Source organism: Charadrius vociferus, unplaced genomic scaffold, assembly GCF_000708025.1.
Source record: "Charadrius vociferus isolate BGI_N301 unplaced genomic scaffold, ASM70802v2 scaffold304, whole genome shotgun sequence".
Taxonomy (NCBI): Eukaryota; Metazoa; Chordata; class Aves; order Charadriiformes; family Charadriidae; genus Charadrius; species Charadrius vociferus.
The window spans coordinates 66,983-139,071 of NW_009648042.1; the positions used below are offsets into that span (position 1 = coordinate 66,983).

At 42.2% G+C, this 72,089-nt stretch overlaps 1 protein-coding gene across 1 annotated transcript; it reads right to left on the reverse strand.

The window, feature by feature from the left end:
• Nucleotides 1-33,718: 33,718 nt before the first annotated feature.
• Nucleotides 33,719-41,305, reverse strand: KIAA1551 (KIAA1551 ortholog). The gene is made up of 3 exons (XM_009883628.1): nt 35,905-41,305; nt 35,104-35,178; nt 33,719-33,885 (listed from the first exon to the last, which is right to left on the reverse strand). The coding sequence occupies exons 1-3, from the start codon at nt 41,303-41,305 to the stop codon at nt 33,743-33,745; spliced, it is 5,619 nt and encodes a 1,872-aa protein (XP_009881930.1). The 3' UTR covers nt 33,719-33,742.
• Between the last annotated feature and the right edge of the window lie 30,784 nt (nt 41,306-72,089).

Below are 72,089 nucleotides of genomic sequence, written 5' to 3' on the forward strand. Positions count from 1 at the left end.
AACATGAGTGTCAGTATTCAAGAAGAAAGGTTTTCAAACAGTAGTGTCATGTGAGTTTTCTGTGATCTTTTATAGGATCTGAAAGGTAAATAAATATTTTTTTTAAAAAAAAAGCTTATCGTCAGGTGGACTTAAATTTGGTGTGCAGGATCCTGTATCCCCACCAGAATGATTTTGTTCCCCAAAAACCTGAAAAGGTTGAAAACCACTCATGTTGAACATACAAAATCCGAGAAGAAGAACAGGATAAACCTTCAACAAGAAAATCACAAAAAAGGACTGTACGTAAATGGTTGGCAGGATGTTTTGTGTGTAATGAGCAGGGGTTAGAGAACCAAACATGAATTTTACAAGAAAACTACCAAAAAATAAAGCATAAGGCCATTTAGAAAACACAGTCAGCAAGAACTAAGTGGCAAACTGATACCTGCAGTATAGGAAAACTACAGACTACAGCAAAGAACGTGAATTACGCTGTTAGACTGAATAATACCATCTCAGCCTGAAAGGATGTTGCTTTCGGCAAGTGTTGCACATGCGTCTTGATTCAGCTCCACAGATGTCAGCCAAGTCTTTTAATTGACAGCGCTGCCCCCGGGCTCAAGACCCAGGACACAGCTCTTCCACTCTATGCAGAGTCTTACAGAACAAAAAAAAAAAAAAAGGCTGAAAGAAGCACAGAAAGGATAATTATGCCTATTTAAACTACTAGGCACTTTCCTGTGACACAAGGAAGACCTGTCCACTTTGAAGACTTTGTCCAAACAGCTTCTTGGTTATTTAGCCTAGATAAATCAGCGTCACGGTGCAAACTGTTCCTTACCAGACAGATTTAAAACCAGGAGGAGAAGGGAGAACGTGCTTTATCTCAGATCAACGGCAGAAGCATCGATTGCCCAGAGAACCGCTACAGGTGGGGCTGTCTAGGGCAGCAGATTGTTATGAGAGATGAGGGCAAAATTAGGTACACCCTGAAACAACTTTTTACTTTTGCCAGAGCCTCGGAAAGCCAGGCACCCGCTGCTGCACCCACTGGGAGGCCGGTGATGTGGAGAGCCACAGCCGCTTGTATTTGGGAGATCGGATCCTTCCAGCAGCGTCAAGTTCAGTTCCACTTCCCCGCTTTGAGCTTCAAGGAGAGCAGTGGCACAGCGTCTCTGCTGCTCACTGGCTGCACTTTGCACCTTCCCCTGCCCCTCATATGGTCCTCGCTTTGGCATCTTCGCCTGCCACTCGCTCCTGAGAAGTCCCGAGCCGCTCTGTTTCTGCATTACAGACATGGAGGGGTAGAAGGCATCTTCAACGGTCGTCGAGTCCAAACCCACATGTAGGTGGGATCAAATGCATCTAGACCATTCATGGTTAGGGTTACCTCATATGTTTTTAAAACCCTCCGTGACAGATATATTACAAAATGCCTACAAAACCTTTTCCAATATTTCACCGCCATCACAAATGGAAACTTTTCTAATGTAGAGTACAACATTTTTCACTATTTATCAAGATCTATTCCTGTCCTTTGGTAAACACCATGCCCTTTTCATCAGTTTCTTCTGTGTTTGAAGACTGTTCATTTTTTTTTGCATCAAACAAATTTCCAGCTTTTCCTCAGATGCCTCAGTCTGTCCCTGTAAATCATCCCTTCTAATCCCATCCAGAGCTCTGGATGGCCTTTTCTGAACTGTTTTATTTCTTGCTCTTCTAGGCTGACCATAGTCACTCCAGGTGAAGGCTTCCCCACTGCTGAATAACATGGATCAGATATCTCCCACATTGCCAGTGTACCACTCCTAGTACTCCATCCTATGTTTTAAGAAACCACAACACATTGTTAATTAGTATGTACTTTGCAGTCTACGGTAGCTTCAGGATCTTTTTTTTGCACTGCTGTTTTTCCAGCCCCTTATGTCTTTGCAGTTATCTCTGCTGAGGTTCATCTTGTTGATTTCTGATCACTTATTCAGCCTGTCAAGATCATTTTGAGTATCTTCCTCCAAAAGGCCTGTGATTGTTTCTAGTGTGGAGGCATCAACAAAGTCATACAAATGTGTAATCAACTGCTCTTTGCCTAAAAGATTTTCATTCCGAGAGGAGGATCATATCAGGGAGTTTCTTCACGACACACAGTTGGGTTTGCCACATTTAACTCAAAACCAGCATGATAACAGCATCTTAATTTTTTGCCATTGCAACAGCTGAGGGTTTTTTTAGCAGAAATACTCCAAAACCCACATGTAATTCAAACTCCTCTGGGCCTGCTCGCTGGCCACAGCCCCGAGCTCTCCCTGCTTGGTAATGACCACCTCCCTCCCACCGCAGCTGCCCCCCAGTCCCCACCAGCCCAGCACCGGACTGGGGGCTCTGCCCCACCGGTGCCCCCCAGACCTGTGCCCTGGGTGCGTGGAGATCCTCCTCGCAGCCACCGGACAGCCCACCCTGCTGCTCCCCAGCACCCCCCGAGTAAAGCTGTCACACTGCCATCAAGCCATCAGTAACGACCCTCTGAGACGGGTAAGTATCTGTGGAGATTAATGAGGGGCTTTGCCAGCTGGAACACCCAGTCCCTCCACACAACAGCGGCTTTTTGCTCTGGCAATGGTGACCCAAACCTCCTGCTGCCTCTCGCCCACCCGGCCAGCTGCTGTCCTTAGAGCAGAAAGGGACGGGTCTGATGCCTTCTTTCCTTGCCAACCCTACCCTGGCACTTTTAAAACCAGATTATTATTTTTTTCCAGATACTCGCAAATCAATTGTTCAATCATCCTTAGTGTCTTTCTGGGAAGTGAAATGAGGCTGTACATTATTTCTCTGGCTTCCTTCTTCCTTTTATTACATCAAGTGATAGAATCATAGAATGGTTTAGGTTGGAAGGGACCTTGAAGATCATCGAGTTCCAACCCCCCTACCACGGGCAGGGACACCTCCCACTAGACCCGGTCACTCCAAGTCCCATCCAGCCTGGCCTTAAACACCTCCAGGGATGGAGCTTCCGCAACATCTTTGGAGCAAGTGGATGTGCAGAGCTGCCCAGTTCCCAAGCTTCCTCCTACCACCGCAGCATGGGCAAAAGCAGCTGGCAAAAGGAGATGAATAGGTAGATGCCCTGTTTGAAATGGGAGCTGACTATGAAATACGAACCAAACTGCAGTTTATGGTCCCATTTTAACTGATTTCTCTCCTCAGAAGCGATTAGTGTGGGAGAGGAACAAATCTGTATTTAACAATGTGCCTTGTCTTGAAATTGAAAGCTTAGGATCTGCAGCGCACCTATTAAATATAGCTTCAAAAAGCACTTATTTCTGCTAAAGTTAGCATTTGCCTTACGTTCCTTATCATGCATCAATGACTAAAAACATTAACAGACAACGATGGCTGAGAGAGAATCTGAAATTTTTATGTGGAATCTAATTATAATGCTGTGTTGATAATATTAGGAATGTTTGATTCAGATACTAAAAAAGGTATACGATTTAGCTTTGTTTTTTAGAGCTATAAGCTAATATTTTAGCACTCAAGAAAAGGTTGGTTATGGCCTTCTCTCAAATGCAGCTGCTAAACACACATTACAATGAATGCAGAACACACAATACAAAGAAAATTATATTACATTTCTATTAAGTGAGTGTGGCATTTGGGAAAGGTGCCAGATTTATGACACTATCCTATGAACTTGGGTTTTATTAGATTTTTGTCAAAATACCTAATAGGGAAGAGGTGGTGTGCATTCAAAACGCTAAAATAAAGGCTTACAAAGAAGGCATTTGGGTCAAAGCTACAATTATTTTCCTCAGGTAAGAGAGGAGTCAAAGCACACTTAGGAGATTAAGATCTTGAGCTGGACATTGACTTCAGTGTGAATTTTCCCACTTACACTTTGTACGTCTTGAATGAAATGATTGGTCTATCATAAAGTAGGGTATCACAAGCTTAACTGCTCAAAAACCTCTCTAGAACTTTTTCTCAATAATTGCACTTATACTAGAAATACTTCTTGTAATAATCACATTATTCAACACACAGACAAGGATTGGAATAGCTGAAACAAGCAGTGCATAAAATTATTTCATGTGAATTCTGTATTGTCAAATCTGACCCTTAAAAAAAAATTGAAAACCATGGTATTTTCTATGTGGGGTTTTTTTGCCACAATTTTTGGGCTATTTTCATTTGCCTTATGCTTTCTAATCCAGATCAAAACTGACTGGTGTCTGGTTCCAGCTTTTCCTTACAACCAAGAGCTTTATTTAAAAGAACAACACGAAAACCCCGACAGATTATTGAATGAACTTTTGAGGCCCAGGAGAGATGAACTGTAACCAAACCTGCAAATTAGCGAGACATGATGAGAATGCAGCAGTTGCCAACCCTGACCTTACAGACCAGAAAACATGACTGGATTCCTAGAGCTCTTCTGGTGGGAATCATGGTAAGGGGTTTGGGTGAAGCATTTTTCTTTCAAAAGAAAGTCTTGTCAATGAGGATATATAGAAAGGTATTGTGTCATATTTTAACAATAGCTGTCTGAATGTGTCTAGCTGGGAAACAATAATATGTTGTAAGAGTAGAGTAAACCAATCCCATAGTGCTGGAGCCTTTCCTGATAAGTGCAACCATTTGGGAGGGGAACAAAGTTAATTGGGAGTTTCTGTGAGGTTGTCTCCCGAGGCTTTTTTCATTCCTTCTTGGATGATTAAGAGTTTCTGAAAGTGCAGCAGATGGAGCTTGACACGGGGAGTCTGTGAAGTGGGGGGGTATAACCACCTTTGGGTGCTGAATTACCGTTGCTCACAGGAATTCCTGGTAAAACCAGGGGAAAAGGCAAGAGGAGAGCTGCTATTTGCCTGCCTTTGTTTGCCCAACTGGGCAGCAAAGGATCAAGGGAGAATAGGAGAAACAATCAAATTCTTGCCAACATTGCAGAAAATTGGGAAGAGAAATAACAGATGGTAGTTCCTCTGATGCAAGGGACCCATCTGCTACCTCTTCCCTGTCGTGTCCCATGGGCTTCTGGAGATACTATGTGGAAAAGCTTCAGACAGATTGTGAATGGCAAAAGTGAATGTGGGTTTTATAGGGGAAGATAGAAGAGAGAGTAATTCTGCTCGTGGAAGGGGACATGACAAGATGGGGAGCTGTACTTCTGCTCAGCTCTTGTTAAGTCCCAAAATAGGTTTGTGAAAAGCCGAAACAGCTCAGCTATATAGGACAACATGCAAAGTAGCTGCTCCCTGATGTCCCACATTGAAGACAGGTGAGTGATAATATCTTCTGAGAACCCAGATACAAGCAAAGTCCAGGCAAAGGTCATACTGTAGCTGTGGTAACAAACTGTACAGCTCTGCAGAACATCTCAGTTCTGCTATTGACACCGTCTCTGATCACACCTCTTGTTTTCGCCTGCTTTGATGAGCAAAGAGGTAATATATCTTGACATTATTTAACTTTGATGCTTAATGATTACTATTTATTATTCCATTTAAGATTAATAAGTTCATGAATCTTTCTGGTTTCCAGGCTGTCTGAAAACCCAGGAGGCTATTATTGTCTCATTTTCTGTATGATATGAATGAAACAATCTCTGCAAACACAGAGAGAGACAAACTTATCTGAAAGAAAGATGGTACGTTGGAGCATTCAGTTCAACCATGGGAAAATCGATGTGGGCACCTGATCATCCTCCTGCTTCTGCCTGAGTTTCAGCCACTCTGATGTCTACTGCTGATCGCTCAAAGCTGTTGTTGACAAGCAAATGAATAAATAGTAAACATCCTTCAATAAGAAAATTCAATTCACCACCATGGAGAAGACAATACAAGTGCCCAGCTAAAAGGAGAAAACTAAATACAAACCCTTCTCTCCTCCCTGCTTTTCTTCAGGGAGCATTCCTGAATCTTCTCACAATCTTCTCAAGATTGTGAGAAAATGGCAGCTGCTACATTTTAAGAGATTTGGCAATTTACACGCATTAGATGCAGAAGGGAAGGTTGATTTGCAAACTTGTCACAGATTCTCTCTGCAAGGGATCTGTCAGAGCAGAAACATGTTTTGAAAATGAATTATCAGGATAAGGGACTTGTCTTGAACAAGGGACTCCTCGTAGGAATGGCCAGGGGAGACGTGTCTCTTGGCTGACCTCTATGGTCATTAGCCGGTGTCCTTTGACTCCAATCCATGGAAAGCTGGAACAAACACACACTCACACATATGCTTCAAGGTTATCCGAAGAAAAGGGCAAGCAAAATATTTTTTTCCACTGTCTTTTGCAACAAGCAGTTGAGATTTGCTGGTAAGTAAAAAGAAGACTTAAACACCCACAGACACACATTTATTTATATACTTGTTTATAAATAATGATATTACAGGAACATCATGACTTTGCTTTGATCAAGGGTTGAGTTACTGAGCATAATGAGCTGTGGTTGATAGGATAATGCAAATGACTGAGCATGATGAGCCTTGGGACAGGCTATGGATCAACAAGTGACTGGAGAACAATATCTGAAACCGCTGGGAAAGTAGTATCCTTGTAGACAGATTCAGCTGGTGGCCTGTGTCAACATCTGGCTATGAGTCCCCCAGCACTGGAGAGTAATAGAGACTGGGGGGAAGCATTGCTCGCAAGATGTCCAACAACTCATGGTCAAGGTGGAACCATCACATGTTGGCGTCAAGCTGCTGCCCAGAGCCCACCACAGAGACAGTTTGGACAGAGTGAGTGTCATGTTCCCTTGGGCCTGACTGTGCTAACTCACTGTGCACGGTGAAGTTAATTCTGTGTGTGTGTGTGTGTACGCACTGGTGTGTAGCTTTTCCTGACACAGAGGGTCCCTCGTTTGCTGAACTAAGTTGAACGTGGTAGTACTGTGTTGCCTGATGTTTCCTTTCTACAGATGGGAACTAGAAAACCAGAGAAAAAGAGGGATGGAAGGATGACTTTGGCAATATGACAATAAGAAGAAAATAAAAAGAAACTCAGAAAATGTATGGGAAATGTGTGAGACTTCAGCGACTGGCTGAGAAGGGAGTTGTTGGCGGATCAGAGACAGAACAGAGTGTGGTAAGGATTCTTCCATCCAGCGCAACCTTCAGTGGTGGCAACCTGCCACCTGATCCTTGTCAGCAATGTCTGGGGATATGACCGGAGAGTGAAATGGGTCCTCCCTTCCTGGCCCTTCAGGAAATGTGGCCAGCAGTACGTTACTGCTCCCACGCTCACGGGAAATAGATGTCAGGAAAGGAGCTGCTTGAGGCGGGCTTGGCAGGCCAGACGCCTGCCCCAGTGCACGGCCTTCTCTTCAGTCTGCAGCTTTGCGCACTCCAGATTCTGCCACCTCCACAGAAAGGCTTGAATAAAAACATCAAGAAAATACTTACTTAGGTGAATAAGCATTAAAAAAAAAATGAAATGGGAGGCCTATTATAGTCAGCCTGGTAGACAAAACTTGACATTGAAAAATGAGATTATATACGGGAAAGCTGTTGGCAGCCTAAGGAGAAAAGAAACCTCACTATTAAGCAAAGTTTCTTTTAAACTATTGCTATTAATATCAGCTGTAGTTGCAATGATTGGATGCAGTTAAATGGAGGTAAAGGTTGCGTTAGCTGCTCTAAGACTCCTGATTTTCTTTTTAACCAGTGATCTGCTTAAAGAGAAAAACAAAAAAAAAAATTACAGGTGACCAAAACTTCCCGGTGGATCGCTTCCCTGACCCTGTTCAGTGCACAGCATGACAAGCTGCCAGGCTGGCTCCGGGAGGAGGACCGGCATGCTGGGGCTCTGGGAGCAGGCGCTGCCCGAGGCACCGCTCCCCAGACACCATTCCACCTAAACCTGACAGGCTGTCACCATTCAGCCTTAGTTTCGCGTGGCTAAACTGCTTCCTCTGACCGCAGTTAACCTCTACGCAACTAAACGCTTAAACTTTCGGAGCACAAAGTACTGATTAGTAGTGTGAATTTTAAAAAAGCCTTCGAAGATAAAGGTCTTTGCCCCCTTTTGTTTCATTTTCTCCGCATCACACAGATCAGATATTTTCACTGGATGGCTCTGTATTAATGCTGTCTATTCCTTGAGTTAGGAATGATGTCAGAAATAAAGTGCTCTGCAAACAATAGTTCATGCTGAATGTTGCAGACCTGTCGATACATGTGAAAGACCACATTTGCCTGCCCCGCAGACCACAGGACATCTCGTCATCTTCACCACTGAAGCAGCTCCATGCTGATACCCAGGGACAGGACAGTACTGTACAATGCCCAGGGTGAGTGTTTGTTCTTTCAAACGACGAAGGTAAGTTTCTGAGCTAGATTCCAGATGCGTTTCTGCACTTCCCGCTGCACCATCTGCCGACATTTCTGAACAACAGGTAGCAGCGGGCCGGGACAGCTCGCTCCCACCGCAAGAACCATTTGCCATAGGCATCGATGCTTTACATTTCTGCTCTCTGTTCCTCCTTATGGGTTTATATGTCAATAGTTCCCAAACAACTTCATTTGGTTCCCTGGGAGACAAAAAATCTGCTTGTTTGGTCTTTGAGCAGCTTTGTTTTTCTTAAATCCCCCTTTGACGCTATGTAGCACTCTGTTCTGCATATTCCTCTTCTGTCCTCTCTCCATTCCCCTTTATACTCCGTGCTTTCCTCAGGCTTCTCCTGCTGCTGTAGCATTGACAGTACTAGGTTGTCCTACAAAAGCTACACTTCTTCAGATAATTTCGTTTCAGATTTCTACTGCATAAAATAAATGACAAGAAGCCTGTCTCCTGCAAAGCTGTTAATAAAGTGAAAATTCACACCATTTCTACATATAACTCTAATCTAAATAATAATGTCATCACTGCTGGGTTCAGCTGCTATGTACTGACAGGACACTGATAAATATGCATGTGATGTATCCCCATCCTTAAAAACACATATAAAAGAAGTATATACCAATGAGACCAATTATTTTTCACTCAGTATAATGAAATGTGCCAAAGCCAGCAAGCACTCATTGTGAATGTATCGATCCCATGTCTCAGGCTGTTCTAGTCACAGCATTGGAGGAGATCTCAGACACACGTCTCATACGTTTTCTCCCCACAGCAGCAGTTGTTCTGCCATTCCTTACAGCTGTCTGTCTAGCCCGTTCTTGCAATATGGAGACTCCACAGCTGGGGACCCTATCTGTAGCCTCTGCCTTCAGTTTATAACTGAAGGAAATGGTTCGCCTGACAATTTGGGAGGCAAAGTAAGTTGAAAAAAAAGAATCTGTGTCCTTATTGTTTGGGTTGGGTTTTGGTGGGTTTTTTTTCTCTTTTTTTTTTTTTTTCCTTTTTACTCTAGGCTGCTTAACAGCTGGAAGCAAACACAAGAAAAGATCTTTTTCTCCAAGACTTGGCATAAAAACCTTTATCGTTTTTTATTTTGGTTGGTTTTGTTTTCCAGCAGGGCTAGTGCTGAGTGGCAGAACTGAACTTGCCAGCCAGGAGTTACAGTAAGATCTCCCAGTAGTGAGTGGCTAACAAAATGGCAGAAGAAGTGATGAATGCAAAGCAGTGCACATGGTGAAGAGTGACCCACATTATATGTTCCCAATAGCGAGTTCTCAGGTCAGCTTTTATCACCAAGTATTCTCCTACACCATTACAGATAGGTCTTTGGAAGATGAAGCTTCTTACTCCCTGACCATCAAAAAGACCAGGAAGGGAATAGAAACTATAATTTGGTACTTCATAAAGCTATGGTGTACCCAATCTTGTGTGAAGCTCTGGTCACTTAAAAAATGAGATTTTACAACCGGAAAGTATACAGATAAGGAGGGTCAGATTGGTCAGAAATAGGAAACAATTTCCACTGTAGAAGAAAGTGAAGAGATTTGGTTTCCTCAGCTCAGAAAAGCGATTACTGAGGACATGATAGAGGTCTAGAAAAACATAAATCGCATGGAGCAGGTGGCGAGGGAATGATTAGTCATTATTTTTCATGAGACAAGAACTACAGGGCACTAAATGAAATCATCAGGCAGCAGGTCAAAGACAGATGAAAGAAAGCACTTTCACATGCAGTGCCTAATTGCATTGCAGGACATAACATCCTGGTTTGTTTGGATGCCCAAAGTATAAATAAATTCCAAAAGCTACTAGATGGGTTCATAGAAGAAAGGTCTGTCAAGGGCAGCTCGACAAGATGATGTAGATACAATCTGTAGATCAGAAAGTCTCTAAATCAGAAATTGTTGGAAGCTGGAGGAGTACCTTGGAAAAAATATGAATCCAGGACTGCCCTGGTTTTATGGCTTTTTCTTTACTCTCTACCACTGGCTATAGTAGAGACACAATATACAAGATAGGGTATATGGAGCTTTGTTCTGATATAGCACAGCTTATCACCTGCTACTTGGTCAGAATGACTATTTACAAAGCTATACAGTCAGTAATGGGAAATCATATTAGAATAATTTATGTTGATTTTTCAGAGATCAGAAGCAACACTACTTTTCCCTTAAAGAAAATCTACATACCTTGAATAATAAAAAACTTCAAAATCTTAAAGCTGGAGGAGTGGAGAAAAGAGAATGATGGAAATCTGCACAAATGAGGGGGAAAAAAAGGGAAAGCAAGGAAGTAGATCTTCTCTTTGAGGTTGAAATCAGCACTTCAATGAAATCGTAAGTTTTTCCATTGTTTGAAGCAAGACTAGGATTTCATGTGGAGCATTATATTTTGTGAGGAGTTAATATGGCAAAATGATGACAATATCAGATGTGCTGTTTCTCTCCCTAACCAGGGGTAGGAGAAAAAAATTAGTTTGTTTTTTTTTTTTTTTCAAAACTGCTGAACTCACAATTTAATAGATAAATCACAGGAACTGAGGAAATGAACAGAAATTGTAAGGTGAACTAAAGGAGCTCCCATGTCAAACCCAGTCATTTTTTCACATTGTTTGTACAAGTGATGCCAAGGAATTTAAGACAGACTTAAACTGAAGTACTACCTTAGGCATCAGTATTTAACTTACCTTCCAGCTCACATCCCAGCCAATGCCAAAGATGTATTAGGAAATCAATCAACAAGAGATCTTATTTCCATTATGATAAGGAGTGAGAATTACGAGGACCATCTTGACCAATAGGTACTGTAAGAAATTAGTATTACGAGAAAAGAAATCTATTTCCTCAGTTAAAATAATAAACTGCTTCACCTCAGTGTCTCTATAGCAAATTTAGAGAAAATATTCTTCAAATAATAGATGCCTAAGAAAGATTTTAATATTCATCTCAATTCACAGGACTCCTAGTATTAATTATTTCAATCTAAAAAGTATTTCTGATTATTCAGGTACATACTAGACACTCTTTATATCCCCACCGAGCCTTGCAACTTTAGAAAGTTGCTCTTTAAAGAGGGTGATTATTTAGCATTTTTGTTATTACATGTATTACTGAAACTTAAATCACATTACCATGTATGAAGTAGTATCTTGATACAATGCAATGTCCACTTCATTGACCTAGATACAAAGCAAAATTTTGCTTCCATTTGGTGTCTGTATTTCTTTAAATCCTTTCAGGGACTAAAACTTAGGAGTAGGTGGTAGATATTTTATTTGGGTTCCTTTCATATTATTTCAACTGAAATGTTTCAGCATATTTCCTTGGAAGCGGGGTCATTTATACATTTTTAGATGGAATCCTAATAGATTCTATTTTCCTCTTTTCATGGGATTCTCCTGCCCCCGTAGATCTGTATCCCTGGTGTCAGTGCCCAAACAGAAGAGGTCTACGTATATTTGGAAATTATGCTGGGAAAGGAAGAAGTTCTCCTCCAATAGTTTTCTTCAGATGCATTTATGATTCCATGATTTGCATTGTTATCAAACCACAGTGGTGTCAGAAAAAGCAGCAGGATCTGGTTTTATTTTCCAACAGAAATTTCCATGTGGGTCAGTCTTTTTGATCTCATAATATTTTGCAGCACTGGAGAGCAAACTCAGTCAAATGATCATCAAAACATGAATGCTGCAGACAGATTACTGGAAGTTTTTGGCCCCATTTTTGCTCTCATTTAGCCCAAACTACTTTATTTTTAGATGATACCACTTTGTAGCCCTTCCATAAATACTCCATCTTTTCACTTTGATGACAAGTTCATAATTAATTTATATTAATACATTTACATCCAGAAGAGGCACCCATAGCATGATTTACAGATTTTAATAGTTCTTTGCCATCTTCTGTCTCTTCTTCCATTTGTCATCTACTCCCACGGTTTCTTAACAGAGTGAATAAACTTTAATCCAACCAGTAAAGCCCTGGATAAGCTTCACCTGCAGAAGCTACAATGCTGACCCCAAACTTTGATTTTCTTGTATCTTGTGCAAATAGTGCTGGCTGCTCCTCAGCACTGTGTCCTTCACATTCAGGGGTCCTTCCTATGGCTAATAAACCCTCTGTAGCCAACAATTAGATGCAGTTCAGTTACCTAACCTAGAAAACAAGCTTTACTCTAAATACTGATGAAGACATTATACAAAGCTAAGGAAAAACCCACAAGACTGGCATAAAATTCCTTTCCTCAGCTTTTTTTGACATCCTACCCCACCAGTCCTCACCTTTCCAGGCAGTTGCTGCCTTCTTTGCTCTACCTGATTCCAGGCCAGACCTCTGCCTTCTTACTCTCTCCAGAAATGGATCATCAAAGAATCCTTTTTTAAAAATTCCCTGTAACAGGTGATAGGACAAGAGAAAATGGCCTCAAGTTGTGCCAGGGGAAGTTTAGATTGGATATTAGGAAAAATTTCTTCACAGAAAGGGTTATCAAACAGGCTGACCAGGGAAGGGGTAGAATCACCGTCCCTGGAGGTATTTAAAAGATGGGTAGACATAGTGCATAGGGACATGGTTTAGTGGTGGGTTTGGCAGTGTTAGGTTGATGGTTGGACTCGATGATCTTAAAGGTCCCTTCCAACCTAGACAATTCTATGATTCTGCTACCACACGGCTTTCCTGAAGGAATTCTATGCCTTGCCAGGTAATGAAAGGCTTGTAACAAACTTAGATAATTGAATAGTTTCCTCATTTAGGAGCCAAAATTATTCTTATTACTTGAACTAGCTCTTTGTTTATTTACTCTTCAGAAAGTATTAAAGCAACACCCAAAGGTCTAAGATTTTAGTTAAAAGTCCTTCATTGCGACTCTCTGGTTTTGCTGGTATACATTTTTCATCAAGCACCATCAAATTGGCAAGTAATATATTTCTGATATTTTTTTGGCCCGTTAGAATAGCATCGTTACTACACGTTACTTTCTGAACCCAGTGGCATCACTTGATTGATATCAACCTTACTTCGATTTTTCCAGTTCACACAGGGCAGTAGTTTTTGATAGCTAGGTCAACTGGAGGACAAAGTTTAATTACAGTTCAGAGTGGTCTTGATCATGTGTTTCCTTCTTTCTGATGAAACCCAAAAAAGATCAAAGACAACTGGTCATATTTTCTGCAATATGGGCCCTGTACTGCTAACGAAAGTGTTCAATTGCAAAGTCTTTGGGGCATTGAACAGTTAGCTCATTTCCTGATATAAAAGCAACTTTTACAGGATTAAAATTTTCCATTCGGAAAAATTTCTGTTTACAATTTGAATCATTGAAACGAAATATTATCTTGGTTGAACTCAAGGGAGAATATACTTAAGTTGAAGTAAAGTTCAGTATTCTTCCAAGTGATCCAAAAATGTTTCATTCTGAAGCACTTCTACAATAAACTGTAACCGTTGATTGCAGCAGATATAAATAAGAGCACCAGTCTCCATTCTTTCTTAATGTCTTGGTTTCCCAGCCACAATTCAGTGTGTTCTTTATTTAAACTACATGTATGGTGCATTGTGGAAGCCATGGGGCACTCACAGTGCTATGGAAAATGTGTCTGACCAGGAAATTCTGCATTATAACGAGCATCAGGTTGCTCAAAAGCAACATCCAAGATGCAATGCACAATATTGGAAAAGCTGTGTTTGATTAATTACTCTAAACAAAGCATTTTTAAAATCAAGAACTATTTTTCAGTTAATATGACTTGGTCCTGAAGTTATTGACGCAGTTATTATACAGTGCAACAGTGTTAATTTGTTGTAGAGCCAAGTTCTCTTACCAGTCAGAACAGATTGACTTGAAGTGGGGTTGCAGTAACTTACCTAAACCCAGAATTTGGTCCATGTTACTTTAATTTCGTAAGAAGTTACAGCAAAATGTGTTTCCCTTTCAGGAATGTCAGGCTGCTTTGTTTTGATGCATATTTTTAGCATTTTTAGAACAAAATCTTGAGGGGAACACACTTCATATTTGCATTCCAGTTTAGGTCAAAAATAATGCTGCCTTATCGGGTTTTTTTGATCTCTTTTTCACCCCGCTCTAGAAATTACCTCTTACAGTCTTGAAGCCTGCCATGGGATGGTGATTCAACCACTTCCTTGGGCAGCGTGTTCCGATGTTTGATAACCGTTTCTGTGAAGAAATTTTTCCTAATATCCACTCTGAACCTCCCCTGGCACAATTTGAGGCCATTTCCTCTTGTCCTATCACCTGTTACTTGGGCAAAGAGACTGACCCCCACCTCGCTAAAACTTCCTTTCAACCTAGACGGTTCTATGATTCTATGTGAGTTGAACTAGGCGACTGCCAACATTTCTGCCTGCACATTTGCCGTGGAGCCTCCACTGATGAGTAAAATACTTTTCCTGAGATCCTACGTAGCTATCGGTCTCCTCTTCACTAGAGCAACTTATTTTTATGGGACTCCTCCTCTGTGTTCTTGCGCTGCTTTTCTTACTGCAGTTTGCATCATGATTCTTTCTACTGTGGCTTACAAATAAAGTTATTTTCATAAATAGCAATCCAATGGCTTTTATTTCAGCACCAAGGGACTGGAGTACACGCAGTTTTATTAAACAAACCTCAATATATTTCTAAAAGAATGGAAAGAAAAATCAATAAAAAGTGACTAAAAATTTTATAAAGATCTGATGCATATTTAACATGAATAATTTTTCTCCAAGAAGATGATGTAAAATGAGGTATTTCTTCAAAACCCAGGATTTTCTGGATACTGACTTAACTGCTTGTTCTGCTGGCAAATTAAAAACTCTTTTGGCATATTGTGTGGTCAAGAAGTATTTGTAAGTTTATACTGTACCTCAATACAATAAGGCTTTACTTGCAATGGCCAAGTACCCAAAATTAAGCACACGGACATTCAGGAAGTACCTATCATGACTGGTCTTAATCCAGAATTATTAAAAGGTTTTAAAATGTGGCATTTTCTTTCATTAAAGGGTCAAATTCTGCTCCTGCCTACAAACCAGAGGCCTTGGCCCAGCCGAGATGCTGTGACTGATGCATTAAAAAACAAAAGCAGATAAACTTGATTATCCAGGTGATGACACCCTAGTTTTCCTGACCCAGAGGCAGGTGAGCTTTTACCCTTGACTGTAGGACTGCAGATATCCCACACGTACACCACCTCCAGCTCTGCACCCAGCACAGCTTTACATGTCCCCCTCCCGTCGTTCCTTGGTGTCTGCTTGACCACTGGCAAGACCAGGCTAGATAAGGGAAGACAAACGTTTTTCCTTAAAAGTCTGTCATAATGTCATCCTCTCGGATGACGTTTCTCATCATCATTTCAACTACAATATCTCGTAAAATGTCTTTACACAGTTTTATAAGACAGGCATGGCAACTCACCACACATCGTTCATAGCACAAATGATGGCTTTCCTGGGGCCTACCACCTTCCCCGTACGTTCTGCTGACAAAATGAATTTACGGTGTAGGGGTTTGCAGACATCTCACTGGAAAAATAGGAAGAGGGAGCCTGCCACGTGATGAACCCATCGGGAAAGCTGCTGCAGTCCCAGGCTGTTCACTGCCCCTTCCAGAGGGAAGAGGCATCACTCCAGAAGATTGCTTGCTTCTGGCTTTGGTGGGCTGCCACCAGAAGCTCCCCTCCCTTCCACAGTTTAAGGGTTGCAGAAGCAGACCGCAACTGTTTGACAATTTAGAAAAAATAACGAGGTTACTTTGTTTTCCATCCTTATTTTTCATTGCCTAGGCTGCTTTGCTGGCAGGCAATTTCATGAAGACACGGTCTGATAAACTGACTTTGAACACTGAATCAATTGTGTGATTTAAAGTAAGAGCCCAAACTCAGCCAGCAAGTCATAAAGCAAAAAATTCATTAGAAAGAGAGCTGCAGCAAGCCACTCCAATAAAGGGCATCCTAATAGTTTTATGTTCAAAGCGGCCTTTAATGATAAATAATACTGTGTTTGAGAAATAGAGACTGAAATAATTGTTTATGAAATCGCAATATATGATTAATTTAGAAGGAAAGGAAGATTCACAGATATCCTGATTTTAAATCCTTCTCTTCACAGCCGCCTATCCAAAGGCTGTGAAAGACTCACGGATCGGTGGTTATTAAGTGAGATCACTCACAGTATTTCTTTTCCTCTTTCTAGTTACAGAAAGGGCGGTAAGGAAAATTGGACTGACAAACCTTCCCCTAAATGGAAAGAAAAAGCAGAGCAAAAGAAAATCCATCCATTCTCACTCATGGAATTTCATGTTATCCCATATAAGGACAAGTTTCTGCAGCACATGAATCAAAAATCCTAAAGCCTGGGTGTTATAAAATCACCAGGAAACCTGCCCAATACCAGTTTCAAGGCATCTGTATCAGGCTAAGACAAAATTCAGGGCACTTTGGGATTCCAGCGCATGGTAAGCTGCGCTACAGTAAATGGCACAACAGATTAATATTTCATGTCTCTCAAACTAAGGCATTTTTTAATAGGGGAGAGACTGAGCAGAAGGAAAGGGGGCGATCACCTTAGCCCCACAGACAGCAGTCAGATGGTTTGTCCCCCTCACAGTGCTCCTGCCCCAGGGAGGCCACTACGAGAAGGCACCACTGTAACTTCTCTGGGCTGGACCGCAGCAGCACAACTGAAAACCATTAATGTTGCAAGAAAGAGGGGAAAGCAACCCACAGAACTGGTGTGAAACATAGACAATATTGGGGTGAAAATGTGTGGTGTCCTACAAAATGAAGGATATTTGAGAGGACTAAGCAATAAAGATCACATCTATCAACTTAAAGCAAGGCTTTAAGGCACAGCAACCAAGGCTTGCAAGCTCGTTAACTTCTATCTTGCCTGTATACTGACAACACACTTTCAAAACAGGCAGTGTTGTCATAAAAATTACATTACATTTATATATAGCTTTATTTACATTAACCTAGTTTGCACTGATTTTGATTCATACACAGTCTTTGCTTCAATTTTCTTTGTCTTGCAGTGTAAATCCCAGTTGAGTATTAAATATTCAGTCATAACTTTTACTGGTCCTTCACACTGCAACTACAGTGGTAATATCTACACACAGGGTCACACCGCATCCTAGCTGGGAAAAGACTGTGGGGAGGAACTACTGCTATGAAAGGAAACCTGCTGTGTTCCCCAGGTGTTCTTACCTTGCTTTGCTCATTACAAAACTGGAAAAGCCACAGAGGCCAAAACGGTACCGTGCATCTAGTAGTCCTTGTCAACTCACTGTCTTCTAGTCTCTCCCTTCCAGGTTTTTCTTTGCTGTATCATTCGGAGGTCCCTGGAGGACGGCTGGGCCAGGCACCACACGCTGCGGGAATGCACCGAGGCAGTGATGAGGAGACCTCATGGTGTGCACACAGAAGCATAGGAACATACAATAGTTTGGGCTGGAAGGGACCTTTAAAGGTCATCTAGTCCAATCCCCCTGCAATGAGCAGGGACATCTTCAACTAGATCAGGTTGCTCAGAGCCCCATCCAGCCTGACCTTGAATGTTTCCAGGGATGGGGCATCTACCACTTCTCTGGGCAACCTGTGCCAGTGTTTCACCGCCCTCACCGTAAAAAATTTCTTCCTTATATCTAGTCTGAATCTACCCTCTTTTAGTTTTAAACCACTACCCTTTGTCCTATCGCAACAGGCCCTACTAAAAAGTCTGTGCCCCTGCATGATTGCAAGACTGCGAAGCACAGCAGAGAGATGGTGGCTGTCCTTTCATCCTTTAGCTCTCTTTCCATCATCACTCCCCAGTTTAATCCAAGCCCCTGGACCTCTAAGCTTAGGAAAAAAACAGCCGGAGAAGTTACAGTCAATTCTTTCACGCCAGTGTTACCTTTATTGTTAGTAAGGACCAAGACCACCTTCTCTCCATGGACACAGGCAAAACCCCTGGGTATGAGCAGAGGTACATTGCAAATTTTGATTTTCTAGCACAGCAGAGCAGTGAGACGATGCCAACAAGCCTGTAAAGGACAGATGTTGTCGGGCTGAATGCAGTCTCCACACTGTCATCTAGTGGATGCAGTAGTGATACCCAGAGCTCAGTTTAGTACTACGCCGTAATTTCACTGGTCACACTGCAGCCAAACCATTTATTTTTTTTCCCTGCAGTTTCTGCCTTTTCTCACCCAGTTCTTTGGGGATTGCTCCTTTCTGAATCCCTGTTTTACAATAATTTCATTCTCTCCATTTTAATCCCTTTGCACAAGAATCCCTTTTTCTTTGGGTTACTGTAACTCCCAGGTAGGCTCGCTCCCCACTGCCAGCCAGTGATTGCAGAAAGTCTTTTCCTTTCTTTTAGGAAAGTATCTCTTTTTCTTACAGTAAGGTAGAAATAAGTTTATTGTCTGTGAATGACAAAATAAATCTCCTTATATGTTTACTGTAAGTGGTGTAGGTGCCCTTTGATACCCCTCCGGTCTTCAAAGACAGCTCTACAGGCTGAACACACCGGGCGGCTGTCTGTCTGTCTGTCCACGTGGCATCCCTGCCTCTGCCGGCTCCAGCCCCACATTGTTTGCAGTCTCCTACTCTGAGAAATTGCTCAAAAAACTCAAGTGCTACAGGGGTAAGGAAATTATGACATACAGTTATGCCAGTTATGTTTGCCTAAACCTAACAAGTATGTAACTACAATAAACTTAGCAGTAGGCAGGTATGATAAATATTAGCGGAGTGGTGTTATTAGCATGACAAGCATCCCCCAAATCCTGAGTTCTCCCAGTTCAAGAAGGTCTGCAAGATGCAGCTGTTGGCCCTTAGGGTCTACGCTTACGAGGGGTGTCCCACCTCATGCATCAAGGTGGCCTGGAAAAGATGTTAGCCTTTGTAGTTGTGGATTCCCAGACAGAAGAAACTTCAATGCTGATCCTAATCTGCTGAGCCTACCTCTTGGTCTTTGATTTTCCCTTTTATCCTCTCAGTTTCAGTGACCTGTGACCTTCTGTACTTCCTCATTTATGCAGCCAGATTGCTCATCATTCCTGGGAGTCAGCTCTGAATCCATCCCAAAGGCAACCTGTCACTTCATCTGCAACCCACCACCGCCTTCCTGAGGAGTCAGCTCCCCAGGCTCACAACCGATCACTTCACTCTCTCTCTGCAGCTGGTTTAACCACAGCGATTTCTCAACATCAACCCTACGGTCTACCAGACGTTAAATCAGCAATTAGCTAAATATATTAATGCCAGGCCAGCAATTCCGTTACCGCTTTATTAGTTACATCTATAGTTATACTAAGTCAGTGATTTTGCCAGTCTATGTCCCATCAGAAAAATGCTAAATATATTTGTGCTAGTTTGCTGATCTTTTCACTGGCCCTTCTCAGCTCAGCGGTCCCTTTTCTATACCAAGGGTCTGTGACCCTCCACTGCCTCCAGCTTTTCTCTTACAAAAACTGAGAAAAAAGGGAAAATGGCTTGTCAGAAGTTGTAAAGGAGGAATATGAGGCCATTGACATACAACAGAAAGGAGGAGCGAGACTCTGAACATTGTTTAGCCTAACAGTTTACAAACCACAAGCTAATAGTCCAGACCAGCTTTTCTTCTCTAAAACTGTGCTTCTACATTCACACCAGAGTTTCTATCAAAAACCTTTTGCATGAGTGCATTCTGAGGTTATATTTAATAGAATTCTCTGGTTTAATAACCATTTTTAATGACTCTGCCAAAAACTCTGAGGAAAAGTCTGTTCCACAGGCTACGGTATTGATCTAGCTGAGAAAGAGACCCATTGTCACACTCATGGCTGACTCCGAGACAAAATCTGTGTGGAGAAAAGTGCAGAATTCAGGCAACCTACTCGAGAGAAACCTGGCTTCTTCAGCAATTAGTTTTCAAGAATTCAGATTGACTTTAATGATAATAAGTAAATTAGGCAGCATATGATGCACAAAGGACATGAGTTCAGAAATTGGTGTATGTACTAGATATGAATTAAGCTGGAAATTAAGTCTGTATTAGACCTTGCTAGCAGGTGGCCAATCTCCTGGAGATGATGGCGAACATGCCCCACCACTGAGCTCTTAACAGAAACCTGTCCCTGTTGAAAGGACCACTGGAGTAGGATAATTCAGGCCAGGAAAAAAATTATTTCAGAGCAGAATTCTCCTTCCGTAATCTTATCATGAATACATAGACCAAGTCTCCCAAGTAAGGCAAGTGGATATACTTTGTTACTTGTGGTTAAGCTCATTTTTGGTGGGGAAGTCTTGGTCTATTTCTCAATTCTGATGCGTCTCATTTCTGAGCTCTGTCGCAGTGTGCTATTTCCATCTGGTATGATTTGGTCTAATTTAGTAAAAGTGTTGCCTCTATAAATTATCATTACTAAAACACATAATAGCAGAGTTCTAAGTGTACAATTCACTCTGCTGTAAAGCATTAGGATTCACAGGTGTTGCTTATACAACAAAAACAAAAGAAAAAGGAAACCTCCCTATTTTAGGCATGCTAACAAAAGAAAGAAACACAGCGATAGGAGAATGTAATCACCAAGAAAGATGAGAAGTGGTGAACACAGCCTTGAGAGGAAACCAAAACCTGGCATTTCTTTTGGGCTCTCTGCTGGCTGGAAAAATGGTCAGTCAGCTGCGGGAACAGAAGCTGCCATCCCCTCCCCTGCTAGAGGTTTCTCTACTTCTGCGTGACAAAGAAGCCCTCAAGAGTGTGAAAACATGAGCTCACAGTGTGGGAACCAGTTGTGTTACTGGGGGCTTTCTGAGCTTTGCTTGTGGAAAGAGTTCAACAACCCTTGAACAGATAGAATCACATGATGATTCTTCACGCTGTACTTCTGCAATCATTCCCTTTTGGGGAGTAACCAGCCCTTTTGCTATCATTATAGGTTATGTTACACATTGAGCACTGGTGTCACAGCTTCTGGGCATCCTGGGAGCTGAAGTGTGCCAAGGATTGGAGGACATGAACTACCTAGTAATGCAATATCCTGGCCACAGGCAAGGAGTAGATTTTATGTTCTTCACCTCCTTGTGTACCAATGTCACGGAGAAGCTTACTGCTCCCTCAAGGTGTAGTGATTTTCCCCTTTAAATTTGTGGTGGACCACCACCTGCTCGTTAATTCCTCAGTGGGACAAGAGGGAGAAAATAGCAAAAAAGAAAGTGAAAACTCGGGTTGAGATAAAGACAGTGAGATCACTTACCAATTATTGTTGTGGGCAAAACAGACTTGCCTCAGGGAATTTAACTTAATTCATTGTCAATTAACATAAATATTTGAATAGAGATCTGGATTTTGCTTTCAAAAAGAAACAAACATTTATACACAGGGAAAACACTTTTCCTCCCCCATTCCCAGGCTCAGCTTCACTCCATCACTCCAGACGTGTCTTCTACCCCCTTGTTACCACTGCAGGGTACACTCAGTCCCTTCACTGAGGCAACAGGCAGTGCAGGGGGTTGGGGTCAGAACATAGCAGTTTCTCTCTGCTGCTCTTTCCTATGCTCCAGCATAGGTCCTCCACAGACTGCAGTCTCTTTGAGGCTGTACCTGCTTCAGCATGGGCTCATCCATGGGCCACAGTCCTGAGGAAGTATCTGCTCCAGTGTGGGTCCTCCATGGGCAGCAGTTACTTTGGGAATATCTGCTCCACCATGGAGCACCTCCTCTTCCAACTTCGGTGTTTCCTCCGCTGTTTCTCACTCTTATGTTTCCTCCTCTCTCTTTCTTTGGTGTTTTCTACCCTTTCTTAAATATCTTTTCCCAGAGGAACCATCAGTTCGGGTGGTGGGCTCAGCTGTGTCCTGCAGTGGGTACATTGTGGACCCAGCTGGAACCAGGGCACCTCCTGGCCTCCTCCCAGAGGCACCCCCTTTAAGCCTCCCCACTGCCAAAACCTTGCCACTGACACCCAATACAAAATTATATACCAACTGTCAGGAAAAAAAGAGTCACATGTGTATCTTATTAATCAAATAAGAAACCACTAGCATGCCGTTACGATGTTCTATTCTCCAGATTTCTTCCCAGACTCTCTCTCATTAAGACAGAATCAGAGTCAGAGCCAACAGGACATCTCAGCCTGACTAAGCCAGGGAGCACTCCAAAAACATACCTATTTGCTAATTTCAAGTTTATTCATCAAGCAGTTGACCTCTCAGTCACTGCTGATCTTTTAAAAGAGAAGCTTCAACAAGTAAAACAGCACATTTTCAATCCACTTTGTGCTTTCTGCAAATTGTATCCACATCAGAATTAATCATGAATGTGTATAACAACCAAGAAAGAGTTACAAAGCAGACACGGCTACAGAAAGACAGCAGGGATTTCTTCTGCTGAAATCCTAAGAAGACCTCTGACCAGCTCCATATAGGAAACAGCATTTGCAGCTGTAGCATCCATACATCTAGTCATCATTGACTATGCATTTGACCCTTCTCCCGTTTCCAACACACAGACCCATGGAGTAAGCAACATTCTCATCAAAACATAACATTGCAGAACAACTCTCTGCAGTTTCTTATTTCCCTTGCAACGAAACATCCCAGGAGTACAGAAGAGCTGAAAGCCATTTGCACTAACCCAGCACAGACTGCATCCCCACCAGACAGCAGTGGGACTTCTCATCTTACTCCATTTTTTTTCCCTGAGAGCCTTTTTTTGCACTGGGTATGAAAACCTACCATCTCAGTGCCAAATTAATACAAGTCAAAAGCATTCTGGGACTAGTGTTCACAAATAAATCTAGTACCAGTATCCTCAGGATACAGTCATCACTAAACATCTCTTTCATATTGCTCATTATATCAGGGTGAAGCTCTTTCAAAATACATCTGTGTGAGAGACAGCAGTGACTTACTCAAAATATATGTTATAGAAGAGTATAAAGATGTCTTTCAACATTACTACCACAAAATCAAAGTTTACAGAGCCATTAAACCCTTAGAACTAACCTTATTTATATATATATAGTCACCTCCAAATATTAAAGCATGTCATAATTTTGTGCTTTGAGTTATCTTTCCCCATACCTTTTCTATAAAGAGCATCTTTTTGTCATAACAACATTTTAAAATTTAAGGTTTAGGGACTCATGCATGTTGAAGTCTTGTCTGTAGCTGTTTAAGGTCTTATCGGAGAAGATGTACTTGCACATCAGAACAGGTTCAACCACAGCGAGCTGCATGAGATGCAGAGCAGAAATGCTGAGGAGCAACATCGGGTTTGCCTATGGAAAGCTTTTCTTCTTGGCTCTTCTGCCGAGCTGCCCATTTATATTGTAGTTGCTGGAGATGCCCACAGGTGAAGCAGACAGTACCAGAGACACTCGTGTTTGGTCTTCTGCGACGCAGGTCTGTGCCAAGCCAGCACGACCACAATAAGAGGTTTGATGTTAACATGAGACATTTATGCATGTATCCAGACTGTGTCTTCTCTGGAGCAGATGGTCTTCAGGCTTTTTATGTTGCTCCCTTGTAGGTACTCCTTGTAGCCATAATGCTGCTCCTTGCAGGTATTTTCCTCAGACCAGCTGTCTGAATGGACAGTGGCCAATTTATCAGTCACGGCAATTTATCCAAGAGATTCTGATATTGGCAAAATCGCTATGAAGTTAATACACTGATGACTGGAACTGCATAGAGCGGTTTAAAATAACAGCAACATGCTGAATATGGCATCACTGATCCCAAACTGCAAATTGCATTGAAGGACATTTGCTTACGGAGCTTGACAAGTTAGAAATGTATAACAGCCCCTGACATATCCTGAGGATAACTGACACTGAACTAATTATTCCATGTTGACAAGATCAGACAATTTTCTCTTTGTCAGTATGCCTTGGCAAGCCAATTGTTATAACGAACAGAAAAAACATTTTTTTTCTACCTATATGGGTTTTGCTGTCCTGCTGTCATCTTTTTCTTAGTGTGTTGATATTTGCTCATATTTGGAAATAGATGATCTTCACCGTTTTACTGACACGGGGATTCTTAATATTGGTATGATGATTCCATTTGTCTTTTCCTCCTGCGCTAAGCACTGGGTACAGCAAGGAACGTGGATCTCTTACACATATTTACGGACAGTTTTGCAAAAGTTTCCTGTAAAGCGTGCTGCCAGATCCAGTTAGGATTCCGCAGATAACCCTTTTAAGGAAAATGCCTGTTCCACCAGCTGATAAGCTGTTGTCATGGTCCTGCTGGTTTGTATTAGGAAAGCTTCCATCCACCTACAGATTATGTCTACTATACTTATCAAATAGTTTTGACTTTTTCTTTGTTCTAATGAAATGTCCTAGAAGATGAGTTTGCCTGGTGGGCCACAATCTACCTCCTGGTGGGGCCCAAGAAGAGCATTCTTTTTTTTTGTTACTTGCAGAATGATTGCATGCACAGGTAGAGTATTTACCTTAGTCTTCATTCACATCCATTGTATTTATAGCCTGTTATTTCCAGTCTACATTGGTTTGTCTGTTCCTCGAAGTCCTCCTGAGAGAACACTATGGTCTAAACAACATCTTTCACTTTTCTATTGGTACCATTCTTTCTAGTTTCTTATGCCTTCGAGCATGAGCAAGCACCTCCCTATGCCAAACTTAATTTTGTTTCAGTTTAAAGGTGAATCCTGCCTTTGTTTGGGTTCTTCTAGTGCTTCCAGCAACACTGCATCTTGTTTCTGCAGTGCCTGAGATTCAGGACAGTCTCTGAACTTCTACAGTACAAGAGAACTTTTCTTTTAATTAATGTAGTTGTGTGAGCCGATACGGGCAGGACGCAGGAACAACCACAAAATCACTGATGAAATACAAAGAGTAAATTTAACCTCGGTACCTCATGAACCAGGAGATCTCCAAAGCAGGACCCGGGCAGAGGCACGCAAGTGGGAACACAGGCACCACTGAGCTCAGTCCTTGCTAGCGAGAGAGAGAGTTCAAACCTGCTGTTCTCACCTGTATACTTGGGATTCAAGCAGGCATAGTTTTCCACTGTGCTTTGATCCTCTCCGACAGCAGGGCAGGAATCTCAGGCATGTTCCATCAGGTGCCTCTGAGTCCATCACAGGCCTATGTTATCTAAGTGCAGATGTTCTACTTGTTGAGCACATACGACTAAACAGCGATTAGGGTGATGTATGTGTTTTCCAACACCCTGGGTGCAAGTCGTTTCAGTGAATTTACAATTCTCCTCATTGATCCTCCATTACTTGCCCACAGTAGTTAAATCATTAAAGAACAAGACAGGCAGAGAAATACTGTAAGCAGTGAGATTAACAAAGCGCATCCAACATCTCCAAAGAGATGCTCCCCCACTGCTGCCATCAACAACCTCTTTACAATATCCCCTGTTCAGACGCATATTTCCCTGGCCCAAATACAACACCCTAAGTCCATCCCACATCGTTTCCTGGTAGGATGCAGGTCAGCATCTCTTGTGGCTAGCTGGGAACCACACGTATGCTAATTGGCGGGCTAACCTGAGGGCTTTCTCCTTGCCTTTACAGCAGTGTCGGGGGAAGGAAGAACTCATCATTTTTCTCATTTCAAACCAGCCATCAATGTTACCTTCTAGTTTTTGCTTGATAATGGTCAACAGAGTCCAAAGTTACTCGGTGAGAGCACAGCCGCAGGCTAATTTCTTTCCGAAAAACATCTAATGGGATGGCACTATGGGCCAATTAACATAGAGTATTTTTTTTACTGCTTATTAGCTATATATCCACATTTCGGTCTGAAAACCATGTTCTGTGGTGATTTACTGCGGGATTATTTTGTTGCAAAGATTACAGTCTCTGGCCTTCAGCTTGTAGCCTATTGAACCAGTGTTGCTATGGCAGAGGGACTTTATTTTTTAATTTAATTTTTAAGGAGAATGCTATTTATGACTTGTTTAATAGCACTGATGATTGGAGGAAAGAGGATAGTCTCCATGGGAGGGCTTGAGGTGCACGATAGTGCAGGCTCTGTTTTACAGTCCTAACACCCTTTCAGACATGGGTTTGTTTCCCATGCACTGGAATTATTAGTGCCATAGCAATGTAAAATTGAAACAGGAGCAGGAAACCTCTGTCATTTTACACTGAGGTGTAAAATTTTACATTTTAAGACTGAAATAATTTTATGAATAATCTAAGCCAGCTTTATATGACCAAACAAGCAATGCTCATCAGTTAGCACGAAGAAAACACAAGGAGTGATACAGACTCGTCAGTACTGCAGAAGGCCCGTGCATGCAGCCATAGAAAGCAACATTACAGAAAACCAATACCTTGACAAAGTCCACCATTACACTGTATGAATGTCTTTCACTTTATGCCATATTACAATAAAGGAAGAAATCTTTCTCTTCCTACTGTTCATTAAATGAAAACACTGAGGTGAATTTTACCTTTAACATTGAAGACTGCAAGGCCCACATTTGTTTGAACTTTAACAGACACGAGTTTCCACCACCACAGGCTTAATGATAAGGTGTCCTCCTCACAAAGTCTCAGCACTGGGACTGAGAGGCTTGCAGAGAGCCACATGGATCTTTGTTTTCCCATGAGAAGTGTCATAGCTTTCGACTGAAAATATCAGTCCATCTTTGACTATGTACTGTGCCTGGTTGGGATGGAGTTAATTTTCTTCATATGGTACCAGGTTTTACATTTGTGACTAAACCAGCATGGCTAACACACCAGTATTTTGGCAATTGCTGAGCAATGCTTGCACAGCCTCAAGACCTTCTGTTTCCCACTCTGCCCCCACAGCGAGTGGGCTGGGGGTGGGCAAGAGGTTGGGAGGGGACCTAGCCAGCACAGGTGACCCAAACTGACCAAAGGGATATTCCACACCATATGATGTCATGCTCAGCAATAAAACTGGAGGATAGTCTTTCTGTAGCTGTTGCTTGGAGACTGGCTGGTCATTGGTCTGCTGGTGAGAAGTGGTGAGTGATTGCTTTTGCATCACTTGTTTGGTCTTTTTTCCCTTTTCTTCACTTATTAAACTGTCTTTATCTCAACGCATGAGTTTACTTGCTTTTGTTCCTCCTATTCTCCCCCTTATCCTGCTGGGGGTGAGGTGGGGAATCAACGAGTGGCTACTGGGTACTTAGTTGCTGGCTGGGGTCAACCCACCAAAGAGTACTAAACTTTAACTGCCTTATCTGAAATGCCATATGAATGGAACTTAGCTTCAGTTTATTTTTACAGTTTCTTCAGAAATAGCTCAGTCATCTCAAAGAAAATTCTAGAAAAATTGATCTGCCTTCACTGGGAAATTTCAGCATCTTTTTATTGATGATGGAGGGCTGTAAACCCGGACCATGGGTTCCTGGTGTAGCCGTGTGCCTTTTGATCTCCCCCAGAACCACTACCCCCCTAAAAAAGGGGGAAGACAACAGAATCAGAGCATCCTAGCCTGGATAATCTGCTTGCATGTGCCCAAGGGGACTCGCTGAGACTCAAGGCTAAATGCTCCAAAGCTCCCACTGCCACGGGCATGCTCCAGCCCAAGCCTGCAAGGAGGAAGCAAACATTTTCAGTTGCTTTTTTCGTCAGCTAAAAGATGTTATAGTAATGGGCACAAGAGCTGGAAGCAGGGAACCATTTTCCTCTTGTAGTTCTTACCACCAATGAACAGAGCAAACAAAGTAAAAATAAAAAGATCCCTGGCTTAAAAGCAGAAGTGTAGACATGAGGTAGGCTTTGCGTGGTTCAGCTGGTAGCACTGGAGCTGGAGCCCAAGAAAAGTTTCAAGACTGGGAGCTTTGCTGGGATAAAAACAGGCTGGAGGCCTGCAAGCAGAAGAAGACAAGTTGCAGGCCAGGAAAATGAGAAGAGAAAAAGACTTTGAAAAACAAGGTTGCAGTGGCAACCTTGCAAATTCAACAAGAAGTCCCAGAAGGGAAAACAGTGAGGATGAAGGCAAGGTCTCCAAAAGTAAAGGCAAAATATTTAGTTCTAGGAAGGCAGAGAAACAAGGACTGAGACAGCAAGGTAATAAGTATATCCACTACAGCCAAGTTTAAAGGAAGACTTAGTTTAAAGGACCAGTTTTCTAGAATAAAGGCTGTGTTCTAGATTACAACCCACCTGTCTGCCACCAAAAGCACTCTTGATTGGAAAACAGAGCACACACCTGTCTAGCACTCAGCTAATGAGGCACCAGTAGGAAAAAAGATGACTTACAACACCTGGGAAGGAAAGTACTGTCAACAACAAATGTGGTGGTAACATTTTTCCAAGTTCCCAAGCCCAGCACTTTGTCATGCGTGTTTTCCTGCATGTTTTTTTTTGTTGGTTTGGGTTTTTTTTTTTTCCTTCATGACTGGCTCTATTCTCAGTGTACAAGGACCAGGTCACTGAATGAATGGACACATGGCAAGACAGTGGGTGTGATTTATAACATGTCATGACAATTATGTGAAGTAAATGGCCACTGAATTTATGGTATCTATGTTCACATCTGGTCAGAGGAAATAAGAGTGCTGTGGCTAACTATGTTAAATTTGTTATCTTGCTGTTGTACAGACTTCCACCCCACTGACCTTCTCGAACATCACTTCACTAGATTGTTAGGGCAGGGGCTCCTTACCAGGTCCTGGAGCAGATGTGAGCCCAGTTCCTACACGGGCATTGCTGCCTGAAGTCGAAGACAGGCATCTGCTGGACAGGCCATCCTTTGAGGCCATGGCCTCACCACACCTTTAGAAACCAGCTCTTGTCAGTATCTCTAGTTTCACCTGTTGGAAATGAGCAAGAGGAAGCAAGTGGTTTGGGGAGACACTCTGTGTGCTTTTCCTTAAATTCAACAGAAGGTTACTCTTGAGTTTCCTGAGGACCTCATTTCTCCGTGCAAGCCTGCAAAGGTTCATTACTTTCCATTCTCCAATTAATTAATGAAGATGGTAAACAATGACAGCCCCAGTATCAATTGCTGAAGAATGCAGTAGTAATCAGATGCCAGCTGGACTTTGTACCACTGATCACAGACAGTATCCCTCCAAGCCCAGCTGGTCAGCTAATTTTCCACCTACTGTGTATGTCACTTATCCAAACCATGTCTCTCCAACCTGGCTACAAGAATACTATGAGAAACGATGTCAAGAGCCTTGTTAGAGGTAAACATTTTCTACAGTCCCCTTGTCCACAGAATATGTCATCTCACCATAAAGGCCACCAGGTTGGTCAGGTGTGATTTACCCTTTGTAAATCCATACTGACTGTTCCAAATCATCTTATCTTTACTGTACTTTGGTAGTCATGGCTTCAGGGAGGATTGTTCTATAATTTTCCTAAAGAAAGAGGTCAGGCTGGCTGACCAGTCTCCTGTAGTTCTGTGGGTCATCTTCTTGTCTTTGAAAGTGCATGGCAAATGACATCTACCTTTTTACATTTATCAGGAACCTCATCCATGACTGCCTTAGGGCACAAAGGCAAGAGCGATAGAAGTGGTAGCTCTTCCTATTGACACAAAGTTTACTAGAAAGGAATGGGAAGAGAGAAGACAGACATCAACAGGATAGGACGTTGAATACCCCATCCTACAGTTCTGTATCTGTCAGGGCTTAGCAAGGACCAAGGGCTCCCTCAGGGCCAGGGGCCAAGAAGCCAAGGGAGATACCACAACTGGTAAGGCAGGGGCCTCTCCAGCCAAGGCCTCATCTCCACCGCACCCAAGCAAGGCAGGAAGGACAGGGATGGTAAGTGGGGTCAAGTCAGAGTCCAGATCACCAGACAAGCTTGCAGTGATGAAGGAAGGCCAATGGGAAGCCGGGAAGTCAATCTGCAGGCCAGGATCAGATCCAGCGATGGTAACCAGGGTCAGACCTAGTAATGATTGACAGGCAGCTTCACAGTAATAACATATATCTGAGCCCAGGCAGGAAGACCATCTATAGGTCAGGGTCTTGATCAACAGGCAATTTCCATGCCCACACACAGGCATGACTGCCACAGGCAGACCTTGGACATCGCTCAGGCAGGAACTGAAGCCCTGACTTGAATTTAAATGGAGTTCCTGGGCCCATGAGCAGGGGGGTGGGGGTAGAGGTCCCACATATGGATGACCTATTAGTGCTCTCTGAGCCATGACAAGTTTGTACAAATAAACCTCACTGGTGACATTCATATTTGTCCTGGTTTGAGCAACACAGGATTAATTTCTCTTTCAGTAATTTCACATTTCAGTAAGGTCTCTTCTAATGCTAGGGAAAATTGCACTTCTAGAAGACCCCAGTGTCTGAATTTATTTAAATATTTACTTTATAGCCAGCTGTGGTGTGTGGGTGTCAAGGTCTCTGTGGTTTTGAGCTCACTAGGTCCAGGGATAAGGAGGAAATAGACCCAGGCACTTGACCCAAGCTGGCCAACAGGATTATTTCATACCATGAACATCACAGTCAACATAAATTAGGAAGTTTGCTGAGGAGTTTCTCCTCTTCCTTGATGGCTGGCGATCCTGAGAACTTCTTGCCCCAGTGCCGGATCCCTGAGCCCTTCCCTTCCTCCCGAAGCCGCAGAGCTTGCAGTGTCCCACATTTACTGTCCACTGCCAGGAGTGCACAGCTTCCCACTGATATAAATGGCTGAGTATAATCCTTGTATATTTTATATTGGTATCAGGATCAATATTGGTTCTTTAGAATGACTAGATAATTAACAATAATACTATTAAATTTGTTTATATTTCAACCCTAGGGTTTCCTTGTTTCTTCCCCCAGTTCCCCTTCCCAGGTGGGGAGGGGTCATCGGGTGATAGAACAATTGTCTAAACAACAATAAATTGTTGTGGGTTCCTCAAACCATAACAACATTACAAGTCCTTTCAAGTACAGGCAACACGCAAGCCAACAGGCCCACATCACATCCATGGTAGGTACCTTCAGTGCTACTGAATCCCCTCACGCTCACGTTTGTCAGTTCACTTCAAGCAACACAGCACTAGTTTTTTCACAGTAGCCACATCTGGGTGGATGTCAGCATCTTACCTGTCTAACGTCAAGGGCTTGCTGCAGTGTCGTGGCTTCAGTCAGCACCATAAGGAGTAGGAGAAATGACAACCAACTAAGAGCATCTGGCACAGTCCTCTTAGTATGCAGGTGCCTGCAGTGATTACGCAGTAAGCGTAGCACAAGCTAGAGGCCAGCTGTAAGTGCAAAGTACTTTAAGTGCAAAAGCTGACAGGACAGCTGCTGAGCCAACACATGAACCAAGCAGAAAGGATGTGGTCAGTCTATCCCAAAGATCCTAGCCATGCCAACGCAGCTCAGGCACAAGCCACCGCATAAACATGGTCACAGAGCCAAGATTCACTCCCTGGTATAAAAGAGGAAGATGATGTAGTTGTACCCATTGGGACTCAAAACTGGCATTCTCACTTATTGGGTGCCACGGTCAGTGAGCAAACTTCTCCAAATATTTAGAATATAATCGTCACGGCTGAATTGATTGAATAATTTCCTATTGAATAGAATTCACTCAAGCATTTAAGTCAGCTTCATGTATCATTACGCAGAACAAAACCCAAAATAAATTCTTGACAGGAACTATGAGTTGTTTATACTGGGTACACTTAAGGCTACAATGAATCTTCCTTAATGCAGGCAGTATAGTACAGGTGCTAAACTCCCAAGAAAATGCAAAATAAAGCCTTCTCAGAGCTGCCAACATTATTACAAATTCTCCAGTGGCAACATTCCCCAGAGACTACTAGTTGGGCATCCAGCCAGGAAAAAAAAATAATAATAAAAAAAAATTAAGTTTTTAGGACAGCTGTGCCAGATAGGAAGAGAGCTAAAAACCTCACAAATAGTTCCCTGGTTTGAGGAAAATGTACACATGATGGAAGGGGAGGACTTCTTTCTACCAAAAAAGCCATTTTTTAATTCAGCATGCAGCCAGAGCTAGGAAATTATAATGTTATGCTCCACTAGGTAATTACATCCAAGATGCCTACAAGCATACATCTTTTCAGGAATGCAGTGGTACTGAACACTTTTTCAGTACTCATGCCAACCAATTCCCAACTTTAAGTCAGAGCAAGAGGAAAAGAGAAAAAAAAAATAAAAAGAGATGCTGAAGAGAAAAAACGAGAAAAACATTCTTGACCTGTTTTCTGAAGTACAAGTACATGCTGTTAAGAGTTCATTAGAAAATGCTTGGACTCGAGTCCAGTTCACACTTGCAACTATGAAACCTTTTCAGAAGGACGATCTGGCACTTATTTTAAAGCTGCTTTTCATTGACAGGAATATCTTCAATGCCAATTTAACTAAATGCTAAAACCACAACTTTACACTTTTAAACAAAAAAAAAAAAAAAAACAAGGCATAGCCTTCAGAAGTTTATTTCAAGTATAAAAATTGTTCAATGAAATATCTACAAAGTTTTTACTTTTAGTATAAAGGTTTAAACAGATAGAAAGAATAAAGTCCCAAATTTCTGAAAAAAATATGATTCAATTAAAAATTCTGAACAATAATGAAAAGGCGCTTAAACAAAAGATATCCAGCAACAAATATAACTCTTATGTCACAGTGAATGTGTAGTCAAACATTATCTAAAACTTTATAAACAAAGAAATTAATTACAGTCTGGCTAAAGTGAGCAACATAGTCCAGACAAGAATGAATTCAAACTCCCTGCGCTTCCAACAATCACACTTTTCTTTCAAGTGTAAAGAAAGCAGAGAGAGGAGAAAACAAAAACAAACAAAAAAAACCCCCCGAACAAACAACAAAAAAAAAGACAAGTCTTCAGTCAGCTATCAGTTTACAGCATTATGTTCAGATGAAGATCTTAAGAGTTCGATTTGTACAAGTTCCACAAAAGAAATGTAGGAAAACTGGGTAGCAGCATAAATACTTCAAGGTATCCCCTGATCTGTATGTTTGATTTGAGGGTTTTGTATTCATATTCCCAGTTTTAAAAAAAATAAAGTTTCTACAAAAATAGAAAGCCTTGTCAGAAGCATATCAATCAGACTAGTATTAAAAAAAAAAAAAAAGTGTAATGCTTGGGAATCCACTGCAATCCCTTTCCAACAGGAATATTTTTCTACTGCCAGCAATGCGAAGTAGAAGTTTTCCAGAATCAGAAAAGAAAACAGACCATGACAATTTAAATGAGTTTGAGGGGTTTTTGGTCAAGATTCAACTAACTCCTATACCTTAAAAAAAAAAATACTCAAATATGCCAAAAAGAAACAAAACAATGGCATTTTCAGCACCAAAGCATATTTGTGCAATAAATACAGAATAAGATCTCAATCATTCATAAATGAGGCAAATGGGGGGGAAATTGCCAATACCCCCTCCAAATTTTTTTTAATAATTATGCAGAAATATGAAGTAAACAAGAAAAAAGCATTTAAGTGTTGGCATTTTTTTTCCCAGTGACACTGAATAAGACCTATAATACAGGAGTGCTATCAAGGCTTTTGCATCTTTTTTTCCAGATACATTTTCCTGTAGGTCTGAAACATCTCTTTTGAGTCTTTGATTGGAATGTGTAGAGCCTCACCATCTCCATCCAGGATCTGCATAGCTGTATCAAGTGGAATACTGTCCTCAGCTGAAAGACAGACAGAGAAGCAGGTTACAGCAAAAGTCTAAGTCTCAAATGATTCTACTCCTTATGCACGTGGTACATAATGCCACCCACTATCAAAAAGGATGCCAGAAACTTCCTTCCTAAAGCACCAGGTACCTCAGATTTAAATCAATCTCCAATGCATCTTTAAGCTCCAAATGGTCGTTGAGGTGTCTTCGTAAGACAGATTTCTAAAGAATATTAAGAAAGGTGTGAATGAAAAAGTGCGTTTATGAAACTAGGAGAGGAAACAAAAGGAAGGGCTAAAAGAATGGCAGACACCAATAGCCATGGACACGTTCAACAGCAATAAAAGATGTGAACACTGCAAAATGTATTGCTTGCATAAAGACCACAACACAGATAACTTGCCAGCAGAAGACTTGCACTCTGCTAAGAGGAGGATGGCAACAAGGTTACAGCATGCTGAATGCACCATTTTGCTTCCTGTTAGACCAGCAGGAAAACAAGACTATAGCTAGAAAGATACCTAAAGCAAAGAAACAAAGACAGAAAGGAGCAACCTCACCCAAGATTTACAAGGGATGAAACAACCAAGATCATGAGATGAAAGATGCCGATGGTGTAACTGTTGACTCCTAAAGGGTACAAAAAACCATCCCAAAAGTAATTTTCCAATCAAGAGAAACAAGCAGGTGTAGTAGTGGCACCACTTTTCCTCTGTGTGTCATACCAGTAATCCTGTCCAGACTACTGGGACACACAGGTCCCAGTACTTGTGAGCACAGGTGTATGTATGGACAGTGTCAGCTTACTGCGAAAATGAAATAAAATAAAACAAAACAAACAAAAAATTACTTTCTGTTTTTATAGTCTCACACTAGATTTTGTTACATCACTTCCTACATTTTAAAGTGGGAAAAGGCTAGCTTGGTCTTTCAAGGTCTTCAAGTACAAAACTGTACTTGAATCTTGTCACCAGTGCTACCTCCAATTCAACTGCACATATGTATACAGGAAAATTCCAACAATCTCCAACAGCATATTCTTATGGCAAAAGAAATCTCCACAAATCTTTGAAACCCATATGTCTACTCTACAGTACCCTTTTCAGCAGCAGAGCTAGTAAAGAATAAGTTAAAACACCTTATTAAGATTTGCTACTGTAAAGGAACACTTAAAGCCAAGCAAAGAGTATTTAACTTATATTTCAAAATGGATAATCAGAAGTCATTTCACCTGTAGAGATCTCTTCCAGCTTTTTTTGCTTCGCTGTATCACGTTTTAACCAATCTTCTTTTTTACTCTTGACACCTAAAGAAAAAACTTTAAAAATGTTTTTGAGGTTCCTAGATCACAAGTTTTGGTCTCTATTCAGCATCAGTTCTACCACACATACTAGCACATGCAAAAGGAAATTTCTTTGGGGTGTGAAAATGACTACGAGGGCCATTACGTAGAATTTGAGATTTGGTTTTATTTAAAATCAAATATAGCATTTGACACAAATATGCTTCAAAACACACCACATAAAATGTCAAAAGATTGGGGATAAGGAAGAAGAGGAGAAAAAAGGTAGCTTAAAGCAAAGATGGCAAAGGTTACAGAGACTGTGTGCAGGATATGTCTGGCTACTCAGTCAGATTTATACACAACCAAGTGAATGCTGAATAGAAATCATATCACCTTTGGTAACTATTTGCTTTCTACGAACAAGCCAAGCTATCTTCTACAAGTAGGTTAGAAAGCCTTCTCGTGAAGTTACTTGGAACGACCACGCTCTAAACTACTCTAACTTTATTCCGTAAAACTTAAGAAAAAGGAATAAAACATTAAATTGAAGGAAAAGTCAGTCTCATGCTCTTTTTCAGCTTAAGACACAGCTACAGTCTGTCAGAAAGCTAGCTAAGCTATTTCAACCTTCAGAGTCCCACATTTTCACTGTCTATAGTTTTGCGTAACATGAATTTAAAAAGGAGTGCGTACTTTTTACTTGCAAACTGATTTACTTGCAAATCAATAATCAAGATAGCATCATACCTGCCACAATGGCTTTCTCTGTCTCCAGGGAATTCTTTGCAGCTGAGCTTTCTTCATCAGTGGTTGGATTTCTGAACAGTATCTCTGGACACAGCTTGAATTCAAGTACTTCCAGTTTGCGTGATTTCTCAACTTCTAAGACAGAAGCATCTCTTTTCGCATCTGGACTGTTTTGTGACGCTTTGGGCTTTAGATGCCAGACAGGTCTGACAGGTGACGTCTCCAATTTTGTCAGATATATGCGTTCCTGTGCTGTACGTTTAAATGCAACTCTGTTAAGGTAGTGTTTTTTTGGTTCCTTTTGAAGATGCAATTTTAATCTATTATTTCTTCTATTTAAGTACAGCAGATTTTTATCAGGAAACATTTTCTCAGAGCACTTGTCTTTGTTTTGACCATCCAGACGTCTCTCTTTGTTAGAAAAGTAGGTTTTAGAGATGGTAGAAGATTGAGCTCTTTTTCTCTGTAGTTTAAGCACAGAGCGATCTGCTAATGAACTCTTTGGTTTCCAGCCATTTTCTCCATTCAATTTTTTAGCTTTGTCGGTATTTATCATGCAATTATGTGAAAGCTGCTTGGAATTCTTTGCTTCAGATTGTTTAAGTCTTTCCTCTTCCACCTTTGTTTTCTTAGGGTCTCTCTTCCCAATCATATTTTCCTTCCTCTTCCGTTTGTACAACTGCTCTTGTGAAGAATGAACTTTCATAGATTTATGCTGAGAATATTTTTGGTTTCTTGACTTTAAGTCTACAGTGCCAAAATTTGGGAACTTTATAGCATCAGCACAATAACCTTTCAGCTTTTTATGTTCTACTTCTGATGATAACTTGGCTTTCTCTTTGATGTTAATTCCTGCACCTTGCCCAAGGATCTCCTTTTGTTTCCTACAGTTCTGTTCTTCACCTGAGTTCTCTTCACCAGTTTTAATTTTTTGTCGTTGATTGACTTTAGTGTGCTTAATTTCAACAGTTCCTGACCTTCTACATTTGTGAATGTCTCTCTTGGATTTCACGGCCAAACCTGTTTTGGTTTTATCTTTTGAAAAGGACTCCATTTTGAAAACTCTCTTCTTCTTTTCGGATAACTTTGTCATGTTGTCTGCATCTGTATGACCAGCTTTCTCTGACAATTCTTCTGAGACTGTCTGATGTTCTTTTTTGTCAGAATGAAATTCTTTGCCAAACAATGGACTTCCTCTGTCGACTTGTATCTCTTCCTTCCAACTGCTCCTTTTAGATTTATCAACATCCTGGTTTTCAGAGGAATTAAGTGGTCCTATTTTTTCCTGTTGTGTTGTAAGTGGTTTGCATTCATTATTCACCTTTGGCCTAGCTTTTTTGTTCATTACAGAGGTGTATTTGCAACTATCTTTTTTATTTTTACTAATGCTGCTTGACATTTTTTCAGAAATTGGCAGGTTTTCCATTGCACAGTTGTTCTTCACTACGACATCAGATTCACTGCTGTTTTTTTGTTTCTCTGCAGAGCTCGTATTTTCAGCTTCTGAAAGCTGATCACCATTTTTCTCTGAACCGGAAGTTACAAATTCACAGGGGCACTGTGGTGTTAAACATGCTCCAGATAGCCAGCCCATTAAAGAACAGTATTTATTATTTTTTTGTGGGGGGGTGGAGGTTTTGGGGTTTTTTTTTTCTTTCTCACATAGGCTCTGACTAGGCCGAACACTGCCTTCAAGGTTCTCCTTCTCAGCTGAAGCCTCTTCTGACTGTTGACTCGCTACCCTCTTGCTGTCACTGGAGGAACACCAGTTGTGTTCAGGCAACAGTTCTTGCATCTGATCAGAGCTTAACACTGCAATTTTTATGTGATCTACTGGGTCCTTCAAGCTAGTGTTCTTGTCACAAATTTGAGTCTCTTTTTCAGGTTGATTCTCCATCCGCTCAGCCACAGAATCATTTTGAACTCGTTCTTTTGTTAGCATATCAGCACCTTCAATGCCATATGGAAACTCTTTCACTAGTTCAGACAGCTGATTGTTTAGGCATTTAATAGGTTCTGCTCCCAAAAGGTTCATCTCTTTTTCTGTGTTACTTTTACTGGACATGTAATTTTCTTTTCTGTTGTCTCTTGGAACAGTGAACACATTTGTTTCAGTGGTGAGACCGATTGAAAGATCTAGTGAATTTTGAGCTAACTCCTGGTTTATACTAGCAAGAATTTCCAAATCATTTTCAGGATGCTTGAAAGATTCATTGAATGACATTATTTGTTCTGAGGCAGAAATTGTTTTAAGAGGATCGCCACTGCTTTCCTTCTCCAAATGACTAGTTGTGATACCATCCAAAATCTTACCTTCTTTACTCATGCAGCTTGATGATTCTTCCAACATCTTTTGCAGCAGGTTGTCTCTTCGGCGAGTGTTACTGCTCAGCTCAGCAGTATCCAAGTCCTGCCGTTGCTCCTTTTGCCTTGGATCAGATGCATTTCCTTCTGATGAGGTATCATTTAATGCATGTGTTTCAGGGACTGACCTGAATATACTTGCTATTTGTGGATTATAAAATGTATCACCTTCAACAAGAGAACACACACTAGAAATACAGAACATCTGTTCTTCCAACACAGCTGTGGATTTATCTCCTGTCTCTAACACAGCTTGCTTGTCTTTATGGTCTCTTACACCTTCTTGAAAGACTTGACTAGAAAAATTTATGCCCAATTTAGAAAGAGAAGGCTTGTTTTGTAATCCAAGCTGCAGGTTTTCTCGGGTATCTTGTGCTGATTGATTAACTTTCCTTCGGTTTTCATCATATGAATCATTTGCACTCACACTGTTTTTTACTATTCTATTTCCATCAGCTAATTTGGTCTGTTGCAATTGTGAGTCCACTTTCTGTACCAGAACACAATCACTGGGTGACAACTGAGCAGTTTCTATTGTTCCTTTTTCGGTATTTACCACACTTAAACCATTTTTCTCCTCTTCTTGCAAGCTACATGTGCTTCCTGAGTCAATCACTGGATAGGTTTTACCTGCAGATGTTGGACATTTGTCTACCTGTTCACTCTGTGTTCTCTGTTCAGAAAGTACTAAAGGAGAGACAACTGCAACTTGCAGTTCAAAACTTTTTATCAAATTGCAATTCAATGTATCAAGTTTTTGTCCTACAGAAGCAGTTGTTACAGGCAAAACTGCTTCATCTGTACTAACCTGAAGGTTATTTTGTTCTCTATTTTTTGTGTTTTGGCTGTAAGGTGAAATCTGATTTGCTGTGGGGCTTTCATTTGACTGGCTATTTTGCACACTTACAGATTCCAACGGATGCTTTCTCCACAAACCCAGGCATGCAGTTAGCTCTTCCACAGAGTAACTACAATTGCTCTGTTTGAAAGAGGTATTTTCAGTACAAGGTGTTTTTTTCTGAGCTACATCAGTCTGGAATTTAGCTTCACCAGATTCGATTGTTTCTGATACAGGAGAGTTTGTGTGAACCATAAATGCCTGGTCACCTTTCAAACTTTCTACATTCTTCTCACTAGTGTCTTTTAGCAAGCTTCCACCCGAGACAGATGTATCTAGCAGTGGTTTTTCACCACACAGGAGACTAGTTAGTATTTTATCAGCAGTAGCACCAGCTGTCTTCTCTTTCAGTATATTTGTGCTGCTCAATACAAACTGAAGAAACGATGAGTTCTTGGCATTGGCTGGCACGTTCTTTGACGCAATTTTGATGGAGCTATCCACTTGATTAAAACTTGAAGCATTATTCAAGGATGTCACAATTTTTTGAGAAGAGGCCAAGGCATATGCATCGCTTTGTTCTGAGATGGGAGTGCTCTGAGGATTATTTAATTGAGCTGGGAGTTTGCTCTGAGAGGGAATAGGAGCACAGCTTGATGAAGGGCTTCCCTGCTCCACCTGAGGGTTACTTTGAGTCACCTCTAATCCTCTGTTATCAGCATTGGCTATGTTTTTGTTATTTCTTTCTTCAGGTAAAGAATTAATTATTTGACTCTCTGTCATCGCTGTTTCAGATGGCGAAGGTGGTACATTTTGGCTGGGCACCCACGGAAGACAATTAGCAAGAGTACTTTGATAACTTGGAGGAAGTGGGGGGGTACTTTTGTCATGTCCTGAAGCTGCTAAGAGTTTTCTTCTATGATGATGTATCCTTTCAAGCAGGACACATTTTTTTTTAATAGCAAGCAGCCTTTGAGCTTCCCAAGCTAGTGTGTCCTTTGTAATTGTTCTTCTATCTGCTGCTGCTGAAGAAATCTGAGAATTAACAGGTCCATTCATTAAACTACTAGTCTGGCTTTCCTGAACCGAAGCAGGATCACTCAGTGGCTTTGAAGCAGCCATTGAAGAAAGAGTTTCCATTTCTTGCACAATATCATACAGTTCTTTGGGAATACCAGGGGACGGCACAGACGTTTCATTAAAAGGCTGATTTGCTGCCACATTTCCACTTGAATTACAGGCATTCCTAACTGATTGACTGACTTCTCCAGATTGCTGTTTCTGACAGTGTTGTTGAACACTGTTAAAACCAGAAGCATTTTTTGGATCTGATGGGTGCCTCTGTTGGCTAAGGGTGTATCCACTAGGCACATTTTGAACTGCCTGTGGTATCCCTATTGAAGACTGTGCTGCACCTCTTGAATCACAGTTGGGAGGCAACAAAGATGGCGCAGAACATGCGCTAGGAGCTTCAGACTCCACCTGACTCGGTCCATACTGTAGCAGCTGTACATTTGCTGCAGTATTATGATTCAGTGAGTGTAAAACTTTAAATTGAGTGTTGGGATGATATACCTGGGTTTGGACATGTTGCCCAGAGGTACCAACAGACACAGAATTATTCTGGGAATGAATGTTACTTTGATATAATATTGTAGTTCTCATAGAATTTTGCTGCGGTATTTGCGGCTGCGCAGTGTAACTGTTTGTGGTGACATACTGGGGTTCCCAAAGTACATTCCTCCCATGATTTCCAGCATTCATTTGAGAAGACAGGGGAGGTAACTTTCTAAGGGAATAAGTGGAGGTATTAGAGTTTGGCCAAGAAGTCTGAGTGATCGCTGCCCGCAAACGCGATGTCTGATTGGGAGGTTTCGGAATTATTGGTACGTAAGATGGTGGATGTCTATCAACTGAGTATTTCGAGACAAAAATATCATTACCAGTTACAGATGCTCCTGGTATGGCCTGATCTGAAGTTCTGAACCCTTCAGCACTTACAAGAGGGAAGGTAACAGTGCTAGTTGGCAGATACATCATTTGGTTATTTCCAGCATAAGTGCATGAAGTTTTAGAGGAACAGGCATTTGTCTGAGGAAAAGTATGTGCATTAGAGAACACCTGAGTGTAACATGCTTCTTCACTTTGCAGGTTCTTCTTTGCATCAGCATTCTGGAGTGGTCTTGCATTCCAGTCCATCTTTTCTTGATTTCTTTTTCTTCAGCCAAAACCCAAAATGCTAAAAAAATAATAAAAATCAAACCTTAATCTTTTGATCAAAACTTATTTCACTTACCAAGAAGTGATTTGCAATGCATTATGAACAGAACCATTGAACTTAAATTGCTAGGTAGAACAGCAACTCCACTGGCACATCCCATGGACAAGTTGCATAAATTATTTCCCAAAACACAGTTAAGGTACAAAAAGACAGAGCAACAAGTAACAATTCTATTGACTAATGAATAAGAAAATTCCCACGTTATTCTTCTAATTCTATTGTCATCCAACTTTTTAATTTAACGATATATTGCTGTACTTACCTTCTCATCCAAAAAACAATGGAAAAAACCCAGTGTATTTGTATAATGATACAATAAGCAATGCTTAAGAGCTGAGCATAAGAATCACCTACAGAACATAATAAATGTCAGAGTTTTCATATAAGATGACTGGACTTCTATTATAACTTCAAATACAACAAAAGGAAGGAGAAAATTATTATGAGAGATCTTTACTGAACCCAAATTAATGTGCCCCCCTTGTTTTTATTTTACCTGTCATTTGCTCTTGCCTAACACTGTGGGCCGTTACTAATTCTTGAGAAACATCAGTCTGTGACTCTAATTAACAGCGCATGTAGCTACAAGCAAACCACCTCTAATTCTGTATGGTAGCATTAACTTACTCAGCACGAAGCATGGAGATGACATCATCACCTCTGCTATTGCAGTAAGTGCACCTCTAGGAGGTACAAAGTCACATATCTCTAGCTCCTCGTGTTGTATTCCAGAATTCACACTGTTTACCAACAAGCCCAACTGGGTGAGCATATTACTTCCGAATAACCTCTGGGAAGTTGTTAGAGACAACATCTTTGAAATCAAACACTATTTTCTTCAAAAATGGAAAAGTGCAAAAAACCTAAGACAATCTACAAGCATGAATGCAGTTTGCATCTTGGTAAGTTCCTTTCAGTATGGTCAAACTCACCTAGGACAGAACAAACACCTCACTTTCAAAGATTCAAAGGCAGCTCTATCTTCCTTCACTCTCTCTTTTACTTTCTCTGCTCTCAAAGGACACCAATATCAAAATAAAACAGGACAACAAAGTCACATATGAAATTCGTAAAAGTCATCAACAATACTATTAAGGCAATACTTACAGCAATGCAGGAAACTTCGGTGAGAAAACAGACTTTTGCATCCAAGCTAAAGATTTCAGACTGCCAATGTTACACTGGGTATTTTCTGAAAAATAATCAGGGGATAAAATAAACATGTTCTTGAATTAGATAACTGCTGAAGAAATTTAAGACATTTATACGCTACAGAAACACGACTGAGATATGAAAACAAGACTAAGATGCCAACTAGTAGTAACTGTAAAATCCTTGCTATACAGAGAACCTTTGACTACATGCAAAGCACAACTTAGTCAGGAGTCAAATCCAATTCTTGTCACTCTCAACACCATAAAAGTGAGGAGAACTGACTTGTGGAAATCAGACTCCACAACTTTGAAAGTTGTAAAGTAGGTATGTTTGTTCAGCGCTGGGCAACACGGGGGGGTGTCCCACCAAATTGCGTGCGCCTATCGCGGCAGTCCACCTTGCATTTATGCAGCAAAATGTTACATAATCATAAATGCCTATACATATTCATAACCTTTCCCTGAAAAGGCAGTCTTTATTCTAATGAGTTCCAAGAGATCATTTCCATAGTCTCCACCTTTAACTTCTCCCAGCTGCGCACACACAGTTCCTCCTGGTGGTCGTGGGCCGGGGTCTTGAGGATGAAGGCCGTATGTTGTCTTCACCCTTTTCACTTTTTCTCCAAAACCGGCTCACTGCGGTTCCTTTAGCAAGATCAGCCATTACTGTTCTACTTTCTCAGCAAGTTCCTTCTGTTAGTTCCTGTTTAAACATCTACACAATGGCCAAGGTTGTAGATATATGGCTTAAGCTAAGCAATCGTTTCCTGTTTAAGCATCTTACACAATGGCCAAAGTTATAGACATATGGCTTAAACTAAACAATGGTTCTGCTATCAACTCTATCAGTAGCATTTTAGTTCATCATCATTATTAGATGGATTAAGAAAATTATGTTTCAAACTGTGATCACAAACTTAATTTTTTTTATAACTTTAATACAACAAAATATGCTACTTTAAAAAGTGGCATTTTGCAGAAAGCACTTGTCTTGGGAAGAACATTTGAGAAGATCAGTATCAGTACAAGAGTCAAAGACAAAGAGAAGCCTATTCCTCGCACATGCCTGTTTCACTCCTTCACCTGCTACTTTCTCACCTTGACCACATATGGTTTTAGCCTCAGCAGGCAACAAAGAACCACCAGCTGCTCACTCAACCCCCACAGCTGTGAGGGAAAATTCGAAGAAAAAGGCAAAACTCGTGTGTTGAGGTGAAGGCAGTTTAACAGAACAGCAAAGGAAAGAGAAAACCACCACTGCAGACAGAGGAACGTACAAATGCAGTTACGGTACCACGGCTCACCAACTGGACCCAGGAAGCCCCAGCTGGCTCCAAGCAGTGTCTTCCTGCCCCCTCCCCAGCCAGCTGCCCCCTATAGATTCGAATGGCTCCCATGGTATGGAATACCTGTGTTCCTTGCCAGATCCTTAGCGAAATTAACCCCATCCCTGCCAGAACCAGGACACCACAAGTCTCAGAAACCATCCACAACTACTACACAGGCAACTGCCAGTTCTTCACTGATGGCGCACAGAAAGGGAATGGAGAGATACCCCCATTGAACATAGGAGTAACAGCACAGGCCTTCAACAAATCTATCCTGCCACTATAACACCTACACCTAGACTTCTCTATCAGACAGTTTTAGGCACATCTCTGGCCTCTGTCTTATGTAATGTCCCTGAATCACTCTGTGGAGACACCTCATGTTTACTTCAGAGAGATTTGAGGGGAATTTGGGCCATCTATATAAAGACCACTAAGCTCAACTGTTATGAGTTTCTAATCTAGGGAAAAATACATCAAAAAAAAAATACATACAAACAGTGGAAAGCTATGTTTCTTCCAGTTTTCTAATATCCTTAACCTACATAAACACCTAAATTCATTTCTCATAGGGAAGACCTCAATTTTTATTGGCAATGTTTGTTATTGATTACTCCTTTGAAGCCCTCCTCTAGGAAAACACATACAGAGGAAAAGAAATGAAGCCTAAAACCCAGAAAATAAGTGTTACAGGCTTTTGATCTATTGGATTGGGTAAGACATTCCAGCAAAGATTTAATACTTCATTCACTGAAGTCTGTAATTTTACATTAAAGTCTGTACACCTGCACATTGCAGCCAGAAAACACCTGAACAGGGCAAACACAGGGAGAGCATAAGACTCAGCAAAGTTGTTTGACTTGTGACAGGCAAACCAAGATCACAGTAACAGCTGACTCCTAGAAGGTATAGAAAGCACACCCAAAACCAGCTCAATGTCACCAGTCAAGAGGATAGCAGAATATGGAGTAAAGACTCAGGAGGTTACATCCCTTACCTTACAAGTTGTTGGAAGAGCAAATTAACAGAAATGCAGCAGGAAGCTGCAGAACCATGGTGTGGGAACTACTGTGCTAAGACTAGACATTAACTGGCCAACCCTTTGCAAACACTTACCATTTCTGCAGAGAACAGCTCAGCAGTAACCAAACTGCTAATTTAGCATTAATGTATTTAGCATTAATGTATTTAGCCTTTTGGTTAAACGGCAAACACAGCAAGACAGCAGGTAAGACACCTGCATGATGATCATCAGGTAAACTACTCACTTGTCAATCAGTTTCTATGATTCACTAGGGAACATGGACAACCAGTTCAAATGGAATGAGCAAATGCAGAAGGCAATAGCTTGCTGAAATTAAAGGGTAGAAAAAGATAGCTCACCAACTGTGGGCTAAGACCAGCAGCAGAGGATCACAACATTGATTTTTCAGGTGGTGGGGATCTTCAAGTTATGGAGGGAAACGTCCTTCTCCAGGCTATGCAGGATCGGTGTTCCTGCAGCCCCCACGCCATAAGCATGGTCTCTTAAGGGCCAATAGGATCTTGTGGACCATAACAGGCTAGGAGAACTTATTCTGGGGTTGCTCCTATAGTCAACCCCTGAAAAATGGGCAGGATAGCTATACCTGGTAAGGTCAGAATGCAAGTGTGCATTCTGTATGTGCGCATGTGCCAAAGACTAGTTTAGCTGCCCAAAATTGATCAAGTCTAAAGGGAAGATGGTAATCAACCACCAACTGATAGTGTTGAAGAGGAATACAATCATCACCTGGATTAAACAGTAACTGGAGAAGTTCAAAGACACTTTTGAAACAAAAAAGAATTAAACAGAAGTATAAAAGAAGTGTGACATTTTTAACAAGAGGGAAACATCTTGGGAGAGGAAACAGCAGTAGTCAAGATGTGTGACACTGCCCAAAGTCACCGTGCCAACATCACAACCTCTACCTGTGCCAGACAGAGCACTCTTCATCAGATTCTGTAAAGAGCCCTGCCTGTACCCAGCTACAAGACTGACTGTGCAGAGCGCAACAAGTAGGGACGCACACCTCAGCTGTGCGCATGCGAACTCAAGGGATACCTCCTCACCAGCATGGGATCAGGAGGTTATAGGTAAAGTAAATGCTCACATAAAACTGGAGCAACCTGCAAGAAGAGGGCTTGTGCTTGTAACCTATACATCAGGGTTACAAGGTGGAGAGGGATGCATGTCACAGGAGAGATTAGAACTTCCCGAGATAAAAAAAAGGGTGCTTTGAAACAGTGGGTGCTTCCAGGAACTGTAGATGCTTAACATCTTTTCAAGTGTCGCATTCTGTGGTTTATTTGTTATATTACCAATTTTCCTTCTGAAGATACAGTTGAGTGACTGCTAGTTAATTACATGTTCTCAATAAACTGCTTCATTCTTGAATAAACTACATTAACAGAATAGTTCTCTACCACATAGTTTTCCATAACCACACACTACTGTATTTGTGCAGTTTTTTTATTGCAATTGTATACTGTAGTGTTTTGGCTATTAAAAAAAACACACTATAATGCTTGCACAGTCATGGTCTCTATCCTCCACTAGGTAACACCGCACACATTTGCTCCTGCTAACAGACTGACCTTAAGTATGATTAGTAGAAAGAAGTACACAATATTCACCTGGAGATTAGTAACCCAAAAGTACCATGAGGAAGTAAACAGTCACGGGAGATAAAAGGAATGATGACAAATAAGGAGTATTTGATTGGGTGACCCATGTAACACTGGGACCAGGAGACTAGTAATATAAATTCAGGACATCAAAGTCAACTCTGTGGAAGATTCTTTGATCACTCTGGAGAAAGAGCCACCAGCAGACCTCAGTGCTTTTCTAAAGCATTGACGTTTACTTCATCCAGGTCCACTGATGAGGAGGAATCTAGCATTCTACCCTGATTTGAACTGTTGTCAGCAAAACCTCTTATCTACCAGTGTGACAGCCAATATAGGGCTGGCCTCCCCCCAGCTACCTATCAGGATAGCTCCATGGGAGCAGCTCGACTCCTCTGATGTAACTGTAGCAGGGCTTGCGGTAGGCTGACCTCAGCCAGCAGCCAAGGACTCATGCAGCCACTCACTCACCCCAAGCAGGACAGGAGAGGAAACTGGAAGAACAAAGAAGTGAGAAAACTCAAGGGTTGAGATAAAGGTAGTTTGAGGTAAAGGAAAGGGGAGGTCAGGGGTGGAAACAAGCAACACAAAGGAAATCACTCACCACCTCCCACAAGCAGACCGATGCCCAGCTAGTCTCTGAGCAAGAGCCACCTTGGAAGCCAAATTCCCCTTCTTCCTCCACCTGTTTTTATTAGTGAGCATGGGGTTATCCTGTATGGAATATCCCCTTTTGCCAGCCTGAGTCACTTGTCCTGGCTGTGTCCCCTCCCAGCCTCTTGCCCACTCTCACCCCACTTGCTGGGGGGACAGAGTGGGAAAGAAGAGGACTTGACACTGTGCAAGCATTGCTCAGCAGTCGCCAATACACTGGTGAGTTAACAACACTGTTTTAGCCAGATATTAAACACTTGTTTTAAGCAAGATAATGCACCTAATCATTACTGCATAGAGTTAATTATAGTGATTAAGGAAGAGACATCAGCAATTGCCCTGATACTTTACCATCATCCAGATCCGTGCTTTAGCTGGGGAGCCCCATCACAGCGAAGGATCAGAGAACCACTCCCAGAAACTGGGAAGTCCTACACAGTCTGTCCACTCATAGATGACGTCTCAGTCTTTGCTGTGAGAGGGTCCTGCTCATATACAGTTTAACAAACAAATCTGTATGTCAAAATACATGGAAACATCTGGTGGATTGGCTTGCCTCACTCAGGCACATCCCGGATCTGGCCAGGATCCCGGGCGTGTCCAAGGAGTTTGTTTCCTGGCTTTGGTTTAAAAGTTTCTACTCCTATCTTCTACTGTTTCCAGGGGTTGTCGCCACGGTCATATTTCATGCTGATATGATGCTGGTCAGGAGGTTCAGTCAGGAGTAAACTTGTAGGTTCATTCAGAAGTCAACTTTGGTGCAAGGCCTATGGTTTAGGCCTTTTTATGTCAATTGGTCCTTTGACTCGTGAGTTAAGATCATGACTCCTTTGGAAGAGCCCAATACATTCGCTCTACACATTTGATACGATACCATATATAACAATTACATAAGATAATAATAATGATGATAACTAACAATATTACAAGAGGATGTATCAGAAAATTCAACGCTTTGGTAGCAGATGGTGAATACCCAGTAAAGATGTCCCACCAATGGTGCGCAGTCTCTTTTTTTCACCTGGCTAGCTAATGACATTAGTTGATTCTTTGTGACTACAGTCTGTATCATAGAGTCTGAAAGAGTTTTATTTCATCATTCCAGGTGTCGTCACAAATGTTCTGATGGCTCCATGATGGTTTTCAATGGAGTCAGGGATAAGATAATTGCACCAAGATCTAAACTTTGGGGGTGTCAATACATGTTTAGTTGTTCTTCAAGCACCAAAAGAAAGGTATACATCTGCCCATGTCAAATGAGATAGGATACATTTCTAAAGCACCCTGGAAATGGAGTAGTTTAATTATACATTCTTGTAATATTTTGATCATCTGTTACTATACAAAGATGCTTAGCACCAACTTCTACAAATATATCTAAGCTTTTAGGCAAGATTGTCCATTACATAGATTCCCTAAATGTCCCAATAAACATGGTTCATATAGCGGTGAGCTTTGTCCATACGATACACCATTTGTTGTGGACATACACAAATGTAATTTATGGGTTTGAATTCTGGAGTCAATATAGTCTCCCTCCAAATGGGGCAGCCAATATTCTGGCTCACAGGGTGGGTTTTGTCTGAAAATCACAGGCAATACTAGAAATTTACACGACTTCCAGGTTGTTCACCTTATAGTGAACTATTTGACCAGCACAGAATAAATCTGTCTGTGGTGATAATTTGACCCAGTGGGTTTGAGGAATGCATTTCTTGAAGATGTTTCTCCATAACAGCTCATTATTAGCCATTAAGTCGCTCTGAGCTTTGTTTCATTGCATATTGATATATAAAGTCTGCAACGCACACATTGTCCAATTCATAAGCTGACTAATGTCGTTATCAACATGCCACTGATTAATGTGAGTCCTATTAAATAATGTTAAGAATTCCTTGTCATATTTTAGTGATCAAATTTGTCGGGTTAAAGTAGTTGGAAGTCATTGAGCCTGCAATGTGTCCCTTCCGACGCACCATAGCCGGCATTCTTTAATTTGTTGGTTAAGACTTAAGTGTCAACAGAACTTAAAACTCCCATTCCCACCCCAGTTCCTCCTAACAGGCTATCATACCATGCCCTTTTCCCCCTCTACCCTCATGTAGATGGAAAAGAAGTATGGACAGATATGTAGGAAATAGTGCAAAGAACTAAAGTAACAGTATTTCAGGTTGATGCCCATAGCAACATTGATACTCTAGAGTGACTTTATAACTCTGTTGCAGATAACCGAGCAAAGCTTTCCCAAGCTGGATTGAAATTCCCTCAGAAGGAGGATCAGGAAGGCTTGGCGAAATGCACCAAAAGTGTGGGCATCTTGGAGAAAGAGCCACTTACAGGTGGACTCAAAAGCATGGCATAATAATGTCACTTGATATGATCAAAACTATAATTGCCCAATGCCCTGTGTGCCAGTATACTCACAAACACCTGGTGCCTAATATTGTGACAGGACAATTGGGAAGGGGAAAATTGCCAGGAGCAGTTCTCCGATCCTTCCCTGTGACAGGGCTCTCCAGCTGAAGCACGGATCTGGATGACGGCAATTGCTGATGTATCTTCCTTAATCACTATAGTTAACTCTATGTAACAATGATTAGGTGCATTATCTTGCTTATTCTTTATGCTGCTTTAAACTACAGTAAAATAAACTTATCTTTTTAACTTAGTGTCTGTGTCCTTTCTGTTGACCCTGTCAATTAGCAAAACACCGCCAAGCAGTATCACTTCACTGTTAGCAGACGAGCCTGAGGCCCTACTTGGTATGGATCACCTCCTCACAGGTGTCTACACATTCGGGATCCCCAAGGTCCTGGGTGACGAGCGCACAGGCTTAAGGTCCAAATTCCCAGTCAGACACACACATCTTGATAGTCAAATTCAGAGTCTTATTTGACAGGAAAAAAAAATAATACAGAAACATGAATGTACAAGCATATCCAGTTTGCTACAGGGGTCCTTAAAAATCATTGCTGGTAAAACAGCATTTCTACTATGAACAAAGCAGCTTATCATTAGTCAGTTCTTTGTCAATTCCATCAAATTCCATCAAACAGCGGCTCTATCCCCAGGAATTCCTCTGGCAAAGCGGTCCCCCAGAACCCAGGAGGTTATCCAATTCCTATCTAAAGAAACAGCAAAAGGTAAGTGACTAAAGTCAGACATCTCTGAGTGTTAGGAAGCGAGAAAGAAAGTGAGAGAGAGAATGCGAGGGAGACAGCTTCACTTTCTCATATGAGTAAAGTGAGGAGAATTTGTACCTGTCCTTAAGTTTGGGATGAGTGGAGTCAAGCTCTCTGGTGTGGGATTTGGACACACCTGCTCTGCTTCCACCCTTCTTTTCTTCTCCTTCTCTCTATCTCTCCGTCTATCTCTCTTTTACTCTGTGGAGACATGCGGTGGTGCAACTCCCTCTGGCTTTGGCCACTCAGTGCTTGGTGCAATTCCCCATCCCTGAGCCACATACCAACCTAGAAGTCAGGCATGAATGTACCACACACCAACCACGTACCACAAGCTAAATGAAATGAAACTATTTTATACCAATTTTTCCAGGCTGGAAAACCACAATAACAACTGTTATAAAATAACCAAACCAAATTGAGATTACTGGTATAATTTCACCTTTAACAAACCTATAATTGTCTTTTTTACTTGAGGCCATAAAAATACAGATCTACTATTCGATTTTACAATTGGCATATGCAATATATGGAACATGGGCACAACGGCATGGCCATGGATCCATGCTCATATAGGCTATAATGGATACACACCAAATATTTACCCTGCTGAATCTCTAAATTTGTCTGTAGTAGTGTTACACGATAATTTTGCTCTCCATAAATGAAAAATGGATCATAAAAGATGAAGATAAGGATTGGCAAATCCCATCTCTAAAAGGAACAATTGGAGACACCATTTCAACAGGATGCCAAATTGAAAACCGTGCTGAGTGTACAACAGCTTCACACATTACTGTAGAATATGCTGAAAACAAACCTCAACATGATTTTGACCATGCACATGCTTGTCCTTAAGAACATGAATGTTGATATACCTCTACTATATTCCACTCAGTACTGATAACGTGCTTCTGAGTCAACTTTGAATTTGGTTCCAGTTTGGAATTTCGATTCAGAATCAAAATTCAACAGCCATCTTTTCCAATTTGGCCTCCTACTAAACTCTCTCCTCACATTTATAAATGCAGGCCCCTACATAATTAAAAATACAGGGCATCAGCGAGTTCTCTTTAACCCCAGTTGGTCCCTAAAAAGAGTGAAACTTATGTTGCACATTAACATGTCAGCAATTAGACCAGACTGTTCTAGATTTCTGGGAGCTGCTCATTCGGGCTGGCTAGCATGGTTATATGGATGACCTTTTAACAATAAACAATCCCCACACATATGATGGGATACCACTGGGTTATTGGGAACAGGATTAGGAGTACCAAATAGCATAGACACTGAAGTCCTAATGAACAAATTAAGTGCTACTACCGATAACCTAACCAAATTGGAATGGCCACTAAGATCATCTTTATCAGCCTTGTGAGCAAGTCAATGGCTCCTAGAAGACAGTTTACCTCATTGGGAATGAACTGAAGAAACTGATCATCAATTAATTGTAAGAGCTCTTGGAACAACCCAACGTAGTACCTCTCTTGCCTTGAGTTGCATCCAAGCACAATCATGGATGCAGTCTATAGCAGCAGCCATTATTAGAGAAGGAGGAACTGTACCCACTGGGGTTCGTAAATTGATTTGGGACTGTGATGGAAAGAGAGTGAGAGACTTCACTGTAAGGTTCAAACTAGCAATTCAGTTGAACTTCACTCACAGGTCCAATATGCCATTATTGCAGGTTTTATGGATATAACGGAGGAATGCACTATTGCAATTAAAAAAGCAATTCACAGGATACACTATTACAACCTACAAGTGATTACCGGAATGTAGAAACACAAACCACAAGCGTGCTAAACATTAATACTTTAAAAAAAGTGCACTAATCACCATCTTAAAGCATGCCAAATACCATATATGTTTCCTAATCACCCTCTCTCCCAGGTAATGCCTCCTAATCCCTGGGAAGTTACCTTGTATGGTGTCCCAGACAAGGTGAGGAAGAATCTCCAACAGGCCAGCTGTATCACTGGAAAAGACTCCCCAGTTTTTTACCCAAACCCTACATTTTTTATTTCCTGATTTGATGAATGGGCAGGATTATGCCCGAGAGGATTATACTATGCGGAATGTTTATCTTTGGTGGTGTGACGACCCCTTAGCCTGTACTGCTAATTTTGTAACATCTATTACTGAAGAGCAGTGGAATAGGACTCAGGGCATTTTGTTTGTTAAGGCATTATTTGGTTCTTAGTATGATGCAGCGTTCAGGCAACCCAGGCCTAAGCCATTTCCTCAGCTCCCCCCAGTCACCTCTGCATAGATAAGGATCTGCCAAAGCAAGATGAAACTGAGTTGAATTACAACTCCCTGCCTTTCAACTTTGTGCTCCAAAACCTGTTTTGCCAGGTGATCCCATACAGGGATGCCTCAGAATTTGATAAGGAGTTTCAATCATGGTGGCAATCAATGACCTTCACCTATCACAAAGAAAGCGCTAAGATCGTTGCCTTTCTCCTAACCATATGCAATGCTTCAGGTGTACAATGTATACCCAATCATTGCATTAGGACTGAATCACAATGAAAACATACTCTATTCCTTATAGCATAGTGTGGGCCCATCAAAAGGAAGAAAAGTGGCAAAGAATTGATGTAAAAACACATGCATTGTACAAGAACAACAAGGTTTCATTTGTGAAAGTAACACTCTTGAAGCTCAAGACATCTGTTCAGACACGGAACAAAACATTTGCCACTTTGAAATCTATCCAAACAAGACTCCTGAAACCATAGTCATATATGTTGGAAAAGAATGTGTCTGCATGCGAACATTGTGTGAATCCTTACTGACAGATGACTTTGCTTATAACATAACCAATCGGCTCAACTTATGTGTATGCAACTTTTCTATGATTATTGGGTGTGATTTTAATTTCTCTGTACCAATAACTACTCACGATGATTTGTCTTTTGATTACGTGTTATACCACAAGCTACAACCCACACCTATTGGAATGAATCTAATTATAACCAAACAATTCCTTCACCACCCTGATTTAGTCAGCCTCCTACAACAAGCACCACAAACCAGACAGAAGACTCTGTCACATCAGTTTTGTGATGTCTATTATCACAAACAGTCCATTAAGATGTTGAGGAAATACATCGAGTGTTAAAACGAGTCAAAGGAGATGGAGAACACCAATGGTGCAAAGTCCTGTTTGGATGGTCTCCAATAGCAACTGGAACACTAAACTGTGTGTTGCACCCTATCGTGATTTCACTGATTACTGTTATATTGTGCTTGTTGTTAAATGGTGTTTTATCTATTAGAGTTTGGAGAATGGCTAAACAAGTTACATTTTTGTAAGATTTCCCCACGTACATAATGTCACTTAACCACATTTAATGAAACTCTAAAAGAATAACCAAACACAAAATTTCCCTCAAATTATAATTGGATTGCAGCATTCCCTGTTTATACGCCTAAAAGCAAGACACCACGTGCTGCCACTCTACGGACGAGATAAACTGTGGTGGATTGTGGTGGTGCAACACTCCTCCCCCACTTTGGCCACTGGTGCTTGGTGTTATTCCCTATCTCTGGGCCACATACCAACCTAGGAGCAGTCAGGCATAAACTGCAAAAGATAAAGGGCCAGAGCTGGCTCCTGCTTCCCCTATGGCGTGGGACTATCATTCCCTGACAGCCTAGTACATCTGTACCCAGATCATGGCCCAAAGGGAAGCGATACCAGAACCTGCATATCTAGCAAGTTCTGGAATTGCACAACTGGTGGAAAGTACCAGCATATCCCATCGTCCAAGTTGGGCTGGACGATGAAAGTATCTTGGACCCTATAAGCAGCAATTCTAGTGAGACCCTTTAAGGTCTCTAGAGTCGCCGTGGGCTGTGATCAGCATCTGCCCTGAGTTGGGATGCTACTCAGGCAAAAACCTTGAGGATTAAAAGGTCAAAGTGAGTCAACTCCCCTTGACTCTCAGTTATTGCCCACTGAGGAATGCTGATGCATTGCAAGTATTTACTCCAAACTCAAAAAGGGAAATTTTAACTATAGGCTAGCCTCTCTTTCATCTACCTCTCTATATACACATTAGCTCTTATGAGTGTGGATGTTCTTATAGTTTACTGGATCCAAATATTTGTTCATGCGCACATAAAAGGGGCACCCGTCAGCTCCCCGGAATTGCCCATTGGGAAGGGACGTTTAGTTCTAGCAGTTAAAAACTCAGGTGTAAGCATGTGTGCAGCCCCTCAAGTGGTGTGTGTTTGTTTGTGCTCATATGTGTATGTATTGATTTGGGATACCTTATAGTAAGTTAGTCTGAATCTTGCCATTCTTGAATCTGTAATTAAGTCGCTGTTCAATTATTTTGTTAAATCATCCTGTAAATCCTTAAATTGGTTAATGATCAAGTGCTGTTAAAACTTAACTTTTTGATCTACCTCAAGTCATTAATAAATTTTGAATTGCCACTAAATTATAACCGCGTCAAATATTTCCATCCACAAGACCCCATATTTATTTGAGAAACTTACATTGATTCTTATGGAGTCTTTTCAGATTTACATGCATTAACAGAGAGGGGCCATTAACCTGAAAGCAGTGTTTGGGACAGCACGGACTGAGAATCAGGAATGCTGGGAATCCTGGGCTGAGTCAGGGAGCGATAGACAGCTGCTTCTCCTGGGAGCAAAAGAGAGACACCAGAGCACCATTACCTTGGAAAGGCCACCCAGGGCAGGGGCATCAGCAGCCAACAGCTCTTCCCAGCTCGCTCCAGGCACTTGTCCCTGAAGGAGACTGGTACTGTGCCTGGAAAGGCTGCATCCCCAGCTCATGCCCATCACAGGTGCGGGGATCCATGAGCTGCCACCAAAGAGGGTCCAATTGATTCAGAGGCACTTGAACTTGATTGCCCATCCAGCCCATTCACTTTTATTGCCCACAGCTTCTGCCCACTCAGCCTCAGGCACAGCTGGGCAATTCTCCCTGCTTAACCCTTGCTGCTTTGGATCTGACCTTCTGTGAGTCAGTGGATGGCCTGGAAGCAAGCTGGAGCTCTGCAAAAAACCTCACAGAATATACAAGACTGGCAACATCTACAATACACTTAGTTCCTCTGCTTTCGTATCTTCCCAACAGAATTCTGTAGCACAACCAGGAGAGAGACCAATTCTCTGGTGTAACATCCAGTTTCAGCCCTACAAACTTTCCTTTCACGCCTCTGCTTTTTCAGTTTCAGTCATTTGAGACTTCACAATTTCTGAAAAGAACACAATATTGCCATTTCAGAGAGAAACTACAGACAAAGAGACTCCATGACCAAACTCTTCTCTGCATCTGACACCCTTAGGGTGTATGGCACAGACATTGTGCTGGCATTGCACAGCCAGGACACGACAACCATGCTTTCCCCTGCTGAGTCACATAAGGCAGGGGTGAAAATACAGGGTTAGTATATTATACAGTATTTCCGAGCACGCAAAGGAAAGAAGCAGCACAGAGGGGAGCAGAGGTGGGATGCGATGCCTGGTCAGCAAGTCCCAATAGTGCTTCTACGACTAAACAATAAAAGTGGGAGTGCCCAACCAGAAAATTTTTAATTCCCCAGGCCCAGTGGCTGGTCCAGTTGCTCATCTGAAGAAGCCTTGCCCTGCTTTCTGCTGGCCTGCCTGATAACCACACTCACGCAAGTCTTCGCAGATGCCAATATTAAGTTTTGGATTATGTTGGATTTACTGAATCAAGTTTGGCCCAGTAGTAGTGAATTACTGGATTTACTGTCATTTTGACCTAGAGAAGTGAACTACTGATTGATATTTGTTACTGTACTGTTATTTTGAGATAAACTGTTTATCTCTAAAGCTATTGATCCTATTACTACATCCCAAACCTGTGACCAGAACACCCTACTAGGCTGCCTCAAGCCCCTCCACTCTGGTGTCAGCAGAGGGACACAGTACATGGTACCGTGAGTAGCCTCAGTCTTGCAGCAGGTGCCTGAACTGCCTGTTTCGGGGTCTTGCTCCACCACATTATCTTACAGAGGGAACTACCTGTTCCCTTCCCTTCACTACTTTGATTAGAGAAAGTCAGAAAGACAAAAGCATGAAGGGAAAGTTATCCTGACTATTTCTCTTAGCTCATGGTCTTAGAAATACTGAGCATTATTAGAATGCAGCTGAAGCCCAAGTTGTCTCCCTACAGAAAGGAATATCTCAAGCCCAGCAGGACACTTGGGCTGGGACAGAGAAGACTCTTGCCACTACCTGTGATAGAAACCTTCAGGTGGCTGTGGAGAAATGAGAGGGTCACATGGTCCCCACGGTGGCAGTATCTGCCTGGGAAAAACTTGACAGGCGGCTGGAAGCTGCTGAAAAGGGAGTTTCTGAAGCAAAAATCCATAAAGATCAAGACAACTGGGACAAAAATATTCCATCCAGTTTGACTTCAGACAATTACATGGCAAATTCCGCTCCTCTTGAAGCCTGAACGGACTTACAAATCAGACCAACTATTAAAACTGAGTATGATGCTAATGGAGGCATCGCGACTGTGTCTCGAAGCACTCTTTCACAGGCATAGGCCTAGTGAAATCAAGCAAGCACTCTCACAAATCTGTTACTGTGGGTTACTTAGCCCGTCTTACAAATATGTCACATGATAGAGAGGTACCATCTGAATTTCAGAATCAGAAACCTGGACCCCCCTTTAGAGTCTGGAATCCAACTACAAACTCCAGAGGAAAATACAGACTCTACCTTTCAGTAGCATATGCTCAAAGATGAAGGCCCCAAGATGACCGAGGCCACCTGACTATTCCCTGGACCAGTGCCACAGATTTGGAATTATACATGGGTAGGCTGGCTATCAATCACGCTCTAGACATAGCCCCTGTGCCAGATGAAGCCCTACCAGGTTATCATCCCTCTGAGGCCCAGCAGCACCCACTAGTCAAAAAGGAACCTGGTCTGCTCAGAGCCCATTAACGTCAGCAGGCATTAGCCTTACAGGCACAGTGCCCAGTGCCACATGGTCCCAACTATTACTAAAGTTAGTTTCTGCTGTGCTCAACTCTGTCATCCTCCCTTCTCTGAGAAGATGCAGCTATAGTTACCACCAAATGCCCTTGTGCCCAGTTAGTTAAAAATCACCCTAAGCCTGTGCAAAAGGGCTCTGACCCAAAGCATCTTAAAGCATGGGACACCTGTTTGGCCTCGGGCACCCCCAAACAGGCAGCCCACAGAGTCACAACATCTGTTTTACAGACTTCTGCCAACAACCTCCCCCCGTGCCACACCTTTTCCCACCAGAGCCTTAGCAAAGGCACTAGTGTCCCACCACTTCATCAGCTGGAAACTGGAAGACCCCAGCCCTTGGTTACCCAGACTTATCAGACATACAATTAGCACCCCAAGGGAGCCAATCACAACCTGCTAATCCCTCTCAGGTGGCACGGAGGGTGCACCTTAGAAGGACTTCCCATCCAGAGGTAGATGCCACCATCAATGATACCATCATTTGTGTGTCCTCATGGGCACTCAAAATTCTGCCTTCAGTTGATCACGCTGGAGGAGGGCCACTACCCTCACAGTCTGCAGTAGTCCAGTAGTCTACAGGAGCCCCTTCAGCCCTTTCCACAGTCAATCAAGTGGAACTTCCCTAACAGACAGACAGTCCGACGATCTGCAGTTTTTGGGAGGTTCTAGCATCTGTTGCGGAGTAACCCAACTGCAATCCTGGTCAGGTCAGAACAGCAGCAGTTTGTTACTGTAGGTACAGGGAACAACACAATGCAGCAGCGTGACAGCCTCTGCTGATATAAACTCTGCTCAGCAGGAGCAGTGACAGAGTTTACATATCTCTGGGTTGTTTTTCACAGCTACAGCTACACATCAGATCAGCAGGATGTAGTAAGTTACCAAAAAGAATGGTAGTATATCAATTATTTCAGATAAGCTCCAGACAGTGCATCCATTTAGAAGTATTTCACACCAATAATTGGGTCATGCTTACTCAGTGAGGCCATTAGGTAACACCGCAGATATTACTTAACTAGAGGTCTGCAAAGGCCTATGAGGCATTAGCTATGGAACTACTTCCACATACGGAACTACTCAGAGACCAGACCTTCCATGACCCTCAAGGCAAGGTACAATCTTCTGGTACTTCTGAACCAAAACTCCCCCCAGTTCAGGTACTCCAAGAAGCACCTCCACTACCTCCGACGACCCACGCTGTTAGCATCCTGTGAACCCGAAAGCCTCAAAATTCATTACCTCCCTTCTCACAGAACTGGAAAAATAAGGAGTATTCACTTGCACTCACTCCCCTTTTAATAGCCCTAAACGGTCAGTGCACAAACCAAATGGGTCTTGGCATCTGACTAATGACTACCAAGGCATAAATTCTGCCTTATACCGCAGTCCCAATAGCTGCCAAAGTATTCAATACCATTTACTCTTCCTCTTACCAACACATAGCGGGTTTGGACATTAAAAACATGTTCTTCCAGTGTCCCACCCACCTGAATAACCAAATTCACTTTGCCTATACTTGGAATGGCATTCATTATACACCTTTACTCATTTACCTAAAGGCTATTGCTATAGTCCTACCATTGTTCATGGTATCTTAGCGTCAACAATTAGCTGAAATTTCTCCCACTCCTGATGCCTCTCACCACCAGTATATTGATGACATTTTCCTGGACATAGATGGGAACCTGCTGCACAAAATACGATCCCCAATTTCAGCCCTCAAAGAAAACCGGGAACTTTATATTCCTCCTGGCAAATGCCAGGGTCTTGCCCAGAATGTAAGGTGTTGGGGCTCTTTTTAAAGAAGTCGTCTTGCATGCCAGTACCAAAGGCATCCCTGAAAGCGTCTTGCAATTTGTTTTCTTTACCCAACCTACTCCCTCCTCCAAATGCAAACACCAGAGTCTCTCCAAGGCTCTTTAAACTTTTGTCATGACCAGGCCTGGGTTTTACTCAGCTAGGCCATCCTCTCTAGTCCTTGCTGCGCACACATTCCACCTGGGACAGGAACATGAGTCACAAATAGGCACCAACCCTTCTCCTAAAACTATTCAACAGTACCGGTTCCTGGGAACCCGCCACTGTTACTGGTGGACTAGAACGCAAGGTTGAATCCAGTGAACACTGCTTGGTGGTGACTGTTCCAGAAAATAGGTCCCAAGGACTCTGTCCCTAAACCAATCCCTTTTGGCAACAAGGGGTGACAAGATGTGCAAGCCTCAGATGGGGAATGGGAGCAGACTTTACACACTACCTTCCTTGCCCTTTCTGATAGTGACAATCTCCTTGTGGATCACCCCTTACACTTAACACTTTTACAACCTATTCCTTACAATGTCCTTCACACATTGCTTTCCCTGAAGGACATGCACAACCCATTACCATTCAATACTGGGTTCCTGGTATCTCTGCCATCAGAATACAACCTTTAGGCCTCAACCATATGATTCTCACCTCCCTCTCTTCCCGCTACAGGGGATCCCGCAGACTCACCTATTACAGAAACATATCATTTCAACACCACACAGAAGGATGTCTGGTTTACAGAAGCTTCCACAATCCTTCACCATAATGCCTGGTTTGGGCATGCCACTGTTGTTCATACTGCAGATGATCAAGCCATTACACCCTATTGTCACAATTGTGCCCAGATGGCTGAACTCTTGGCCCTTTGCTCCCGGTCATTCACTCCTCTGACAACCAGGTCTACACCAACTCCCGGGCAGGTTTTGCTGGGCGCACCAACTGGCTTCCTTCCTGGAAAGCACACTCCTTCCACACCCATACTGGGGAAATTTGGGGCTGACTTCTTTGAGAAGAAATACAGGACTATGCGCACTCATGTGCTCTGGCTGTCAGCCATGTTGATTCTCATTCTGTTTGTCCCATGCCCAAGCAAACATCACTGCTGTGATCAGAGTCGTGGCAATGCTGGCAAACACTGACACCTAGGATAAAGCCAACTGCAGTCCAATAGTAGCAGATGAAACTGAGGAAACTTTAACCCAAGCCTCCAACCAGGACCACAAAAACACCATGGTAGCTCTCTGGTTGCACAAGTGCTGGAGTCATCCTGCTACTAGAGCTTTAGTCAGGGTTGCAGCACACTATGAAATACATCCTACCTCAGACATGGCACCAAGTGCCACATAGGCCCAAGAGGGGAAGAACTGGTCTCTTTCAGCAATCAGCCACCCACAGCCAGCCCTAGCAGACATTATACTGATCCAGCTATCAGTGTGCCATGTGCACAGCTGTACCAACCCTTTTGTGGCATGTCCCTTATACCTTCTCACCCTGCTGCCATTGTGTGTCACAAGGCTTCAATACCTTTTAAGTTTAATACTATTCTCTTGTCCGAGTCCCACTGGAACTTCTCTTCCTGAACTCACCACAGCCACCCCTCCAACTATTCTTCCTAACTCACCCTCAACTCCATGCACCATTGTTACTGAAGTATAGATTAGAATCAAGTTTGGGTCAGAAGGGACCTTAAAGATAATGTAGTTCCAAACCTCCTGCCATGGGCAAGGACACCTCCCACTAGACCAGGTTGCTCAAAGCCCCATCCAACCTGGCCTTCAACACCTCCAGGGATGGGGAATCCACAACTTCCCTAGTCAACCTGTTCCAGTATCTCACCACCCTCACAGTAAAGAATTTATTCCTAATATCTAATCTAAACCTAGGGGGGTTGGACTAGATGATCTCCAGAGGTCCCTTCCAACCCTAATCATTCTGTGATTCTGTGATTCTGTAAACCTACTCTCTTTCAGTTTAAAACTGGTACCCCTCGTCCTGTCACTACAATCCCTGATAAAGAATCCCTCCCCATCTTTCCTGTAGGCCCCCTTTTAAATACAGGAAGGCTGCTAGAAGGTCTCTCCAGAGCCTTCTCTTCTCCAGGCTGAACAGCCCCAACTCGCTCAGCCTGTCTTCACAGAAGAGGTGTTCCAGCCCCCTGATCATCTTTGTGACCCTCCTCTGGACAAACAGATTTGTATGCGACTTGGAAAAAATCATATGCAACAACTATTTTTGGATCCTAACTGGTCCTTAAAACAAACAGAGTTAACACTGCTAACCAACGTATTTAGACTGAACTCAGCGTCCCGTCCCCCCACTCCTTCCTGTCTACCACTTAGGAAGGATGGCTAGCCTAGCTCCACAGCTGTACCCTGCCTCAATAGAACATAAACTCACAAAGAGACCATACAGGCTATTTGGAGTGCTCAACAGTATGGATGCAGAAGCCCCAGCCAACAAACCAAACACCATGACCACCTCACTGCAAAACCTTCACTTTCCCTTACAGTCATCATTACTTAAATTGGGATTAGGACAGTGGTTGACCACAAACACTTTACCTTTACAGGAATGTCCAAACCACAGTGCTTTCATGTTATAACTAAACCTTTAGGTGTAACCGAAGCAAACATTTCCTCAGCTCTGAGCTGCCTTCAAGGGTCCGAGCATATTTATGACACAGAGACAAAAGGTAACTGTACTACCACACTACGAGTCAATAAAGCAGATTGACTGAAATCACGGGGTGGAACATGATAGATGCATTCGACTCTTTGACCAAACTAGTGACAGTTTGGTTCAGGCTCCCAAGAAGGTAACGGCTTAGGCCATGACCGGGTCAAGAACATCTCCAGTTCCAGCCTGTCCTTTGAAAACCCACACAGGAACAGGGTGACACGGTGAGCTTTGATGCATATGAGCTAAGAAACTGGAACACCAATCATGCGATTAACAAATGAATAGCAGGTGGTTCTTCCAAGACTAATTTGTCAAGGAACAAATGAAGTTGTGGGTACATGGAGTCTCATGCTTACCTTTTCTATTGCACACAGTTTGACTATGAGCCAACCGCTTTATTCTGTAAATATGACAGCCTGAGGGACCCTTTTTGGAGCTCTCCCTGCTAAGCACCTGGCTGCACGGTGGTGATCTCCCCTTGAGTTAGGATGCCTCTCAAGGTTACTCCTCAAGACTAAAGACCCCTTACCAACTGCAGACCTTTGGTAAGTAATTAATATTGCACATAACCTTGTATCACAGGGCATTAAGATCCTGTATTAGTATTTTTGAATTATTATTATATCCTCTGTACAGTAATATATTGAACCTTGCCATCGGACTTTCTTAAGCCTCATTTTTACAAGAACATACTTCAATAAAACCACTTTCGCTGCTACCTTTGACAGTGGTTCTTTAAGTGGTCAATCTCTTCTGTGACAAGTGTAACTGAGACACAATAGTTATAAAATATTCTTACTCTTTATTAAAAGCTTCCTTTAATTGAAGCAAAACTCTAAACGCCAAACATATATATTTCAATGCCAGACACGCTGATCTCGATTGTTTCCCACTTCTCCAGGACATGGAGTTCAGCAAACACAAGCTTCCAAGAACTGAAAGGACAAAAGTTCAGCTGCAGGCCAGCGTGACTTTGCTCCCCTGTTTCTGCTTCTGAGCTTCTAGCAACCAGTCTCAATTAACTGAAAGCATTTAAAATTAATTCAGTACCATCAAAAGATTAGAGCAGCTTGGCAGACCTGCACCTGTGGTACAAGATGGCCTGAATCAACCAAACATGTGCCCAAAGGAAAAGAGTACCTAGACACCAGGAAGTCTCATTTTCCTCGGTTTGTAACTGTATTTTAGATGTCACAGCAGCACCAGCACACAGGGTTTTTCGTGCCACAAGGATTCTTAGCAGTTACATAGGAGATAATTTGTTAGAAGTTACCTATATCTCAGACTGACAGTCAATCACAGGGTATTTACAGTAACTTTTAGCATAGGAAGACAAGTCACTACTCTTCGCAGATACCCATCCCACTATTTCCAACAGTGTATTTCTCACTTTCACCTACTGGCTTTGCTGTCCTGTTGTCATCTGGTACCACAGATGAACATTCCAAAAATGGTTATTGGATGGGCCTGTTTTAGTTTTACACCCATGAACTTCATGCTTAATCAGGTTTTTCCTCTCAGCCTTCCTTTGTGTTCTTAGCATTGTCTCCTCCAACCACCAGGACTTTTAATGCAACTTTATTCAGTACTATCCAACAGTATTTCTCATTCAGTTTGTTAGCTTTTTTTTTCTTCAAATGAACACACTTTATTCTCAAAGTCTTCTGGGCCCAAACGTAGCACAGCAAGAAGAGCACTCAGAACAAACGTGACCTTTTCAGAACAGATGAAGAAACAGGACAGAGATTTTTTTCAGTTCAAGCAACAGCCATTAAAACAAAACCCATCAAAATTACCCTCTTCAAATTATCTCATTAGCATAGCCCCGGTGCTTGTTAAGGGATGCTCTAACTGATCACCTCCAGCAGCTCTGTGACCTGGTGATTCCTCCTGCCCCAAGACTAGAGCCCAGCCTGTAGACCCAGGTGTCTCCATTGCAGACCCATGGACACAGCTGCTGCTGCTTTCCTGTTTGCAGGTTCAACCAGTAGCAAGGCTGAGCATGCAGAGACACACATAGGACACTGACACAGACAGCCACAGACAAGGTGCTGCCTTCAACAGCACCTACATATATGACTCATACAATAGAAGCATAGACAGACAAGTCACTTTCCTCCTCTTGGCTGGTTAGTATTGAGTGTCTCTCTAAAACCCATACACCACCATGCTCTAGAGTCCTAAGCACACAGACATTCAAGGATCCCTCAAGTACCCAGTACAGCCCCTCTGCCCATCCAATACCCCTGCATGGATCCCAGACCCTCTTACACACTTCGAAGGGTCCCATGCTTGCCAGCTGGTCCAGCTTGATGCTCACTAGCAAAGAGATGCACACATTTGTTTCATAAGCACTTCACACTCACAGATCCCTCCAAATAACAGCATGGACCCTCTGCACATCTGATACCCCTGCCCTGACCCAGGGCCTCCTACCCACCAGCTAGTCCACCTTGAAGTCTGCTAGCAAGTTATACAGGCAAACCCCACACACCCAGTTTGGGGAAGATATGCCCCACGCGCTCTCACCAGCAGCCAGTATCAGACACACGGGCTGTGACCCACAGTCCCGCTCCAGCCACCAGCGCTGAGACCCTCACTCACTCCACTCACCCTGGTGAGGTTCCCACTCACTCCAGCTGCTGGCAACGCAGGCCAGGGGTGCCTACACCCCCAGTCTGACCCCAATTGCTGGCACCAAATGCACTCACATCTATTCCCCCATTAAGTAGCTTGCACTCCAGACAGAGTCTGTGGGATCTGTGGAGAACCTCCCATGAGCCATCATCCTTCCAATTACTGGTGCAGAGATACCCTCTTGCTCCAGTGGCTGACACCATGGCCCAGGGATGCCTACACCTCACACTGGTCTCCTCAGTGGCTGGCACGTAGTCCTTGCAGCACGCGTACACAGGGGATAGAGAGCGAGATGATGCATAGTTAAGAACGGACGTAAGAAGATAGGACTGGCCGCAGGGATCAGGCAGAGGGCTCAGTCAGATGGACCTCCTGGCAGCCACAGTTTACACGCTGTTGCATTAAAGGGCAAAGAAATTTGGCAGAAAATAAACCCCCTTGCATTTCAGCTTGTCCTCAGATATCACAGGGCCTAGGGGCAGCCGGGCTTACATTCTGAGTGATGTCCAATTTGGCGTTTTAAGTTCAGTCGCATTCAATATATTGAACTATCACAATTATGGATGAACAAATAATACCATACACCTTCCATCTGGTCACACTCCATGAACTAGCACAGCCATGCAGAAGGAGTTTGGTCGCGTTCAGTGAGAACTCTCACAGCTAAGTTAATGAATAGTGCAGTTTACTGAAGCAACAGATGCACAAGTTCTTTTGGATTGCCAGTGATAAATTCACTGTCTGCAAAGCACATGCAAGTACCAAGAACGTGAGTAATACAGCCTGGCTACAAACGCATTAAGTCATAAAACAACTGTATAAAGATTTCTAAGCTTCCCAGGGAAGCACTTGGTATAGCCAAGTGTTCAAACCTTATCCAAAGGCATCCCTATGCGGGGGAAGAGAGGCTCAGCCCATTGACTGATCTCAAAAGTCAGAAGTGGTCAGCGATGGTATCCTTCCTGGCTGCAGTGGTATTTTTCCTGAAATCCCTCCTCTCTTAAGCTATTTTTATACTATTTTTTACTTCTCAGGTGGAACTTGAGGGACTTTAGTCATACATACCTTTGTTATGATTGGTATAAAATTTTCTCGCTTCACTTTTAAAGGTATAGACTAGAAAAAACTCAAAGCTCACCCCTCAGAGGCAGGTAGCTTTTAGGATGGAGGTGTGTTTGGATATTATAATGAGCAAAGTTCACCCACAGGATAGCATTTCATCAAAAAATGACAGACCGTTGGTCCAGGGTAGCGAATATGCAGCTTATCAGTTCCATAGTACCTTCAAGTTCCCATCTTATCACAGAGCCTGGCTGCAGTGTCTCCACTCCATCCCCCACGCAATTTCTCTTAGAGTCAGCACATCAGGCTCCCCTGACGTTACCAACGTCTAAGGTTGCCTAGGGAACCTCTGTGGAATGTATACCTTGCATATCAGCTGCACTCCATCCTGAAAGTCTCTTCGATGCTTAAAATGTAAATACAAGTTTAATTTCTAAGTTACCTCCAGCAATTATTCCACACACACGACTGACCCCTTTCATATCCTCTTCTGTCTGCTCCCCCTCTGCATACTTCCACCATCCTTTTCCTTCCACCCACACCTGGGACTGCTAAGTTTGCACTCTAATCAGTTTAGAAGTCTAGGTTCGCTGTAGAGTTTCTCAATGGTTCATCAATTAGCAAGACGGATGAGGTTTGTTTCTTCTGTCTCCACATTTGCCTGTCAGGCTTATCTCTAAGTTTTCTTTATGGATTCCCTTTCCCTTATAATACCATTTAACAAGGTCCTTGATCAGATAATCTTGTCGAAATAAACACTCTCGCATCCCACACCCTCTTATCAATTAGCATAGCTGAGGAGGTCTGCTTCTTGTTATCCCCAGTATTGTTTGTCCCTCGGGTTTGTGTCTCTGAACATTTGGTTTATTCCATCCCCCTTATTGACTCCTTTCGCAATGAAAAGGTTCTTGAGCAGATAACCTTAACAGGGCAGGTGCTTTCACCACCTTCCACGTACCCTTACACTCAACACATTCCTCAATTTCATTGCTGAAAACAGTGTCCTAGAAATGCTACTCCTTCACTGCCAACACAAGCCACTCTTCTAACTCTTGGTCTGCTATTCCTTCTGCTGTTTTCTCACACATTTCCATTGATATATCAGTCATGGCAATTTTAATATTCATGTTAGAAATCTGAAATTATGTTTCAATAGGGATATTTGAGGCAGGGCTGCAGGACTATTAAAAACTTAAAGAAGACTTAGGGATAGAAAGATGTGCAAGAAGAATGAGAGAATGAGATAGAGAGGAAGAATAAAAAGGGCTGGTGACACATATGCAAGGTCCAGTCAGGACCAGGGGCTCATAGCTCATATGTTTTAAGGTCAGCAAGTGAAAAGACAAGGGTGCCAGCACCTGAAGAAGAGGCCACAGGGCTTGGAGGTCTTGGTGACAGCAAGTGGAGAGACTGGCATGCAGGAGTAGTCTGGGTGCCAGCAACTGGAAAAAGAGCTGCAGGTCACAGGGCTACATATGTAGTTAGCAACTGTAGAAACCAGGGGGTATGCAAGAGGTCCAAGGGCCAGTAATTAAAGGGACCTCAGTGTGTTTGTATTTTCCCATAGAGGACTTATACCAATGTGTGTGGGTGTGCAAGTGTAATTTCAAGCTGAACTAGCCAGAGCAAGAGGAAAACCCAAGACACTTAACCAACAACAGACCAGTCGCTTGGTATATGACCCAGTACTCCTGTACTCATATGGCACTTGTGTACACAAAATTGGTCAATCACATGATTAACTCTTAAAAATCTTGGTCAATTTTCTCCAGTTTATGCTGAAGATTTATAAGACAACAGTTGATAACTTTTATGGGTGCCTTACAGCACACATACCTCTGCACATTACACTACCCATAATTGTTTAATACCCTTCAGATTGTACTAAAATTGTGTTTCTTGTAGGAGGCAGTTAATAACAACTTGAGAAATTAAAATTATATAATTCAATTTCAAAACTTATTCAAAGATAGTATGAAAATCAAAAAACAAGGAAAAAGCACTCCATGGCACTTGGCAATGGACCTGATCCACAGTCCTACAGCAATCACGCCCAGCAATGCTGCCGTAAGAGTCTCAAGAGTTGCGGTCACAGCCAGAAGGGCAGCACGAAAGAGGCCGTTCTTCTCACCAGGAATGAGATAACACACATAAACACCATACCACAAATCAACACTCAGAAGTGCTAGATACAGAAAAATCTGAATAAACAGCATCTAAACCAAGCTCAAAGAGATCATTCTGAAAGATAAAAAGTGAATTTTCTGCAAGCACCATGGACTCCAGGCATTTGGAAGAGCCATGCTTCAGAAGCAGTTTTAAAAGTCTAGTTCTCCACAATATCAAGCAAGATACCCACATCAGCAAAAGATATGTCACTGTTCAGAACAAAAGGAAATCTTCAAGATTGCATTTGATTGCTTGATGGCATCAACCAAGCATTTATTGCTTACACTCCTCAGGGGAAAAATTATGTTCACTTTTGACTAATAGCCGTAAGCATGAGAGAACAATTTTTAAACACAAAATTAGAAGATTTGCAGGGAAAAAGGCATTAGTAACAGGGATCATATTCATCACACAAATTAACCTATCCTAATATTCTATTCAGAAAACTACAGATGAAATACTAGCATCAGACTCCTTTCTACCGGAATATCCTTGCTTCTGTAGCATAGTTCATACGTATAATAGAAATATATACGTATACATCTGTAGATCATGCTTTTTAGTTGTATTATTAAGATGGAAGAGATCAGCTGATGATAAAGCAGAGTGCAAAGATACTTTATCTTGCATGGAATGACATTTTTTAGAAGATACCTACAGTCCTACGCTACAGCTACAGATTTCTACCTATCACACTTTGCAGAAATCACTGTGAAATGCAGAATAACCATGAAATGCACTTCAACCTCTGAAGACTTTCCAAGTTCCCTCCAAGTTTTCAAGCACATTTAAAGAACTGTTTACATTTTCAGTAGTTGTACCTCCTTTTAGAAGTATTGCTTTCAAATCATTAAACAGCTAATGACTACTAATTGGAACAAAGTTTGCAACCTATGTACAGAATACTGGCTGATGTGGAAATTAAGAAGTTAACTGAATTTCAGTCACGGAGAATAATAGTAATCTTTCACCAGCACATACTAGAAGAGCTCTTCGGCATATTCGCATTTTATGGATACCATTTATATCAGCAATTAGGCATGTTACTAACTTCAGTATCACAGGAGTGGGGTTTTTTTAAATAAAAAAGTATAGCGTGATAATGCCTTTCTTCCCTATGGAGTTGTGAAGTTTCCTGTATACTGTAAGTTGCATTATCGATGCTTCCACTCATTAAATCATCTTCCTTGCAATTCCTCCAAGTACAAAATCCTACAGCTTTTTGATTTACATTTTCACTGCCCTTTGCAGTTTTGAAACTGCTGAGAACTTACAACTCTCATGTTTATCAGAAACATAAATAATAGTCAGAAAGATCCTAGTAGTGTCTAGCAATCAAACACGTGAAAAAAAAAAACACTAACAAAAAAACCATTCCCTGTCTGCAATGGGAAAGTACTAGACTTTTGAAAAACTGCAACTGTAACAGTATTGCGTATAGTTTAGAAGTACTTTGAGTAGCAAAGACAGGTTGAGAAGTTTACATTTTCCCCAGCCCTGTTTTCTCCCCATTTCTACATCTTCACTCACACCAACGCCGCTACTTGTGGTGCTTCAGGATGAACTAGACCAGAGAAAATAAAAAGAGCTTCCATATTTCCAATTTCTTTTAAAAAAAAAATAAAAATCACTTACTTCAGCAATATTGTTAGCGCGTCTCTTCAGACAGATGTGCAGTATCCACTGGAAGAGCATGAGCTCCTTCCTGGTCTTTGCTCCTAGAAGGGACAATAGTCATTAAGCTGCGAGTGCTACTTTAACTGAAGTAGCAATGACCTGTACCAATAACATCACTGGACAGTCTCCTATGTCCCCGACTACTAATAACAGACCAGAAGATCTCCTCACAGGTTTAGAAGTCCAATTTGCTGTGAAACAATAGCTTCCTTTTATTAGTGCCCAGTATCAGTTCACAAAGGCAAAGAATAGCAATAACCTAACACTAACAACCATAATGTGTTTGCACCATTTTTCACTGTCTTTTTTTTTTTTCCCCTTTCCTCCTCTTAAGAGTCACCAGCAGGCTTTACAGTTTCTCACAAGCCCCCGTAGTCAGGCTCAACAAAGCATGAGCTGCTGTTGGAAGTAAGACAGCTGAATGGCACCTACTTGGCTGTCTGCTCCCTTTACTCTTTCTTTGCTGTCTTCAGCCTTCCCTCCTGACCTCCTTTAAATCAGGGGGTGAGGAGGATTGATCTCCCTCCTGTACCCACTTGTTGACTGTTAGTCATCAACAAAGAGAAGAGAGGCTCAGCACCAAACTAAGAGAGTAATTATGGCACCTGTTAGAACCATGAGAGACCACAAACACTGTAACAAAGTCACATTTCTCCAATTCACTGATACATTCCTCATGGTTGCAGCAAATGAAACTCAGCACACACAGGATGTAAAAAACCACCTCCCTCGTCTGCAACCCACAACCAAAAGTCAATAGACCCAGGTGATGGCTCAGAAGGTCATAGCAGGCAGTCCAGCTGGTCCATTATGGGTAAAAGGCCCAGCAAGAAGGACTATCTGAGGAGCACACACCTGGCCAGGTGCACCATCACACCTCTACTCCATCAGAGATGACTAAGTAAACATAACAGGTCCCTTTTGATCAGTTTTCCTCACCCAAAAAAAAAAAAAAATATCAAACAAAAGAGCTGGAAACCAGTTTTGTGTAACTTTTAGAAACAGAGAAAAAAATATTCTACTACAAACACATGTTTGCCTGCAGAAAACACGGAAATCAATAACTTGCTGGCTTTTAAAAAGCCAGCGTTTGAAGGACAGCCTCCTGCAGATCAGAGTATTTTACTGATCTACAACTATTTTTTGTTGGAGAGTCGTAAGAAGGGGGAGGAGCAAAAAAGCATCTGTGCTTTAAGTAGAAAACAGAACCAAAAATGACAAAATAAAGAGTTTTTCTAAATACCTGGCAGATCAATGAACTGGAGAAACAGTTTTAGCTACTATTAAGCAGGAAACCAAAACACCCCGTAACAGACTTGATACGAAGCACGCTGTATGTTTTTTTTCTGCCAAAACATCAGGTGACATATGATTTCCTGAAAGAAAAATACTGCTTAAGCTTGAACTACAAAAAAGGGCTTCATCCTTTAGCTTTGAAGCGCCACTCACTGCAGTGAGCCACAGGAAGACAGCGAACTAACGGTTCCTGATAAACACCTTCAGAACGAACTCAGCACATCAGCTAAGGCTTTGCTTTGAGACTCAGGGGAACTTTTATACTGGCACAGCTATCGAGAGTAAAGGAATTTATTTTGTGGACAGTAACAGAAAAGCGATCATTAACACAAGTCTGTTTTCTCTCCCAGGAACATCTATCTAAACGTTTTGGGACACTGGCTGGTTAATTCAAGGAAACAGAGTGATAAGAGCCCAGTTAAGGAGCTTCTGATGTTAGTGGCAAGTTTTACTCCCATCATTCTCAGATACAAGAGCTAGAAAATATTTACTACGAGTAAGATGAGCTGGATTTGTTTTGTTCTATTTTCAAGTCATCCCAGGAGACTAGTTAGGAGCGGGGAAAGGCCTGACATTACCACACAGCTCCTAGAAAGAGTTGAGTCAACCTCATAACAACTTCTAGGAAAACAACCTCCAGCATTCCTATGGGCTTCTGAAGCATATCCCATGCTGGGAAAACCGACTCGCATTCTAGCAGACACTTCTAGTTTTACCAAGAGCGTATGAAGCATATTTCCCACAGCATACAGAGAAAGTTGATAAAGCATTGACGGGGTACTTGCCTTTTCTTCTCACGCTTCCATCCGCCTCTGCAGATGGAATAAGCTAGATAATTCCTCCAACTACATTACCCAGACAACCCAAAGCAGAAATAGCAGCCCATACCTCTTTAAAACCCTCTTTTTTTTTTTTTTTTTTCCAATTTAGTTATATAAACAGGTTTGTCATTTCAACCACAATACTGGCGTGCCTCGGAACACAAGGCCGAAGCTCCTTACAGTACACCCGGTGATGCCCACCTGAGAGAAGCAAAAATCACGGGCAAACCCTGGACTTCCACGGCACAGCTCAAACACAGTGGGCTCGAAACACCGGGTCTTCCCCGCCCTGCGAGCCCAGGGCCTCGAAAGCTGTTAGTTCTTATCTCTCAGCCCTACCTATCCCCCCTGGGTGGCCGAACCCCACGCAGGGAGACGGTGAACAAAACTTCTGCCGCAGCCGGTCGGGACGGGGCAGGCCGCTCTGGGGGCAAGAGGTTCGGCCGAGAAGCGCGCCCGCAGACCTCACTGTGCGTGCTCGGCCCCCGGCAGCACGATTAATTGATGATGTTAATTGGGACCTGCGAGAGGAGCAGCGAACTCCCTGCCGGCCACCGCGCCTCGCGGCGCCCGA

Coding starts and splice junctions, on each gene's coding strand:
- KIAA1551 (XM_009883628.1), bottom strand. CDS start 41,305: ATGGACTGGAATGCAAGACCACTCCAGAATGCTGATGCAAAGAAGAAC. Junction 35,179..35,904: donor AGAGAAAGCCATTGTGGCAG/GTATGATGCTAT, acceptor TTTTTTCTTTAG/GTGTCAAGAGTAAAAAAGAA. Junction 33,886..35,103: donor GCTGGAAGAGATCTCTACAG/GTGAAATGACTT, acceptor TCTGTCTTTCAG/CTGAGGACAGTATTCCACTT.